This window comes from Pseudorasbora parva, chromosome 18, assembly GCF_024679245.1.
Source record: "Pseudorasbora parva isolate DD20220531a chromosome 18, ASM2467924v1, whole genome shotgun sequence".
Classification (NCBI taxonomy): domain Eukaryota; kingdom Metazoa; phylum Chordata; class Actinopteri; order Cypriniformes; family Gobionidae; genus Pseudorasbora; species Pseudorasbora parva.
In genome coordinates this window covers 41,004,835-41,059,082 of record NC_090189.1, presented here as the reverse complement: position 1 = coordinate 41,059,082, position 54,248 = coordinate 41,004,835, and the positions used below count along the sequence as shown (strand labels likewise).

The window sequence follows — 54,248 nt, the reverse complement described above, 5'->3', positions numbered from 1 at the left end:
GAATTCTAGACTATTAACAATAAAAGTTTTTCTGGATCTGTCATCATCATCTAAGACCGATATGGAGGTAAAACCAGCAGTGCTATCTAAATGAAAGCATGCACAGTTGTTTAACAGTAATCTAGCCACCATTGTTACCCATTAAGCTCTTTAGAGATCAGATGCTGGACTACAGTATTGCTGTCCAGAAACATACTGGATTCATCATCCTATATAATCATTCAAATCATATATAAAATTACTATATGCATATCTTTATATAGTAAAAAGGCTCTAGGATGTGCCGAATTAATTCTGTGAAATTACTGTGTAATGTCAAATCAGTGTGCAACTTAAATGATTTCTGCACATTGTTTTTCAATTCATGTTGCATTGTATTTTGCATTGAAATAAGTTAATACTTTGCTGTTGATATTCAGATCCAAGATGATATGATCTTCTTTGAGCATGACATTAAAAAAACACTAATAACCACATACCCACAAACTTCTCTTTATTATAAAAAACTTCCCAAACACAATCATAAATGTTTTAAATGATAACTGTTCAAAACTAGTGAGGTATTAGTCTCTGTCATAACTGAACTGTTTTTGAACTAGTGTCATAGGTGTGTGCAGGCAGGCAGGAAGACGAAGACAGGATGATACAATTTTCAAAGGAAGTTTACCATTAAGGTTACCATGAAAACTGATGAGTGGCGGGAAACAGAAAGAAGAATCATGTGACAAATGAAAACAGGAAGTCCATGGATCAAAACAGAACATAACTGTGACAACTAGATGACATGAGCTTGATTTTTCTCACCAAACAGGAATGGCAACTTTGCTAACAGAAGTGAAAGTATTTTTACTCTGCACCATTTTACACCATAGCATAAAACAATTCTTTTGCCCAGAAAAAACAAATATCAAAGTGCTTAATAAGTCTATACCTCTGCAGGAATATACAGAACATTATGGGCTAATGACTAACATGGTTGGGAAGCTGTGGTAAACTGATCAAGGTGAGTGAGCTTTAGTCAGGTGAGCTGATTTTAACTTCCTCATTACAGTAACCCTTAAATGTTTTCTTGTATTACAAATATATTGTAAAAATCATAAACATCAAGTACTTAAAAAAACAAGAACTTAAATACAAAAGAATAGTCCAAATGAATTTGTCACGTGTGGCATTTATTGAAACAAGACCATTTTTTACAGTGTATAGTGTCAGTCACCAGCTCACTCACCGCATCTGCACTACAATTCCCATTATCCAGCATCCTGCACCAGTCTTTCACCTGCACCGAGAACACTTTTTCCAGCCAGCTAAGTCACCAACTATAATATGCATCCTCTCACCTGTTTGTCTCTCCACTCTACTTCCGGTTTTTCTCTGCAATAAACCATTTACATTGACTTAATTCGCCAGTTCTTGTCTGTGTCTGAAAGAAGACCAGATAAAAAAAAGAATATGAGTTGGGAAGTCTCCTGTCCAGGTCCAGAGCGATGGGCTCCGGCCCCCTGACCAGAGCCAGAGCGGCCAGAGACCAGAGCGATGGGCACCGGCCCCCTGGCCAGAGCCAGAGCGGCCAGAGACCAAAGAGATGGGCACCGGCCCCCTGGCCAGAGCCAGAGCGGCCAGAGACCAGAGCGATGGGCACCGGCCCCCTGGCCAGAGCCAGAGCGGCCAGAGACCAAAGCGATGGGCACCGGCCCCCTGACCAGAGCCAGAGCGGCCAGAGACCAGAGCGATGGGCACCGGCCCCCTGGCCAGAGCCAGAGCGGCCAGAGACCAAAGCGATGGGCACCGGCCCCCTGACTAGAGCCAGAGCGGCCAGAGAACAGAGCGATGGACTCCGGCCCCCTGACCAGAGCCAGAGCGGCCAGAGACCAGAGCGATGGGCACCGGCCCCCTGGCCAGAGCCAGAGCGGCCAGAGTCCAGAACGATGGATTCCGGGCCCCTGACCAGAGCCAGAGCAGCCAGAGTTCAGAATGATGGGCTCCAGCCTCCTGACCAAAGCAAGATCAGCCAGAGTCCAGAGCACCCAGGGCCAGAGCGGTCAGAGACCAGAGCGATGGGCTCCGGCCCCCTGACCAGAGCGAGAGTGGCCAGAGCAATGGGCTTCGGCCCCCTGACCAGAGCCAGAGTGGCCAGAGACCAGAGTGATGGGCTCCAGCCCCTGACTAGAGCTGGAGCGACCAGAGCCCAGAGCGATGGGCTTTGGCCTCCTGACCTGAGCCAGAATGGCCAGAGACCAGATCGATGGGATCGCCCCCTGACCAGAGCCAGAGCGGCCAGAGACCAGAGCAATGGGCTCCAGCCCCCTGATCAGAGCCAGAGCGGCCAGAGTCCAGAACGATGGGCATCCGGCTTCCTGACCAGAGCCAGAGCAGCCAGAGTTCAGAATGATGGGCTTCAGCCCCCTGACCAGAGCCATAGCGGCCAGAGTCCAGACCAGAACAAAAGCGGCCAGAGTCAAGAGCCCAGAGCAAAATAAGATCGGCCAGAGTCCAGAGCACCCAGAGCCAGAGCCCAGAATGATGGGCTCCGGCCCCCTGACAAGAGCCAGAGGGGCCAGGGGCCAGAGCCAAGAGCGTTGGGCTCCGCCCCCTGACCAGAGCCAGAGTGGCCAGAGACCAGAGCAATGGGCTCCGGACCCCTGACCAGAGCCAGAGCGGCCAGAGTTCAGAATGATGGGCTCCAGCCCCCTGACCAGAGCAAAAGCGGCCAGAGTCCAGACCAAAGCAAGAGCGGCCAGAGTCCCGAGCACCCAGAGCCAGAGTGGCCAGTCGCAGAGCAATGGGCTCCGGCCCCCTGACCAGAGCCAGAGCGGCCAGAGACCAGAGTGATGGGCTCCGGCCCCCTGACCAGAGCCAGAGCGGCCAGAGACAAGAACGATGGACCAGAGCCAGAGTGGCCAGAGACCAGAGCAATGGGCTCCGGACCCCTGACCAGAGCCAGAGTGGCCAAAGTTCAGAATGAAGGGCTCCAACCCCCTGACCAGAGCAAAAGCGGCCAGAGTCCAGACCAAAGCAAGAGTGGCCAGAGTCCCGAGCACCCAGAGCCAGAGCGGCCAGACCCAGAGCAATGGGCTCCGGCCCCCTGACCAGAGCCAGGGCGGCCAGAGACCAGAGTGATGGGCTCCGGCCCCCTGACCAGAGCCAGAGTGGCCAGAGCCCAGAGCGATTAGATCTGGCCCCCTGACCAGAGCCAGAGCGGCCAGACACAAGAGCAATGGGCTCCGGCCCCCTGACAAAGAGCCAGAGCAGCCAGAGACCAGAGTGATGGGCTCCGGCCCCCTGGCCAGAGCCAGAGCTGCCAGAGTCCAGAGCGATGGGCTCTGGCCCCCTGACCAGAGCCAGGGCAGCCAGAGACCAGAGCGTTGGGCTCCAGCCCCCTGACCAGAGCCAGATCGGCCAGAGGCCAGACTGAGGGCCAGTCCCCTGACCAGAGCCAGAGTGGCCAGAGACCAGAGTGATGGGCTCCAGCCCCCTGACCAGAGCCAGAGCGGCCAGAGCCCAGAATGATGGGCTCCGGCCCCCTGACAAGAGCCAGAGGGGCCAGGGGCCAGAGCCAAGAGCGTTGGGCTCCGCCCCCTGACCAGAGCCAGAGTGGCCAGAGACCAGAGCAATGGGCTCCGGACCCCTGACCAGAGCCAGAGCGGCCAGAGTTTAGAATGATGGGCTCCAGCCCCCTGACCAGAGCAAAAGCGGGCAGAGTCCAGACCAAAGCAAGAGTGGCCAGAGTCCCGAGCACCCAGAGCCAGAGCGGCCAGTCGCAGAGCAATGGGCTCCGGCCCCCTGACCAGAGCCAGAGCGGCCAGAGACCAGAGTGATGGGCTCCGGCCCCCTGACCAGAGCCAGAGTGGCCAGAGACCAGAGCAATGGGCTCCGGACCCCTGACCAGAGCCAGAGTGGCCAAAGTTCAGAATGAAGGGCTCCAACCCCCTGACCAGAGCAAAAGCGGCCAGAGTCCAGACCAAAGCAAGAGTGGCCAGAGTCCCGAGCACCCAGAGCCAGAGCGGCCAGACCCAGAGCAATGGGCTCTGGCCCCCTGACCAGAGCCAGAGCGGCCAGAGACCAGAGTGATGGACTCCGGCCCCCTGACCAGAGCCAGAGTGGCCAGAGCCCAGAGCGATTAGATCTGGCCCCCTGACCAGAGCCAGAGCGGCCAGACACAAGAGCAATGGGCTCCGGCCCCCTGACCAGAGCCAGAGCAGCCAGAGACCAGAGTGATGGGCTCCAGCCCCCTGGCCAGAGCCAGAGCTGCCAGAGTCCAGAGCGATGGGCTCTGGCCCCCTGACCAGAGCCAGGGCAGCCAGAGACCAGAGCGATGGGGTCCAGCCCCCTGACCAGAGACAGATCGGCCAGAGGCCAGACTGATGGCCAGTCCCCTGACCAGAGCCAGAGTGGCCAGAGACCAGAGTGATGGGCTCCAGCCCCCTGACCAGAGCCAGAGCAGCCAGAGTTCAAAATGATGGGCTCCAGCCCCCTGACCAGAGCCAGAGCGGCCAGAGACCAGAGCGATGGGCACCGGCCCCCTGGCCAGAGCCAGAGCGGCCAGAGTCCAGAACGATGGATTCCGGGCCCCTGACCAGAGCCAGAGCAGCCAGAGTTCAGAATGATGGGCTCCAGCCTCCTGACCAAAGCAAGATCAGCCAGAGTCCAGAGCACCCAGGGCCAGAGCGGTCAGAGACCAGAGCGATGGGCTCCGGCCCCCTGACCAGAGCGAGAGTGGCCAGAGCAATGGGCTTCGGCCCCCTGACCAGAGCCAGAGTGGCCAGAGACCAGAGTGATGGGCTCCAGCCCCTGACTAGAGCTGGAGCGGCCAGAGACCAGAGCGATGGGCACCGGCCCCCTGGCCAGAGCCAGAGCGGCCAGAGTCCAGAACGATGGATTCCGGGCCCCTGACCAGAGCCAGAGCAGCCAGAGTTCAGAATGATGGGCTCCAGCCTCCTGACCAAAGCAAGATCAGCCAGAGTCCAGAGCACCCAGGGCCAGAGCGGTCAGAGACCAGAGCGATGGGCACCGGCCCCCTGACCAGAGCCAGAGCGGCCAGAGACCAGAGCGATGGGCACCGGCCCCCTGGCCAGAGCCAGAGCGGCCAGAGACCAAAGCGATGGGCACCGGCCCCCTGGCCAGAGCCAGAGCGGCCAGAGACCAGAGCGATGGGCACCGGCCCCCTGGCCAGAGCCAGAGCGGCCAGAGACCAAAGCGATGGGCACCGGCCCCCTGACCAGAGCCAGAGCGGCCAGAGACCAGAGCGATGGGCACCAGCCCCCTGGCCAGAGCCAGAGCGGCCAGAGACCAAAGCGATGGGCACCGGCCCCCTGACTAGAGCCAGAGCGGCCAGAGAACAGAGCGATGGACTCCGGCCCCCTGACCAGAGCCAGAGCGGCCAGAGACCAGAGCGATGGGCACCGGCCCCCTGGCCAGAGCCAGAGCGGCCAGAGTCCAGAACGATGGATTCCGGGCCCCTGACCAGAGCCAGAGCAGCCAGAGTTCAGAATGATGGGCTCCAGCCTCCTGACCAAAGCAAGATCAGCCAGAGTCCAGAGCACCCAGGGCCAGAGCGGTCAGAGACCAGAGCGATGGGCTCCGGCCCCCTGACCAGAGCGAGAGTGGCCAGAGCAATGGGCTTCGGCCCCCTGACCAGAGCCAGAGTGGCCAGAGACCAGAGTGATGGGCTCCAGCCCCTGACTAGAGCTGGAGCGACCAGAGCCCAGAGCGATGGGCTTTGGCCTCCTGACCTCAGCCAGAATGGCCAGAGACCAGATCGATGGGATCGCCCCCTGACCAGAGCCAGAGCGGCCAGAGACCAGAGCAATGGGCTCCAGCCCCCTGATCAGAGCCAGAGCGGCCAGAGTCCAGAACGATGGGCATCCGGCTTCCTGACCAGAGCCAGAGCAGCCAGAGTTCAGAATGATGGGCTTCAGCCCCCTGACCAGAGCCATAGCGGCCAGAGTCCAGACCAGAACAAAAGCGGCCAGAGTCAAGAGCCCAGAGCAAAATAAGATCGGCCAGAGTCCAGAGCACCCAGAGCCAGAGCCCAGAATGATGGGCTCCGGCCCCCTGACAAGAGCCAGAGGGGCCAGGGGCCAGAGCCAAGAGCGTTGGGCTCCGCCCCCTGACCAGAGCCAGAGTGGCCAGAGACCAGAGCAATGGGCTCCGGACCCCTGACCAGAGCCAGAGCGGCCAGAGTTCAGAATGATGGGCTCCAGCCCCCTGACCAGAGCAAAAGCGGCCAGAGTCCAGACCAAAGCAAGAGCGGCCAGAGTCCCGAGCACCCAGAGCCAGAGTGGCCAGTCGCAGAGCAATGGGCTCCGGCCCCCTGACCAGAGCCAGAGCGGCCAGAGACCAGAGTGATGGGCTCCGGCCCCCTGACCAGAGCCAGAGCGGCCAGAGACAAGAACGATGGACCAGAGCCAGAGTGGCCAGAGACCAGAGCAATGGGCTCCGGACCCCTGACCAGAGCCAGAGTGGCCAAAGTTCAGAATGAAGGGCTCCAACCCCCTGACCAGAGCAAAAGCGGCCAGAGTCCAGACCAAAGCAAGAGTGGCCAGAGTCCCGAGCACCCAAAGCCAGAGCGGCCAGACCCAGAGCAATGGGCTCCGGCCCCCTGACCAGAGCCAGGGCGGCCAGAGACCAGAGTGATGGGCTCCGGCCCCCTGACCAGAGCCAGAGTGGCCAGAGCCCAGAGCGATTAGATCTGGCCCCCTGACCAGAGCCAGAGCGGCCAGACACAAGAGCAATGGGCTCCGGCCCCCTGACAAAGAGCCAGAGCAGCCAGAGACCAGAGTGATGGGCTCCGGCCCCCTGGCCAGAGCCAGAGCTGCCAGAGTCCAGAGCGATGGGCTCTGGCCCCCTGACCAGAGCCAGGGCAGCCAGAGACCAGAGCGTTGGGCTCCAGCCCCCTGACCAGAGCCAGATCGGCCAGAGGCCAGACTGAGGGCCAGTCCCCTGACCAGAGCCAGAGTGGCCAGAGACCAGAGTGATGGGCTCCAGCCCCCTGACCAGAGCCAGAGCGGCCAGAGCCCAGAATGATGGGCTCCGGCCCCCTGACAAGAGCCAGAGGGGCCAGGGGCCAGAGCCAAGAGCGTTGGGCTCCGCCCCCTGACCAGAGCCAGAGTGGCCAGAGACCAGAGCAATGGGCTCCGGACCCCTGACCAGAGCCAGAGCGGCCAGAGTTTAGAATGATGGGCTCCAGCCCCCTGACCAGAGCAAAAGCGGGCAGAGTCCAGACCAAAGCAAGAGTGGCCAGAGTCCCGAGCACCCAGAGCCAGAGCGGCCAGTCGCAGAGCAATGGGCTCCGGCCCCCTGACCAGAGCCAGAGCGGCCAGAGACCAGAGTGATGGGCTCCGGCCCCCTGACCAGAGCCAGAGTGGCCAGAGACCAGAGCAATGGGCTCCGGACCCCTGACCAGAGCCAGAGTGGCCAAAGTTCAGAATGAAGGGCTCCAACCCCCTGACCAGAGCAAAAGCGGCCAGAGTCCAGACCAAAGCAAGAGTGGCCAGAGTCCCGAGCACCCAGAGCCAGAGCGGCCAGACCCAGAGCAATGGGCTCTGGCCCCCTGACCAGAGCCAGAGCGGCCAGAGACCAGAGTGATGGACTCCGGCCCCCTGACCAGAGCCAGAGTGGCCAGAGCCCAGAGCGATTAGATCTGGCCCCCTGACCAGAGCCAGAGCGGCCAGACACAAGAGCAATGGGCTCCGGCCCCCTGACCAGAGCCAGAGCAGCCAGAGACCAGAGTGATGGGCTCCAGCCCCCTGGCCAGAGCCAGAGCTGCCAGAGTCCAGAGCGATGGGCTCTGGCCCCCTGACCAGAGCCAGGGCAGCCAGAGACCAGAGCGATGGGGTCCAGCCCCCTGACCAGAGACAGATCGGCCAGAGGCCAGACTGATGGCCAGTCCCCTGACCAGAGCCAGAGTGGCCAGAGACCAGAGTGATGGGCTCCAGCCCCCTGACCAGAGCCAGAGCAGCCAGAGTTCAAAATGATGGGCTCCAGCCCCCTGACCAGAGCCAGAGCGGCCAGAGACCAGAGCGATGGGCACCGGCCCCCTGGCCAGAGCCAGAGCGGCCAGAGTCCAGAACGATGGATTCCGGGCCCCTGACCAGAGCCAGAGCAGCCAGAGTTCAGAATGATGGGCTCCAGCCTCCTGACCAAAGCAAGATCAGCCAGAGTCCAGAGCACCCAGGGCCAGAGCGGTCAGAGACCAGAGCGATGGGCTCCGGCCCCCTGACCAGAGCGAGAGTGGCCAGAGCAATGGGCTTCGGCCCCCTGACCAGAGCCAGAGTGGCCAGAGACCAGAGTGATGGGCTCCAGCCCCTGACTAGAGCTGGAGCGGCCAGAGACCAGAGCGATGGGCACCGGCCCCCTGGCCAGAGCCAGAGCGGCCAGAGTCCAGAACGATGGATTCCGGGCCCCTGACCAGAGCCAGAGCAGCCAGAGTTCAGAATGATGGGCTCCAGCCTCCTGACCAAAGCAAGATCAGCCAGAGTCCAGAGCACCCAGGGCCAGAGCGGTCAGAGACCAGAGCGATGGGCACCGGCCCCCTGACCAGAGCCAGAGCGGCCAGAGACCAGAGCGATGGGCACCGGCCCCCTGGCCAGAGCCAGAGCGGCCAGAGACCAAAGCGATGGGCACCGGCCCCCTGGCCAGAGCCAGAGCGGCCAGAGACCAGAGCGATGGGCACCGGCCCCCTGGCCAGAGCCAGAGCGGCCAGAGACCAAAGCGATGGGCACCGGCCCCCTGACCAGAGCCAGAGCGGCCAGAGACCAGAGCGATGGGCACCGGCCCCCTGGCCAGAGCCAGAGCGGCCAGAGACCAAAGCGATGGGCACCGGCCCCCTGACTAGAGCCAGAGCGGCCAGAGAACAGAGCGATGGACTCCGGCCCCCTGACCAGAGCCAGAGCGGCCAGAGACCAGAGCGATGGGCACCGGCCCCCTGGCCAGAGCCAGAGCGGCCAGAGTCCAGAACGATGGATTCCGGGCCCCTGACCAGAGCCAGAGCAGCCAGAGTTCAGAATGATGGGCGCCAGCCTCCTGACCAAAGCAAGATCAGCCAGAGTCCAGAGCACCCAGGGCCAGAGCGGTCAGAGACCAGAGCGATGGGCTCCGGCCCCCTGACCAGAGCGAGAGTGGCCAGAGCAATGGGCTTCGGCCCCCTGACCAGAGCCAGAGTGGCCAGAGACCAGAGTGATGGGCTCCAGCCCCTGACTAGAGCTGGAGCGACCAGAGCCCAGAGCGATGGGCTTTGGCCTCCTGACCTCAGCCAGAATGGCCAGAGACCAGATCGATGGGATCGCCCCCTGACCAGAGCCAGAAAGGCCAGAGACCAGAGCAATGGGCTCCAGCCCCCTGATCAGAGCCAGAGCGGCCAGAGTCCAGAACGATGGGCATCCGGCTTCCTGACCAGAGCCAGAGCAGCCAGAGTTCAGAATGATGGGCTTCAGCCCCCTGACCAGAGCCATAGCGGCCAGAGTCCAGACCAGAACAAAAGCGGCCAGAGTCAAGAGCCCAGAGCAAAATAAGATCGGCCAGAGTCCAGAGCACCCAGAGCCAGAGCCCAGAATGATGGGCTCCGGCCCCCTGACAAGAGCCAGAGGGGCCAGGGGCCAGAGCCAAGAGCGTTGGGCTCCGCCCCCTGACCAGAGCCAGAGTGGCCAGAGACCAGAGCAATGGGCTCCGGACCCCTGACCAGAGCCAGAGCGGCCAGAGTTCAGAATGATGGGCTCCAGCCCCCTGACCAGAGCAAAAGCGGCCAGAGTCCAGACCAAAGCAAGAGCGGCCAGAGTCCCGAGCACCCAGAGCCAGAGTGGCCAGTCGCAGAGCAATGGGCTCCGGCCCCCTGACCAGAGCCAGAGCGGCCAGAGACCAGAGTGATGGGCTCCGGCCCCCTGACCAGAGCCAGAGCGGCCAGAGACAAGAACGATGGACCAGAGCCAGAGTGGCCAGAGACCAGAGCAATGGGCTCCGGACCCCTGACCAGAGCCAGAGTGGCCAAAGTTCAGAATGAAGGGCTCCAACCCCCTGACCAGAGCAAAAGCGGCCAGAGTCCAGACCAAAGCAAGAGTGGCCAGAGTCCCGAGCACCCAGAGCCAGAGCGGCCAGACCCAGAGCAATGGGCTCCGGCCCCCTGACCAGAGCCAGGGCGGCCAGAGACCAGAGTGATGGGCTCCGGCCCCCTGACCAGAGCCAGAGTGGCCAGAGCCCAGAGCGATTAGATCTGGCCCCCTGACCAGAGCCAGAGCGGCCAGACACAAGAGCAATGGGCTCCGGCCCCCTGACAAAGAGCCAGAGCAGCCAGAGACCAGAGTGATGGGCTCCGGCCCCCTGGCCAGAGCCAGAGCTGCCAGAGTCCAGAGCGATGGGCTCTGGCCCCCTGACCAGAGCCAGGGCAGCCAGAGACCAGAGCGTTGGGCTCCAGCCCCCTGACCAGAGCCAGATCGGCCAGAGGCCAGACTGAGGGCCAGTCCCCTGACCAGAGCCAGAGTGGCCAGAGACCAGAGTGATGGGCTCCAGCCCCCTGACCAGAGCCAGAGCGGCCAGAGCCCAGAATGATGGGCTCCGGCCCCCTGACAAGAGCCAGAGGGGCCAGGGGCCAGAGCCAAGAGCGTTGGGCTCCGCCCCCTGACCAGAGCCAGAGTGGCCAGAGACCAGAGCAATGGGCTCCGGACCCCTGACCAGAGCCAGAGCGGCCAGAGTTTAGAATGATGGGCTCCAGCCCCCTGACCAGAGCAAAAGCGGGCAGAGTCCAGACCAAAGCAAGAGTGGCCAGAGTCCCGAGCACCCAGAGCCAGAGCGGCCAGTCGCAGAGCAATGGGCTCCGGCCCCCTGACCAGAGCCAGAGCGGCCAGAGACCAGAGTGATGGGCTCCGGCCCCCTGACCAGAGCCAGAGTGGCCAGAGACCAGAGCAATGGGCTCCGGACCCCTGACCAGAGCCAGAGTGGCCAAAGTTCAGAATGAAGGGCTCCAACCCCCTGACCAGAGCAAAAGCGGCCAGAGTCCAGACCAAAGCAAGAGTGGCCAGAGTCCCGAGCACCCAGAGCCAGAGCGGCCAGACCCAGAGCAATGGGCTCTGGCCCCCTGACCAGAGCCAGAGCGGCCAGAGACCAGAGTGATGGACTCCGGCCCCCTGACCAGAGCCAGAGTGGCCAGAGCCCAGAGCGATTAGATCTGGCCCCCTGACCAGAGCCAGAGCGGCCAGACACAAGAGCAATGGGCTCCGGCCCCCTGACCAGAGCCAGAGCAGCCAGAGACCAGAGTGATGGGCTCCAGCCCCCTGGCCAGAGCCAGAGCTGCCAGAGTCCAGAGCGATGGGCTCTGGCCCCCTGACCAGAGCCAGGGCAGCCAGAGACCAGAGCGATGGGGTCCAGCCCCCTGACCAGAGACAGATCGGCCAGAGGCCAGACTGATGGCCAGTCCCCTGACCAGAGCCAGAGTGGCCAGAGACCAGAGTGATGGGCTCCAGCCCCCTGACCAGAGCCAGAGCAGCCAGAGTTCAAAATGATGGGCTCCAGCCCCCTGACCAGAGCAAAAGCGGCCAGAGTCCAGAGTCCAGACCAAAGCAAGAGTGGCAGAGTCCCAAGCACCCAGAGCCAGAGCGGCCAGAGCCCAGAATGATGGGCTCCGGCCCACTGACAAGAGCCAGAGGGGCCAGGGGGCAGAGCCAAGAGCGATGGGCTCCACCCCCTGACCAGAGCCAGAGTGGCCAGAGCCCAGAGCGATGGGATCTGGCCCCCTGACCAGAACCAGAGCGGCCAGAGACCAGATAAATGGGCTTCGGCCCCCTGACCAGAGCCAGAGCAGCCAGAGTTCAAAATTATGGGCTCCAGCCCCCTGTCCAGACCAAAGCAAGAGTGGCCAGAGTCCCGAGCGCCCACAGCCAGAGCGGCCAGATACCAGAGCGATGGACTCCGGCCCCCTGACCAGAGCCAGAGCGGCCAGAGAACAGAGAGATGGGCTCCGGCCCCCTGGGTAGAGACAGAGCGGCCAGAGAACAGAGTGATGGGCTCCGGCCACCTGGCCAGAGCCAGAGCAGCCAGAGTCCAGATAAATGGGCTTCGGCCCCCTGACCAGAGCCAAAGCAGCCAGAGTTCAAAATGATGGGCTCCAGCCCCCTGTCCAGACCAAAGCAAGAGTGGCCAGAGTCCCGAGCGCCCACAGCCAGAACGGCCAGAGCCCAGAATGATGGGCTCCAGCCCCCTGACCAAAGCCAGAGTGGCTAGAGCCCAGAGCGATGGTATCCGGCCCCCTGACCAGAGCCAGAGCGGTCAGAGACAAGAGCGATGGGCTCCGGTCCCCTGACCAGAGCCAGAGCGGCCAGAGAACAGAGCGATGGGCTCCGGCCCCCTAGCCAGAGCCAGAGCAGCCAGAGTTCAGAATGACGGGCTCCAACCCCCTGACCAGAGCCAGAGCTGCCAGAGTCCAGACCAAAGCAAAGCCGCCAGAGTCCAGACCAAAGCTAGATTGGCCAGAGTCCAGAGCACCCAGAGCCAGATCGGCCAGAAACCAGAGCCATGGTCTCCGGCCCCCTGACCAGAGGGAGAGTGGCAAGAGACCAGAGTGATGGGCTCCAGCCCCTTGGCCAGAGCGACCAGAGCCCAGAGGGATGGGCTTTGCCCCCCCTGACCAAAGCCAGAGTGGCTAGAGACCAGAGTGATGGGCTCCAGCACCCTGACCAGAGCCAGAGCGGCCAGAGAACAGAGCGATGGGCTCCGGCCCCCCAGCCAGAGCCAGAGCAGCCAGAGTTCAGAATGACAGGCTCCAGTCCCCTGACCAGAGCCAGAGCTGCCAGAGTCCAGACCAAAGCAAAGCCGCCAGAGTCCAGACCAAAGCTAGATATGCCAGAGTCCAGAGCACCCAGAGCCAGATCGGCCAGAAACCAGAGCCATGGTCTCCGGCCCCCTGACCAGAGGGAGAGTGGCCAGAGACCAGAGTGATGGGCTCCAGCCCCTTGGCCAGAGCGACCAGAGCCCAGAGGGATGGGCTTTGCCCCCCTGACCAGAGCGGCCAAGGACCAGAGTGATGCCCCCCCCCCCCCCCCCTGACCAGAGCCAGAGTGGCCAGAGACCAGAGTGATGGGCTCCAGCACCCTGACCAGAGCCAGAGTGGCCAGAGGCCAGAGCGATGGGCTCCAGCCCCCTGACCAGAGTCAGAGCGGCCAGAGACCAGAGCGATGGGCTCCGTCCCCCTGACCAGAGCGGCCAAGGACCAGAGTGATGGGCTTCAGCCCCTTGACCAAAGCCAGAGCAGCCAGAGACCAGTGCGATGGGCTCCACTCCCCTGACCAGAGCCATGGTGGCCAGAGACCAAAATGTTGGGCTCGGTCCCACTGACCAGAGCGCAGAACGATGGGCTCCGGCCCCCTGATTAGAGTGGCCAGAGACCAGAGTGGAGCAAGAATGGCCAGAGCCCAGAACTTAGCAGCCTAGAGCCCAGAGCAGCGCAAGAAATGCCAGACCCCAGACCAGAACCAGAGCAGCCAGAGTTCAGAACGATGGGCTCCAGCCCCCTGGCCAGAGTGGCCAGAGTCCAGTGCGATGGACTCCAGCCCCCTGACCAGAGCCAGACCGGCCAGAATCCAGAGAAATGGGCTTCGGCCCCTCTGACCAGAGCCAGAGTGGCCAGAGACCAGAGCGATGGGCTCCGGCTCCCTGACCAGAGCCAGAGCGGCCAGAGTTCAAAACAATGGGCTCCGGCACCCTGACCAGAACGGCCAGAGTCCAAACCAGAGCAAAAGCGGCCCAAGTCCAGAGCACAAACCAGAATAATAGAGGCTGGAGTCCAGAGCACCCAGAGCCAGAGCAGCCAGAGTCCAGAACGATGGACTTTGGCCTCCTGACCAGAGCCAGAGCAGCCAGAGCCCTGAGAAGAGCAAGAACTGCCAGAGCTCAGACCAGCGCAAGAAAGGCCAAAGGCCAGAGTGGAGCAAGAGTGCCAAGAGTCCAGAGCGCCCAGATTAGAGCCAGAGCAGCCAGAGTTTTGAACAATGGCTCCGGCCCCCTGGCCAGAGCCAGAGTGGCCAGTTGATTATACCTAGAATATCAAAATCAACCTCAAGCAGTCAATCATTTTCCTATTTAGCACCTAAACTCTGGAACAGTCTTCCTAGCATTGTTTGGGAAGCAGACACACTCTGTCAGTTAAAATTTAGACTAATTACACATCTCTTTACTATGACACACAAATATAAGATTACCAATTAATATTATTCAAGTCAGTTATATGATTGTTTTAGGCTGCATTTACTAGGTCTGCCAGAACTAGGAACACTTCCCATAACACCTGATGTATTTGTTACATCATAAAAAGAATGGCATCTATGTTAATGTTAGTCTCTCTGTTTATCCCAAGGTTTACTGTAGTCAGCCGGATATTGGCCAAATCCAGATCAGATAGTGAACCTGCACTAAACACAACCAATGCATCCCTGAAGTGTCTGCAGAGACCTAACTCTCCTCTGTGATGGCCTCGTCAACACAACATCCTCAACAACCCCGTCTCCAGAGTGATGACTCCGATCTTTAATCAGATGGAACTGGACAAATATTCTGAATATTCTAATTTAAAAGTATTTCTGACTTGTAATGTTGCCTGAATCATAATCAAACTGTTTGTTCATTGGCCAGAGGAGAACTGGCACCCTGACTGAGCCTGGTTTCTCCCAAGGTTTTTTTCTCCAGTCTGTCATGGAGTTTTGGTTCCTTGCCACTGTCGCCTCTGTTGCCTTTGGCTTTTGGCTTGCTTAGTTGGGGACATATTATCACTTATCTGCCCGCATTGGCACTATATAAACTGAGATCAGAGCGATCGTTCAATATATGAACTATATTGAACTGAGCTGATGACATCACCTTTTTCAGTGGCTGCCAGCCGAAGCAAATTCTGTTGCATTATTTTCCAGTTTAACATTGTGAAGCTGCTTTGATACAACCGGCATTGTAAAATGCACTCTACAAATAAAGGTGACTTAACTTAATGTACATCACAGCTATGAATTATGTATTATTAGCCTAAAAATGACCTGTCCATGCACTGCTTACAAAGGCCTTGTCAGATAAGTTACAGATGTGTTAAGTTACGTAGTATTACTGTTGCAGGTCAGCGTTGGATTCCGAAGAAAAAGGTAGACGAGAGATGGGATCATCTTTAGCCGTTCACGGCATATTTATTATTTTAGCTGACGACACATCAGTCTCACGGTCAGACAGCTTTCAGTCAGAGACTACCATAAATCAACTGGGACAAACATCCTCAATACGCAAACGCGTCTTTTCTCTTTTCTTTCTGTATACACTTTCAGTGCCCCCTTGTGGCATACACATATGCATAACAGTGAACAGTATAACATTATATACAATTGAGGACATAATGAACATATTTTAACAAGATGGGATCCAGTTGGTGAAATCTCACCTGTAACTTATTTGACACGGTCCCTATAATCTGTCTGTGGACAATACATTATTGGGTCATATTTCATTATTCCAGTGGTTTTGTGAGGTAAAACCCACTGTACACCACACAGGGGCCACAATACAACATACTGATGTACATTATAGCTATGGATTATGCATAATAATTCCTAGAAATTACATGTCCATGGACTCCTTACACTGTCAGAAAAAAGGTACATTGCTGTCAGTGGGGCGGAACCCTAAGGTACAAAACTGAAAAGGTACTAATATGTACCTTTTAAGGTACTTATATGTACCATTCAGGGGTAAGTAAGGTACAAAGATATACTTTCCACTTTTGTCCCGTAGGGTACTGCCACAGCTACAGAACTGTACCTTTTTTCTGAGAGTGTACAAGGGACTTGTCAGATAAGTTACAGATGGCATGCTGGAGCGTTTCTCAGAAACTTTACTTCTCCCCCCTGTAACTTATTCGACAGGGTCCCTGTATGCTGTCTGTGGTCAGTACATTAATGGGTCATATTTCATACTTTATAATTAAAGTGGGTTTATTTTAGGTAAAACATACAGTACACCATACAGGGGTGTCAGTGAAGCTACAAGGGGTCATAAATTACGTGGGATCTTGGTGTATTTAGCCAACAATAATAAAAAGGAAAAAGGACAGGCAAAACGTCCACACAGCAAACATGTTTATTAGAAAAGCAAATCACACAAATGACATCGTTGAACACTTTAATACAAAATTAAATATAACTTAAATGAAATAAATAAAATAAAAGAGTTAAATGTTAAAACTAAACCTTTAAAAATATAAAAATAAGGGTATGTGACTTATTTAAGGGTTAAAATTGTCCAGATACAGTTTTACAGGTCCATTTACAAACCCCAGAAATTGTCCCTGTGATGTAATGCTCTGTTTTTGCCTTATTTGGAAGAGTCATGAATATTAATGTTCACCTCGGCTCTGATTGGCTGTTTCATGCCAGCTCAGTTCAGTGACAGAAACACATCTACCGTATACTGTCAGTCATTGAGAGATTATGCATCCAACCTTATGTTTGATCTTGTTTTTAACGAAGATAAAGATTTTGAGGAACAACCAATTATTTTGAGATTGGAAATGGACGCTTTTGAGTGGTAAGTTAAGTCTTTATTTTCAGTAAGACCTGCAGTACTATAACTTCAGCCTACATGTGACCTAGCATATAACATTAACACGTTAACTCATATCGTCAGCAGTCACAACTTTGTTTTTAACATTTTAATCACTGTAATGCGTCACCGTTTGATTTTACAATGATAGCTTCTTCACTTTGAATCACAAACTCTAAACAGCGATCTGGGTAACGTTAACGCATGAATTTGTTGTTTGTACAGTACAGCAGCCTACAGGTTTTAACAAATTGATGATGCCTTGTCAAATTACTACCGTTTCAACTTAAGTGGTGGAGATGAAGTTAGCTAGAAGGATCAAATTAGCGGTCAGAGTTGATAACGCTCACGGGATGTAGTTTAAATTGCCGCTTCTCCAGTATCAGACACTGAGTGAAGCCTACTATTGTCCAGGTTAGAAAAAACTGTCCGTGGTGAAATGGGCCGAGCAAACAAACACATTTTAATTAAATTGTTGCGGTATCCGGTTATAGATAAACATGCCTGTTGACAGTTTTGTTCAGTGGGAAGGGTATGAAAAGTCCCCACGTCCCCTGCACATAGGCTGGAACATAAAATCTATTTCCACGATCTGCCATTTTCGCTATCCTCGCATGATGCATGTCCTTCCTATTTCACGGTGCCCGGATTCCTCGCTTTTGGACATCCTTACTTCACCTTTCTAAAGAAAAGACATGATGACGGATTGATCCACCATTGTGCAAATAAATACAGCATTATACAGTTAGTATGTTTACAGGATATCTATTTACCTGGTTGGTCTCTGGACTCATGGCACCTGACTTCCGTCTCCTTAGGTGTACTGCTGCCTGAAGAAAGGTCTAGAGCTTGTTCAGATGGCTTTTCCAAGATAGTCTTCTAGGTAGGGTTTTTTCACTTTTCCCACGCTGCAGTCTTCTAAAACTCAGTGGCATTGGGGTTAGTCAGCACATTTTAGAACTGGTGTATAAATCCATTGTAAAAAGTGTTTTAACTTTTCATTTTCCGGCCTGGTATGATCACTTACATTTTAGATCTATGACCAAACCAGATCTAAACCAGATCTTCTTGGGATGCCCTTGGATAGCAGTGAATCTCTGATATGCCATCAGGAAACTCTCAGTTGACATGGGGTTGGCCAGCTCTGTGTGGATACCTCTACTGACCATGGCAGAGAATACCATTCCCCACAATCTCATTGTGACCAGCTTCTTTATATAATCTTTAACTTGATAGGGTCCAAACAGGTCAACAGCTGTGAACTCAAACGGGGCAGCAGGCCTAGTTCTCTTTTGAGGTAGGTTGCCCATTACTTGTTGGCATCTTCTTGCTCTGCTTTTCTTACAAGTTATACAACTTTTTAAGCAATGTTCCTTCCTCTAATAAACCACGCTTTCTTTCTCATCTTCAGTAGAGTCACAGCCACACCCTCATGACCCTCATCATGAGCCTCACAAGCTAACAATGTTGAGACCCACACACTGTAAGGTAAGGAAGAGAGAACACCAGCTTTGTCTTCTTTAAAGCTCTGAATTCTCCCGCCACAAACCAGCAACCCATAATCCTCCTCTTTATAGACTACTAGGTCTGTAGTGGTGGTCGGAAAATTCACACCTTCTTGTGCAGCATAGCGATCACTTGAATATACAGCTACGACGAGATATCGCGCTATAAACCTGGCTGTCATGAATGAGCTGCCTGCTGATCACTGATTGGCTGAAAGTGTGTGCTCGTCTGCTGGAACCCGCCCAATCTGGCAACACTGTGTGTGATTTGTGCTTTGAATAATGTGCAAGCTCGATGGATTGCATAGTAACCAATAGGGTGTTAGAATGGTATATGTTTACATTTCTCATCCAACCACAATTCAATTCACACTATCCGGATGACGCGATTTATCTGCATAGTTTTTTTTTTAACAAACTGAAGTGAAAGATGAGTAACAAGGCTATTTTTAAAAAGTAAGGAGTAGAAAGTACAGATAATTGCGTAAAAATGTAAGGAGTAGAAGTAAAAAGTAGGCTGAAAAATAATTACTCCAGTAAAGTATAGATACCCAAAATTTCTACTTAAGTATGGTAACGAAATATTTGTACCTTGTTAATTGACACCTCTGAATATTTTACAGCAGCAGTCCTCATAGACCTTGCAAAATGTGTTCTGAACATATGGGCTGACACTGCAATTTTTTTTTTCAAACAGCTCAGGATGGGCACCAACGACCAGCTGCCATTGGTCTTTCCCAATGGTCCATCCCACAGAAGAAGATCTCCAACCATACAGACTTTCTGGGGAGCCAGCTGACCTTCCTTGTGACTTATAAGGAGGTGGATCTCTCTTGGCCTCACCAGTTCACCAAGTGGGACTTCTGGGAAGAATTTTTGCAATTGTTTGGCTGTCACATGCCTGTGGACGTTTGCAATGCTATCCAGACCATAACCAACCAACTGATGGACCTTGAAAGTTCCTTTTGAAGTGCTCGGATCTTCAGCAGGTAATGCTTTGTTTTGACAAGGACTCTCATGCCTCCAACACCATGGACCACGAGCCTGATGTCTTTGCTTCTAAGGTTAAGTCAATCAGCTGCCACATGGGTGATGTAATTGGTGTCTGAAGCTAGATCAATCAGGGTACCTATCTTCTGACCAGCATTTGCTGTAACCTCCAGGAGCATCATAATAACAGGCCTCTCCACTAAGCCATTTTCCACCAGAAAGCCTGATTTTATTCTTGTGGCATGGGAACTCCTGGACACGGTGTTGCAGAAAAAATCTTGACATTGTTGGACTAGTTCAGGTCAGAGTTTTCCAAAGAATTCTTCCTGAGCTTCTGTGTAGTTCTTTCTGTCTTCACCTCCCACAAAACTGACTTTGCTCCTTCTCCGGGCCATTTTGCCTCTAGACGCTTCGGCATTAGGGCACAGATAATGGTCTGATAATCGCTGGTCCTTACACTCTGGATTCTTACATAGGAAAGTCTTGCAGTGGGCATCATCACCATGGGCTTCCAGGCATTTCATGCAGGCTCCCAGCCTTCTTACTGCATCCTTCTTCTCTGTGAGCATACAGATCTTTTTACAAAAGTACAGTTTTCTCTAATGCTTGTAAGAGAACTTTGCACCAATGGGTTCTTTATAGCACTGGCATCACCAAGATCACTCAGGTCTTGAAGGGCTTTCTCCACAACTTGAATCAGCTCAACAATCTTTTTTGGCTGGTGGCCTTTGACAGCTGGAAGCCTTTGAAGTTCCTCAACTATCTCAATGACGTTGGAAGTTTGGCTTCCAAAGCGGTCTCAAGGACAGATAAGGACAGCCTGCTCTATTATAGGACATTAAACGAAGATCTCTCATAATTTTATATTCCAGGCTGTCAAGTAGCTAAAACTTTTTTGACTTCTCTTGACCCTGTTGGCTCCCCTTGTTTTTGAAGGGCTTCCGAATCTCTTTTCCAGGCATGAAACTCCCACCTAATGTCGGTAAACTTAGGAAGGGAAGTTGGTTTCAGTTTAATGGCTGGTGTTGGGTAGCTGATGGAAGCTGCCATCGTTACTCTTTCTGCATCTTCTTCAGCTTTTGCTTGGATGAAGTCTGATTTTCTTGAAATTAACTTGGGAAGGGATTGCTCAAGTCTTCAAATGTGATCCTGGAAGTCTTTCTGCTCAGCGGGAGAAGCCCAACATTTCCTCTGCATATGCAGCTCTTTTGCAGTTTTAGTCTTTCCAGATGGTCGAGCTTGAAGTCAAAGGTCTCTTTACTGCCACTAAGCTTGATAGAAGACACACCCTCATCTTCATCCTCTGCAGCCTTTACCGCCATAACTAGCTCATCTTCCCCAAAGTTGGACCAAAGTGTCTTTTGGATGAAATCTTTCAGCTCCTTTAGTTTCATCTCACACTCAATTGCAGTTTTTCCCAAATCAGCCTTTTGCTGCTCGTTCAACACAGAAACATCTGCGTCCAGATTCCCTTCTGCAATGTACTGGGCTTCCACATCATCATTGGTTTCGATGACTTTGTTGGCCTCAATTATGAGCTTTTTGAAACTTTCCCTGAGCTCCTCTTCAGACAACATTGTGTGCATCCTAATGTCGTTGTTGGCCAGCCGGGAGAATTGACGCTTTCTGCTGCTGTTCTGCCCCGAGTCTGTCTCTACCCTGCTAATTAAGAGATCAGCTTCACCTGGTGGATACTGGCTGGAGGAGGGGCACAGCCAGTAGTTTGCCAAAACACTTAATATTGCCTGTTTAATCATTTTATGAGTTGGTGAGCCAACTATAAAGAAATACAATACATTTAAACCTCCTCACATTTAAGATTAAAATTACTCCATAATATAGATTTAAATCTGATATTAAATCCATAGGATTGGTGGTTGGACCATCAAGGATTAAATTAAATTTAGTTTAGAGTTAATCTATGCGCAATGGTTTTGGGTTTTGTTCATGCCTCTTGGCTTTTATTATCTAGTTGATTTCACAGCCATGTTTTCCATCCTGTTCATGTTTCACTCATTGCGTTCCAATTCGCATTCTATCCAAACTAAATAGTACTCGAAAATAAAATTAGTCCCAAATCGTAGTATGTTGAAAAGATTATTCCAAACATACCCGGATGGTATTCGAAGTACAGATGGACGCACACTCTTAACGCCTGATATTGCCCACAACCCATTGCGAGTTGGACGAGGATTCGATTAGAACTACAAATGTGGATAAAATGTGTTAAAAACTACAAACATGGCGGATGTGCGAGTCTGATGGTTAAGTAGAGAGGTTTAGATAAAGGGGTTTGAGTGACCAACTATCAGTATTTAACCTGACAAAAATATATTTATTCAGTGCTGTCCACATTATATTTCACCTGCAGTAGCATTGTGAACTTTTGTAATGACATGTTTGGTCATTAACTTTCAAATGCATCATTATATTTAAACTGCAAACACATGAGGAGAGTCTCTGCACTAAAGACCAACAAATGGCAGATCAACGAGCGGCTCTTATTAATCTGAATGTGGAGGATTTGAACTGTGACAAATCTGACGATGATTGACAGGGCAGTTAAATGGTGATGGGATGCACGAAACTAAGCGACAGAGTCCATTACAGATGGCAAAGTAGTCCCGAAGCTTGCATACTTGTCTGCTACACACTCATAAGTATATACTTTTTCTTCCCAAAAAGAGTACATATTTTAGGACGTAATATAAGTAGGCGAATTGGGACGCAGCATCTGTTATGCTTTGCCATGCAATTCCTGGTTCTGTAATGTGTTCTTGTTTGTCATGTGATCCTGTCATGTTCTCCTTTGTCTTGTGTTTTATTGTCATGGTCTCATTGGTTTATTGGTTAATCATTGTTCACAGGTGTGTCTTGTCTAGTCATTATGCTGCCTAGCCTAGAAATCTAGACGCACCCTAGCGGCAGCAAGGCATCTGCCCGCGAGTGTCGTCTAGCAACTCTCAATACCCTTCTGAGCTGTAATCGGCAAACTCTTGCCGAGCCAATCACATCGTGTATAGAGTTGGTGGGCGGGGCCATAATGACGGCAGAGTCGCATTTGCGTGCTTCTAGTAAACACAGAAACTGGCGAACGGCGGCGGTCTTTCGAATCAGCTTTGACCGCGACTCTGGAAGACTTGGAGTTAAGCTTTTCTCTGAGAAAAGAACAAAGAACGGCACTGAAGTCATTCTTAAAAAGGGAAGATGTGTTCAGAGTTTTGCCGACCGGATACGGCGAATGTTTAATCTATCAACAAGCTCTGTTTTACCTTCGTTGCTCTGGTTGGTTGTAGCGCTATCCTATCACGTGCAGAGGAAGTTTGAAAGACAACCGTTTATCCACCCCGTTTATCCACCCGGATTGAGCTGTCAATGGTGAGTTTCCAGACCAAACATCACACGCTATCGGAATTATCGTAAATACGAGTTTTCAAGGTAAAAATTGCACATGAATGCCCCCTGATGTCGTGTTTACCACTGGGAAGTTCAGAAATAATTTTGATACCCAAGTTCCCGAGATGGGGTGGCATAACCATTAAAATTGGCAGCTGGGAGACGATTTCTGCTGTGGCAGGTCTTTTATTTGTTTGTCTTTTTCCACAAAAATGTAATTGTCTTGTAGTTAAAATAGTACATATTTACATTAATTAATAATAATTTGAAGCATATTGTGTATTTTAAACACATCGAAAATCGAATCTAGTTGACCATCCTTAATAGGTAAAAGTCCTTAATAGGTAAAATTAGGCTTAATGTGGTAAAAGTAGCTATACAATAGGATCATGTATGCCTGAAAACTATTGCCATTTAAGTCTTTAAGCAGCCTTATCTTGTCTACATTATGCCTTTATTGTGAATGTGATTATATGCTTTTGTGTTGTGCTGCTATGTTTGCCAGTGATTCTATGATTATCTGGGACCGGGAAATGACTGAAATAGTAATAGTGTTAAAATAACATTTTCCAAAGATGCACAAAGCATGAACCTGGCTTCCTCCATTCTTTCCGATAACAAAGCACCTGAACACAACAAATCTCGTAATTACGACTTCTGAAGTGGGAAGTATAGGAAACTTCCGATAGCATTTGAAGGCAGCACTAGTCCTTTAGTATGTGTACCTTCATGTTTGCCATGGTCCTTGTCGAGTATATTTCCCTGAAACCGCTGTTGGTGAGCGTCTCAAATCTTCAAGTCAAGCCTGTTCGTAGTCAAGCCAAGTCCTTTGTTTATTTGGTATCTGTTCATGTTTGGATGACATTAAACTGCACATGGGTTCTTAAAACTTGCCTTCAGTGGACTCATCATTACACTAGGATTTGTTGAGCTAGGCTTTAATTTAAATTATAACGTTTTAAGGCACCACTCAATTTGAAACCCAGATTATAATTTAACCTGTGATTAAAACCTCCATTTGCATTTAATTTTCGCTGCCATGATGGATTCCCCATTGACAGCAACCATTCTAATATAAATGTAATTCTTTATTGACCACCAGACACTCTCTCTCTTTGACACAAGTAGCTCTTGCCAATAAAGGAACTAAACTTGTAAAATGTCAGCTGTCTTTATAAGGCGCTACGTAGAGAGACCGTTAATGATCAAGAAATATTGGGGCAGCGTGTGCGGTTTTCATAAGCCTTGAAATATATTTATTGTATCAATTAATGGAGTATATTCTGCAACGTAACTTATGACAAAACCACTGTCACGATTGGCGGAGTGACTATCTCAGCAGTGCCTCCCATCCATTTTGATCACTGTGCAGCAGCATGAGAAAAGTAAAGCCCCGGGTATACTTCGGCCGGCCGCACACCCCATCCGCGTGCAGCCCAAATTTTGAGACCGCGCAGACAGTCCGCGTGCAACAGCACATGAGCCAGCAATACAGAAGCGTCTACTAGGTGGCAATATGCACAGTATTGAGCACAGTGTTCAGCTGTCAAAGAAGAGTGTGGAAAGACCGGTTTAAAAACAACACGTCTGGAAAAAAAAGAGAAAAACACGACAATGGACGGCGAGCTTGACCAGCATTTGTGTGAAGAGATTATAAACTACAGTTCTTCTTCCATCATGCCCAGCGAATGTCCCATTGATGACAGGATTCAGTGCTGCCCTCCAATGTCTGGTAGAGCTTAGCATTTTTTTACTGCGCATGTGTCGAACGCGATCATTCGCACACATCCGTGGTGTGGTATACTTTGAAAGACATGCAGACAGGGCTGTGAGCATGATGCTAAAGTGAAGTATATCAGGGGTTTGAGGGCTTGGCCGCGATCACTGGCGCTCACCTCATCATCACAGCTGCCATTAAATGCTAAATATAATCCTCTCTTCTTTTCTTTGTCCAACACTGAGATGAGTGATGGATCTGCATCCCGGAATCAATAGCAACCGTAACCTCAAGGACCACCACAACCCTCACATTCTGATGGCTCAAATCGCTTATTCTTCATTTTCATTAGTTATAAACACCTCTCTGAGACATGATGACACACCCACTGTTTCTATCTATGTTCAATCATCTGCATAGTTTAATTAAAAACCTCCTTACATGTAAGTTTAAAATTAATCCATAAATGAGATTTAAATCTGAGTTTAAAGTTATGGAGTAACAGGATTAAAATTAATCCATTTGAAATATTAATTCCAGGATCAAAATTATGGTTTAAATGTAGTCCTGCTTATTTTTAAACAAGGTTTAAATTTTGGTGCAACATTGTATTAGATAAAACTTGATTTAATCTAGATTTAAGATTAATCATAGTGTTGTGTTATACTTGTATTTAATGATTCAAATAAGTAATTTTTCAGGCAGTAAATGCAGATTAGATGAATTTGAGGAGTGCTGGTCTTGGTCTTGACTCTGTCTTGCCCTGCTTTAGTTTTGCTCTTGTCTTGGTCTCAACTCCTGAAACTCTTGGTCTTGTCTTTGACTCAACACACACTGGTCTTTGTCTCGGATTAGGTGGTCTTGACTACAACAGCTCATTATGCAATAGTGTCTGAATGACTATTTGATCACCTGGATAATTGCCCAGGTGCGAATGTAAGAGTGATGATCATCTGCTGAACGAGCAACAGTGACCACAATTCACACCTTCAGTCAGTGAAGCCGCTCCCACAGCCATTCGTGAGAGCTTAAATGCTGGGAATATTCCCGTCTTCCCACCGGAGAAGAAGCAGGAAGCAGGAGGAACTACTCCAGGAGGAGCTTCTGACATACTATTGAAAAGATGGAGTTTGAGGACGAACCCCGCAGGATGAGAGATGAAGAGGAACAAACAGGTTGGTGTTTTCCTTCCTTCTCTTTAATGACTGATGAATTCATGAAATTTAGTCCTACTTTCAAACTTAAGTGTTAAAGAAAGTTATCATATTTCTTAAAGCTAAGAGAATCACTCTTGCTCTCCCAGTTATTTAAGACAGCTCGAGAGGTCTCTCAGTGGTTAGGAGTTGCCAGTAGGGGCTTGTGATGGCACTGAGGAGACAGAGATGTGTGTGGATCTTTCAATAGATGGAGAATGTGTTTGAAATGTTTGACGACAAGCAGTTAATCAAACAGTATCGTTTGGACAGAGCAGGCATCATCTTTTTCAGCGCTGATTAATGTTGGGTTTTATAATAAATAAATAAAAACCGCTGTTTGTCTAATTCAGCAAGCAGTAGCGATCGCTTCTTCCTCCTGCCAGCTTGATTTTCTTTTGGAATCCATGATGGCTGATTATATATATAAAAAAATCTAGGCTATAAGTCAGTTAACACACATTTTAATTTAGACATGGATGAAAACATGTTTATCTTTCACTTTAATTGTGTATATTATAATGTATTCTCTTGAAAACTCTTTATTGTCAATGTGTGTTGGATGTAAACTACTCTTAGTAATTTCACCATTCAATGTGAAGAATTAAAACAATTAGAGTTGATTTACGACACTTTGCTGTGCCACAAACGGGATTTTGGATGATGTCATAGGCATGAACCAATCACTGAATAGATGTCCTTATTTAAGAATATCCTCAGATAAATTCACATTGAATGGTGAAATTCCTAAGAGTAATTTATATCCAACACACATTTTACAATAAAGAGTTTTCAAGCGAATACATTATAAAGGACATTTTTTTAATGTAAAAACCACACTATCAATATAAGTACACCCCAGGAAACATTATAAAACAATAAAACAACCCATGCCATGGGACCTTTAAGGGTAAAGTTAGGGACAGGTGAAGTGGTGTGGGTAATACAGGTAAGGTTAGGGACCGGCGCAATGGTGTGGGTCAGTTTAAGGGTAGAGTTAGGGACAGGTGTGGTGGTGTGGGTCAGTTTAAGGGTAGAGTTAGGGACAGGTGTGGTGGTGTGGGTCAGTTTAAGGGTAGAGTTAGGGACAGGTGTGGTGGTGTGGGTCAGTTTAAGGGTAAGGTTAGGGACCGGTGCAATGGTGTGGGTCAGTTTAAGGGTAGAGTTAGGGACAGGTGTGGTGGTGTGGGTCAGTTTAAGGGTAGAGTTAGGGACAGGTGTGGTGGTGTGGGTCAGTTTAAGGGGAGAGTTAGGGACAGGTGTGGTGGTGTGGTGGTGTGGGTCAGTTTAAGGGTAAAGTTAGGGACAGGTGTGGTGGTGTTGGTCAGTTTAAGGGTAGAGTTAGGGACAGGTGTGGTGGTGTTGGTCAGTTTAAGGGTAGAGTTAGGGACAGGTGTGGTGGTGTGGTGGTGTGGGTCAGTTTAAGGGTAAAGTTAGGGACAGGTGTGGTGGTGTTGGTCAGTTTAAGGGTAGAGTTAGGGACAGGTGTGGTGGTGTTGGTCAGTTTAAGGGTAGAGTTAGGGACAGGTGTGGTGGTGTGGGTCAGTTTAAGGGTAGAGTTAGGGACAGGTGTGGTGGTGTGGGTCAGTTTAAGGGTAGAGTTAGGGACCGGTGCAATGGTGTGGGTCAGTTTAAGGGTAGAGTTAGGGTCAGGTGTGGTGGTGTGGGTAAGTATAAGGGTAAGGTTAGGGACAGGTGTGGTGGTGTGGGTCAGTTTAAGGGTAGAGTTAGGGTCAGGTGTGGTGGTGTGGGTCAGTTTAAGGGTAGAGTTAGGGACAGGTGTGGTGGTGTGGGTCAGTTTAAGGGTAGAGTTAGGGTCAGGTGTGGTGGTGTGGGTCAGTTTAAGGGTAGAGTTAGGGACAGGTGTGGTGGTGTGGGTCAGTTTAAGGGTAGAGTTAGGGTCAGGTGTGGTGGTGTGGGTCAGTTTAAGGGTAGAGTTAGGGACAGGTGTGGTGGTGTGGGTCAGTTTAAGGGTAGAGTTAGGGTCAGGTGTGGTGGTGTGGGTCAGTTTAAGGGTAGAGTTAGGGTCAGATGTGGTGGTGTGGGTCAGTTTAAGGGTAGAGTTAGGGTCAGGTGTGGTGGTGTGGGTCAGTTTAAGGGTAAAGTTAGGGACAGGTGTGGTGGTGTGGGTCAGTTTAAGGGTAAAGTTAGGGACAGGTGTGGTGGTGTGTGGTCAGTTTAAGGGTAGAGTTAGGGACAGGTGTGGTGGTGTGTGGTCAGTTTAAGGGTAGAGTTAGGGACAGGTGTGGTGGTGTGGGTAAAGTAAAGTTAGTTAAAAGTAAAAAGTAAAAAGTTAAACCCACACCACCACACCTGTCCCTAACTAGTTAAAAGTTAGGGACAGGTGTGGTGGTGTGGGTAAGTATAAGGATAAGGTTAGGGTGTGGTGGTGTGGGTCAGTTTAAGGGTAAAGTTAGGGTCAGGTGTGGTGGTGTGGGTCAGTTTAAGGGTAAAGTTAGGGACAGGTGTGGTGGTTTGGGTCAGTTTAAGGGTAAAGTTAGGGACAGGTGTGGTGGTGTGGGTCAGTTTAAGGGTAGAGTTAGGGTCAGGTGTGGTGGTGTGGGTGAGTTTAAGGGTAAAGTTAGGGACAGGTGTGGTGGTGTGGGTCAGTTTAAGGGTAAAGTTAGGGACAGGTGTGGTGGTGTGGGTCAGTTTAAGGGTAGAGTTAGGGTCAGGTGTGGTGGTGTGGGTGAGTTTAAGGGTAAAGTTAGGGACAGGTGTGGTGGCGTTGGTCAGTTTAAGGGTAGAGTTAGGGTCAGGTGTGGTGGTGTGGGTCAGTTTAAGGGTAGAGTTAGGGACAGGTGTGGTGGTGTGGGTCAGTTTAAGGGTAAAGTTAGGGACAGGTGTGGTGGTGTGGGTCAGTTTAAGGGTAGAGTTAGGGACAGGTGTGGTGGTGTGGGTGAGTTTAAGGGTAAAGTTAGGGACAGGTGTGGTGGTGTGGGTCAGCTTAAGGGTAAAGTTAGGGACAGGTGTGGGTCAGTTTAAGGGTAGAGTTAGGGACAGGTGTGGTGGTGTGGGTCAGTTTAAGGGTAAAGTTAGGGACAGGTGTGGTGGTGGGGGTAAGTTTAAGGGTAAAGTTAGGGACAGGTGTGGTGGTGTGGGTCAGTTTAAGGGTAAGGTTAGGGACAGGTGTGGTGGTGTGGGTCAGATTAAGGGTAAAGTTAGGGACAGGTGTGGTGGTGTGGGTCAGTTTAAGGGTAAAGTTAGAGACAGGTGTTGTGGTGTGGGTCAGTCTAAGGGTAGAGTTAAGGACAGGTGTGTTGGTGTGGGTCAGTTTAAGGGTAGAGTTATGGACAGGTGTGTTGGTGTGGGTCAGTTTAAGGGTAGAGTTATGGACAGGTGTGAGTAAGTTTAAGGGTAGGGTGATTCTTACCTTTAACACATTTGATAACTTGCTTTTATTCTTAAGTTTGAAAGTAGGAGTAAAGTTCATGAATTCTCAGCATTTTAGACTAAAATTACACTTCATGTGCTAAATTAAGAATTAACTTTATTTTTTTATGTTGCTCTTCTGTCCTATAATTTAATTTATTGTTGATTTTAGACCCGATGGAAGTGAACGAAGACAAACAGCATCAGCTTCAAAAACTTCATAATTTCACACAGAAAAAAGCTGGAAAAACAGGAGTCAAAGGATCCTTCACCTGCTCTGTGTGTGGAAACAGTTTCAAATATAAAGGAAACCTTGATGTGCATATGAAATATCACAATGGAGAAAAGCGCTTCACATGTACTCAGTGTGGAGAGAGTTACGTATATAAATCAAAGCTCAAAAGACACATGAGGATCCACACCGGAGAGAGGCCGTTCACTTGCACTCAGTGTGGAAACAGCTTCACGTACAAAGGACACCTAGATTTGCACATGAGAGTTCACACCGGAGAAAGGCCGTTCACATGCACTCAGTGTGGAAAGAGTTTCATGTGCAGAAACGTCCTCAAAGATCATCTGCGCACTCACTCTGGAGTGAGATCCTTCAGCTGTGATCAGTGTGAGAAAACATTTGCTGTGGGATCAGGCTTAAGAAAACACCTTACAACTCACGCTGTTGTGAAGCCTCACTTTTGTTCTTCATGTGGAAAGACTTTTGCACAGCTGCAGGATTTAAAAATCCATGAGACTATTCATACTGGTGTGAGACCTCATTGGTGCCACTGTGGAAAGAGCTTCAGAATGTTGGGCAACTTAAAATTACACCAGAGAGTTCACACCGGAGAGAAACCGTACGAGTGCTCACACTGTGGGAAGAGTTTCTCTCAGTCGGGAGCCCTGAAAGATCATGTGAGGATTCATACTGGAGAGAAGCCGCACCAGTGCTCTTCATGTGGGAAGAGTTTCACTAAATTATGTAATCTACAAAGACACAAGAACAAGCATTGTCCGAAGTTGTCTAAGTGAGCAAAGCTACATTCAGATCCATGAGTTGGAATTTGTGAATCAATAGCCTATTAAAGGGATAATACATCCAAAAATTAAAATTAGCCCATGATTTACTCACCATCAAGTCATCCTAGGTGTATACGACTTTCAGATAAATACAATCAGAGCCATTAAATATTTGTCCTGGCTCTTCCACTCTTCCACGCCCAAAAAAGTGCATCCATCTGTCATAGAAGTACATCTGTCTATCATAAATTTGTATCTATCCATCATAAAAGTGCATCTATCCATAATAAAAGTGCAACCATTCATTATAAAAGTGCATCTGTCTATCATAAATGTGTATCTATCAATCATAAAAGTGCATCTATCCATCATAAAAGTACATCTGTCTATCATAAATGTGTATCTATCCATCATAAAAGTGCATCTATCCATAATAAAAGTGCAACCATTCATTATAAAAGTGCATCTGTCTATCATAAATGTGTATCTATCAATCATAAAAGTGCATCTATCCATTATAAAAGTGCATCTATCCATCATAAAAGTGCATACATCTATCATAAAAGCCAGCAGCCATATCACCTTGTAGCCCAAGACTGGTTTCCCACTGAAGCTAAGCAGGACTGAGTCTGGTCAATACCAGGATGGGAGTCCAACTGGGAAAACTAGGTAGCTGCTGGTAGAGGTGTTAGTGAGGCCAGCAGGGGCCGCTCACCCTGTGGTCTGTGTGGGTCCTAACGCCCCAGTATAGTGATGGGGACACTATACTGACAAAGACCACCGTCCTTCGGATGAGAGGGTAAACCGAGGTTCTGACTCTCTGTGGTCATTAAAAATCCCTTGGCACTTCTTGTAATAGAGTAGGGGTGTAACCCCAGTGTCCTGGCCAAATTCTTTCGATTGGCCCTTACCAATCATGGGCTCCTAATAATCCCCATCCACTGAATTGGCTCTATCACCGCAGGTGTGTGGTGAGAGCACTGGCGCCGTTGTACGGTGTCTGCCAAGTGGATGCTGCACACTGGGGCTTGACGAGAGACCCCTGACATGAGTGTAAAGTGCTTTGGGTGTACAGTAGTACATATGAAAGCGCTATATAAATATCTCATTAATTTATTCATTAATTCATAAAAGTGAATCCATCCATCATAAATAATGCCTGTGCAAGTCAAGCGGAGACAAGCCAAGACTTACAGTCAATGGACAGTGCTTAGAGAAGAGTGTGAAGGTCATTATTATCCTCTGGAGTTATTTTGAACAAAGAAATGGTCTAGATTCAGTTTTGCTCTCAGATTCTGTTTACCTGTAAATTATTATGCAACAATATGACAGAACTGGAGTTCCCTTTCAGTTGGTCACATTTAATGTCCGTCTCCATCCCCTCCTTCAAGCAATGAGGTTACATATGTAACTGAGACATTTTTAAGTTAAATGCCTGTATCTCTGAATGGCAAAGTATTCCTTTGTCTTTACTTTTTTACACATTCACACATTTAATCAAGTCTGATTACACTTTTGAGAAGATTTAGACCATTAGATCTCAGCCTTTTTGACTACAGGCCCCCCATTATACACAACAATAGCTGAAGCCCCCTTCACTCACAATTTCTACTACATAAAACCGTTTAGCATATCTAGAATAAAATGATTTTATGCTTGATTTGTGCTATCCTCAGTCATCCTGGGGGGTTGAGAACCACTGATTTAGACTAAAATACCATGAAGAAATAAGTAATGTATAATATAGCAGGCAAACACAACACTCATTTGATGTTTGTCATTATTTACAGTCTGGATGATGTTCTGTTGCTAAAAAAATTGTTTAAACATAAATCTCACAACATCTGTCATTTAATGAAGCTATGATAAACAATTTTTCTAGTGTTGTACTTCAGATCAGACTTTGTAATCGTTCTAGTCTCTAACTCTGACTAAAAAGACTGGATGTAGTTTCAAGACCACAACTGTTTCACTAAATTTTCGGTGCATTGTCTGATTTAGTATTAACATTATTAATGTGATTGGGTGTAAAACTGTAACAGGCCTTCTCTAGGTGGGGATCGAAGACTTACTGACTGAGCTAAGTCCCCAGTTAATGAATCCAAGGGCAGAGGTGGAAAAAGCAAGGAGTTGTTGATCTTCCACAAAAGATAATCTTTACTTAAGAAAATTTCAACAAAGCAAAGGAAGCCTGGCTTCCGAAAAACAAAACAGACACAAGGGTCCAAACACATTAATCAATACAAACTTAGCTTGCAGCTGACAACAGGTAGCTTAGGCTCAAGACTGAACAATAAAGCATGGCACAAACCCCTTTAAATAGGGCAAAACACAGCTGTCACATATCAGGCATAATGAGTGGTAGTGTTTAGCAGGAGCCTGGTAAGAGGCACACCAGGAGGAAAATAGCAGTCCAGTGATGAGTTCTCACAACTCACAACTCAAACGTCATGCTTCAACATCAATTAATAACTTGTTTCTGTCGTGTGCACTAGGAAAAAGAACAGGAAACTGATGTGATATAAAATGCAGCTTTGTCTGCACCAGACCACCTGAACGTCACTTTGGGTGAGGTCAACACTGTCAGAGGCGTGGCTAGTTGGCTGAAATTACAAATGAAACGTCGATAAAAATTGGCGAACCTCTGCAGGGCCTTGCGGGAATCTGGGGTTGGCCTATATATCACAGCCTTAACCTTGTCGGGATCCATGCGCATTCCCTTGGATGAGACGATGTGCCCTAGGAAAGGAACAGACTGTGCATGTGTAGTGAGATCATGTGACTGGTTAATGCGTCACTATCAGTTAAGATGTGGCCAATCAGTTATTGCCCCATTGGCATAAATAAACTTGTGGTACATGCCTCCTGGAGTGCATCATGGTCAACCCCGCCCCTTTTGTGTTGTCACGGACTATGGAGGTATGTGGTTTTGGCTTTGCATTTTACCTGTTTGAGTCTAGTTCTTTCCAGTGACATTTGCAATTTTCATTTGTTTAGGGTGATGAGTAATTGTAAATTTGAGTGTGCCATGTCCTGCTTACTTCCAGGTAAGTTTAAAGCTGTGTTTGGGACGTTGTGGGAAGTCTGGCTTCATTGACTTCAGTTATAGCCATTTGTTTCAGTGCGGTGTGCCTTCAGGGCTCCCATTGGTATGGCATTGCTGCTTAACGTAACCCTGATTGGAGTGCCAGCTGTTGCTGTTTAATAAGGATATTGAGTGACTTGTAGATGCCGTCAAAGTATTACTTCACTGGATCATTGAGTAGGTGAACTGCTGGATAAAATCATTGCTTCATGGGATTGGTAAACCAATGCATGATCTTTTAATTGTTTTTAACTTTTCTGTTTTATGTGTCCAAGGTCTGTTTGTGGATGTTGAGCTGGTTTCTTGATGTTTCCCCTCAACAATCTTTTTCTTCACCTTTTGCTCTGAGCCACGCTGCTGCTTTTGGCGTCCGGGTACATCTGTGTCAAGCGTACTTAACATTAAGTGGGCTGGATGTTTTATGTCTTTATGTTTAGTGTTAATTTTCTTTGTTTTCTTTGTAGACTTGTTTGTATGAGTTATTCTGAGTTTAACTGCAACGGTTTGGTATATGCAGTTTGGTGATTTTTAATTCTTGTACATTTACATGCATTCATAGTTTTCTTTCTTTAATGTGAGTTGTCAGCATTTATACTTGGTTTATTCTGAGTGTATTGTAAATCGTTGCTTCCTTTCTCTTGTTTATTTGATTTGTAAATTGATTGTTTTCACAATTGTATAATTTATTAATTTTACTTTTGTATCTTCTTCTTTAGGAGCTGTGGGCTTCCTGGAGCGGGCAGGTTCTTTACAGCATTACAGGCTTTACATCACCAAAGGGTGTCATTCTTGCTCTGTCCTTTATTGCAGTGTCACTAGTGTTGTGTCTTTACAGTGAACTTGGTGGGTGTGATTCTGATTGGCGTGGTTTCCATTGTATGCCTGTTGCGGTTACACGAGCCTGCTCTCCAGAGGAAGCCTCAGCCCGTCAAGATTTATTGTGACTTAATTTCCTCTGTTTCCTTACTTCCAGCCCATGACACGTGTCCTTCTAGTTTTAAATAATTGTTGGCCAACTTTCTTAGAAAGAAAGAAATTATATTTTGTACGGAACCCATGCCTCTTGCCTCTCTTGGTGGAACGCACTTGCGTGCTTTATTTCGAAGGTTTTCCCCATTAATACGGGGTGGCGTAGTCATTACAATCAAGCCACATGCTACACATGGAAAGCACATTTCTCCACCTGGACAAAAAGCCCATACGCTAGCAACCTCTGGAGCACTAGTCTGACGTGCTGGACATGTTCCTGGAGAGACGAAGAAAATATCAAAATGTCCTCCAGGTAGAAATAAATGAACTGATCGACCATGTTTCCAGCACGTCATTGACTAGTGCTTGGAAGACTGCCGGGGAGTTGGACAGCCTGAAGGGCATGACCAAGTATTCAAAGTGCCCCCTGGTATTAAATGCAGTCTTCCATTCATCCCCCTCTCTTACGCGGACCAAATGATATGCATTATGTAAATCCAGTTTTGTGAATATTGATGCTCCCTGCAACCTCTCAAAGGCTGAAGACATCAACGGCAAAGGATAGGTATTCTTTACCGCTATGTTGTTCAGGATAATTAATGCAGGGTCGCAGGGACCCATCCTTCTTACCCACAAAAAAGAATCCCGCCCCCGCCGGAGAAGAGGGGCGGATGAACTTGGAACCTAGCGAATCAGAAATGTATTTCTCCATAGCCTCCCTTTCTGGAATAGAAAGTGAGTTGCCCTAAGGCAGAGACGTACCTGGCATAAAATCTATCGCACAGTCATAGGGGCGATGGGGAGGAAGAGAAGCAGCCCTGGACTTACTGAACACTTCCTTCAGGTCGAGGTACTCCTTGGGCACGTTAGACAAATTCACCGCCTCCTCCTGTAACAGCAAACTAGACACAGACGTACGAGCAGACACAAGACAAGAGGCTGATTACTCCAAGCAGAAACCAAACTGCGTCCCCAGTCAACCCTGGGGTTATGCTTAACCAACCAGGGATGACCGAGGACGATGGGCATGAGGAGTGTGTCAGTGATGAAAAAGAACACGCTTTCTGTGTGATTGCCCGTGACCGTGAGGGTGACAGTGTCCGTGGTGTGTGTGATGGTGGGAAGAGTTTGTCCATTGAGGGCGTGCACAGCGATGGGAGTACTGAGGGGGTGCACAGGAATCTTGAGTTGTGTGGCCAAAGAACGATCCAAAAAGTTACCCTCCGCTCCGGAGTCCACAAAAACACGGTCTCCAATGGGCAATGTGCGACCATTGCACTCTTCCCGGCAAGAGAGTTGTGGACGAGGATTTCCCCAATGACGCTCCACCCGACAGTAGCCTCCTCTCTACTGCCGGGCTTGATCTTTTAAATGACAATCATTAAGGAAATGCCCCCCCGCACCACAGTACATACACGGTCCCTCAGTTCTTCGGCATTCCATCTCTCGCCGGGAAAGCCGAGCTCGACTCACCTGCATGGTGATTGTTGGATGGGCTGACCGTGTCACTGTCATATGATCAGAAATGTCTCAGTGGCTGATAACAGCAGTCATACAAGGAGAGTACGCTGGGTACTGAATGTCCGTGAAGCAGGGAGGCAATCGGGCATACACGGTCGGCTGAAACCGGAACCGGAGCGAAGCAATCCCGCGAAGCAATCCCACGAAGAACACGGAGAGCACAAGACAACACACAGGAACCCACAGGACACACTGCAATGATCTGACAACAAGACTGGGTGAGACACAGGAATATATGGGCCCGGTAATGAGGTGCAGCAGGTGAGAGTGATCGGTGATGAGTAATCAGTGACCACGCCTCCAACAACACCACACAACACAGGCAGAAGGAGACATTATTTATACTGTTATTTTATTTCTTTATTCTTATTGTTACATTTTATTTTTATACACATTATTTATACTGTGCAGGGTCAGAAATTAATTGTCAAAAATGCCAACAAGATATTGTTCAAAAAATAGTTTTTCTGTTTAAAAGAAGAGGGCCAGCTCTTTCGTTTGATACAGGGAGTGCAGAATTATTAGGCAAGTTGTATTTTTGAGGATTCATTTTTTTTATTGAACAACAACCATGTTCTCAGTGAACACAAACTCATTAATATCAAAGCTGAATATTTTTGGAAGTTTTAGTTTTTAGTTTTTAGTTTTAGCTAATTTAGGGGGATATCTGTGTGTGCAGGTGACTATTACTGTGCATAATTATTAGGCAACTTAACAAAAAACAAATGTATACCCATTTCAATTATTTATTTTTTTACCAGTGAAACCAATATAACATCTCAACATTCACAAATATACATTTCTGACATTCAAAAACCAAACAAAAACAAATCAGTGACCAATATAGCCACCTTTCTTTGCAAGGCCACTCAAAAGCCTGCCATCCATGGATTCTGTCAGTGTTTTGATCTGTTCACCATCAACATTGCGTGCAGCAGCAACCACAGCCTCCCAGACACTGTTCAGAGAGGTGTACTGTTTTCCCTCCTTGTAAATCGCACATTTGATGATGGACCACAGGTTCTCAATGGGGTTCAGATCAGGTGAACAAGGAGGCCATATCATTAGATTTTCTTATTTTATACCCTTTCTGGCCAGCCACGCTGTGGAGTACTTGGACGCGTGTGATGGAGCATTGTCCTGCATGAAAATCATGTTTTTCTTGAAGGATGCAGACTTCTTCCTGTACCACTGCTTGAAGAATGTGTCTTCCAGAAACTTGCAGTAGGACTGGGAGTTGAGCTTGACTCCATCCTCAACCCGAAAAGGCCCCACAAGCTCATCTTTGATGATACCAGCCCAAACCAGTACTCCACCTCCACCTTGCTGGCGTCTGAGTCGGACTGGAGCTCTCTGCCCTTTACCAATCCAGCCACGGGCCCATCCATCTGGCCCATCAAGACTCAATCTCATTTCATCAGTCCATAAAACCTTAGAAAAATCAGTCTTGAGATATTTCTTGGCCCAGTCTTGACGTTTCAGCTTGTGTGTCTTGTTCAGTGGTGGTCGACTTTCTGCCTTTCTTACCTTGGCCATGTCTCTGAGTATTGCACACCTTGTGCTTTTGGGCACTCCAGTGATGTTGCAGCTCTGAAATATGGCCAAACTGGTGGCAAGTGGCATCTTGGCAGCTGCACGCTTGACTTTTCTCAGTTCACGGGCAGTTATTTTGCGCCTTGGTTTTTCCACACGCTTCTTGCGACCCTGTTGACTATTTTGAATGAAACGCTTGATTGTTCGATGATCACGCTTCAGAAGCTTGGCTATTTTAAGACTGTTGCATCCCTCTGCAATATAGCTCACTATTTTTGACTTTTCTGAGCCTGTCAAGTCCTTCTATTGACCCATTTTGCAAAAGGAAAGGAAGTTGCCTAATAATTATGCACACCTGATATAGGGTGTTGATGTCATTAGACCACACCCCTTCTCATTACAGAGATGCACAACACCTAAAATGCCTTATTGGTAGTTGGCTTTCCAGCCTATACAGCTTGGAGTAAGACAACATGCATAACGAGGATGATGTGGTCAAAATACTAATTTGCCTAATAATTCTGCACTCCCTGTATATTGCATGCTCAGATATTCATGAAACAAAATATTCTATGGGCTATTTTATTTTGGTGAAAATGGTCAAAAACCCTGGCGGTGGATGGCAACTTTTTTTTAAAATGTTGGCGGGGAAAGTTTTAATTGTCAAAAATGCCAACAAACTTCAAGATATTGTTGCAAAAAAAAAGTAGCTTTTTATATTAGTATAACATATGATATAATTAAGCAATATCACATTTGAGCACTGTTGCAAACAAATTACTTTTATACAAACATTCAATAAACAAAATTTGTATTTTTAAAACGTTAATTTAAACATTATTTATGCATTTGTAATTGTACCAGTTCATATGCATCTTCCACTGCCTCTGCGGAGCAAAAATAAAAAGTTTAAATATAATGATGCTTTAAAAAGTTAATGGTCAAACGTGTCATTACAAAAGTTCACAATGCTACTGCAGGTGAAATATAATGTGGACAACACTGAATAAATATCTTTTTGGCAGGCTTATACATTGATCACACAAACCCCTTCATCTAAACTTAACCGTCGGACTCACACAGCCGTCATTTTTGTAGTTTTTTAACACTTTTTTAATCTTTTTTTTTATTTATTTTGTATTAATTCCATAACCAGAACAATGCAATGAGACATATTCATTCAAATAAAAATACAGTGTAAATAAAGTTAAATAAAAATAAAAACAGTGCCAGAGGACAAGAACAAAATTATAACAAACAAAAGGACAAGGGTGCTATTTTATACAATGTCACAATTACTTTTATTTTTACAATTACTTGTGCAATTACACAAAATCGAACAATAAAGCTTGAATTAATTTTTAAAACAAGAAAATTTAGGTTTGGAGTCCGACCATTTCACTTTATGAATGTGCAATTTTCCCATTAATATTCATAATTGTATGAAATATGCCTTATGTTTCTCAATCCCATAATCATTTAAAGCTACACTGTGTAACTTTTTTAGTTTATTCTTAGCTAAAAACACTTAGTTCTTTCAAAAATATATGTGCTCATTAATGTATAATTACTTCTTTCAAGTAATAAAATATTCTCGTAAGTTTATAATATACCATTGAAAATACATACGGGTGAGGGGTTCGAATGCCGTCGCTATGTTGCCCCTCCATCTTGAAAGTACATTAGGCAAAGAGGGACATACCCGTAAATTCAAGCTTCGCCTTTCCCGTTTTAACACTCGATGGCACCGTGTCGAATGTGAAGAGGGGGATTGCCGTGTTAATCTTGGACTAAATCAGCCACCGTAGGAGTTAAAACGAAATCATTGAGAGGAACAGAAACTATTATTCACCGCTAGATGGTCAGATACCTTTACACCGCTAGATGGGGGAAAATATCACACAGTGGAGCTTTAGGGCCGGAACACACCAAGCCGACGATCGGCCGTCGGGCAGTTTTTGTGCGTCGGCCAACTAAGTTTCCTCGGTGTGTTCCACACAGTTCCACATCGTCGGCTGGCGTTGGTCCTCGTCGGCTGTTTTTCAGCCGATTCGACATGTTAAATCGGCGTCGCCGCATGTCGGTCAGTCGGGACATATGATCGTTCTGATTTGCTGTTCAGCTAGCGAACCAGTGCACGAGAAAATAAAACGGAAGAGACGAAGCAAGTAAACGACAGAGTCAAGAGGGAACACAGAACGCCTGTCTCCTCCATAGACAGTAAAAGAAAGGTCTCTCATTTGATTATATTCCTCATTCCGATACACGTGAATATTTAAATATATATATTGGCTGTGTGGACCGAGGCAAGTGAAGACAAATTGATCAGCATGATCCAGCAAAGGCCAGCTTAGTATCACACTACGGGAAAATGTTAACGTTATGTCAACTGTGTGGCGAAAGCAGAACTGTGGCGTGAGATCGCAAATAAACTTCTCATGTCAGGTAAGATTTCCTTTTTTGCAAGTTTTTTCTTCTTCAGTAGTCCATATAAAAAAACTGCATGTTAGATTGTTGTTTGCAACTTTCATCTTTGCACAGCAGTTAATTTTATATTCAAAATGCACTAAAGATATCAAAACACTTAATGCATGTCTTCATGTCCAAAAGCTATGATAAATCCACAGTTTAGCCCTCATATATTTCGGTTGTACTAACTGTGTGGAGAGTTTTGCAAAAGTGACCTAAATGTATTGAGAAATGTGTTCTAGCGACTGTAAAAAAAAAAAAAAAAAAATGCTGTCATCCAGAATACATCCAGTTAAAAGTAGAACAAAAATGAACGTTACAATAGCCATGAAATTGACATAACTCAGCGTAATGTTTTTGTTTTGTTTTTTTCCCAGAGAAAGAGCTCAAGAAGCGGTGGGATTCATTGCGAACCCAGTACATGTGTTACAAGAAACATGGACCCTCAGGAAGTTCTGGAGCTCAGAAGACCCACCTGCAGTTTCTAGAACCTCACACAAAAAGGAAGGAGTGCACCTCAAATCTAACTATCAGGGTACACACACACACACACACACATATATATATATATATATATATATATATATATATATATATATATATATATATATATATATATATATATATATATATATATGTATGTATGTATGTATGTATGTATGTATGTATGTATGTATGTATGTATGTATGTGTGTATGTGTGTGTGTGTGTGTGTGTGTGTGTGTGTGTGTGTATGTATGTGTGTGTGTGTAATTTATTTTATTTATTTTTTCTTTCCATTTGAACAAATGAACATTTTGCTTTTGGTGAAGTGGCCAATGAATGTTCAGATGGGTCTATTTACAAGTAATTCAACAAATCAACTTCCACAATGTGCATCTGAATAGATCCATTTAGCCAATTTGCAGGGTATTATTTTAGCTATGCCCTGTTATTGTTATGGGTTATTGGTGAACAAGTGTAAGAATCTATTGTATCACATTGTTCACATTTTGATTGTGTCTTTAAGGAACCTTTGTCTGAAAGTGAATCCTGTTCACCCTTGGAAAATAAAAAAACTTTGAATTTAGGTACTTGCATTCACAGTTCTTTATGTAAAAAAGGATCACAAGACACACAAGATGATGCAGAATTCTAACCCTTATTTTGCAATTTGACATCTAACTCCACAATACAATGTTATCAAAGTGTAATATCTGTAAATTAATAGTTAGCATGGTTACTGTCAGTTAAGTTCAGTGTATGGTTTAGTGTTACATTATTTTCATTAACATTTCTGTGCCACTGGAGATTTCATTTCCAAACTGCTGTTATGTGATGTGCAAGAAGCAGCATGATATCATTTTGAAGAAATGTCACCATAGGCATGTTTCCAATGAAAAAAATATATACAAATTCTGTCATAATTCATTGAACTAGCACCAAGCATTGTCACAAACATAATTTACTGTAAATCAGAATGCGTCATACACATATATTTATTTTAACAATCCTTTAGGTAAGTGGCCATTGTTCAGATTGTGTCACATTAACTTCCACAATGCATCTGAATGAGCCAATTTGCAGGGTATTGTTTGAGCTATGCCCTGTTATTGTTATGGTTCATTGATAGGTGAAGAAGTGTAATAATCTATGGTTTCACATTTTGACTTCGGGTATCCATGGTTTCACCCATTTAGTGAGCGTTCCTCGTATTTTTCGCGTCCGCTTCTACCTTTCCTCTTCCACAAGTAAAAGACCAAGGGCTGACAACGGCAATGCCATTTGGAACGTTCTGAAATGCACGAATCCGTCTGTGTGGGGAAACGAAAACGACAGCTGATCTCTTTATAGCTCTTCCGGTTTCCCGCTTCGAATAACGAAAACAGACTACTGCCACCAGCTGGGACGGAAAGGTATTTCCTCTGTCAGGGCAACTTTGGATCGCTTTGGACCCAAGACGCTGCCGACATGAGCCAACGTGAGCCGACTCAGCAGTTTGCTTTCGTCGCCACTAGTTGATCGGCGTCGGCTTGGTGTGTTCCTAGCTTTAAGTATATTAATATGTCAAATCCACTCAGCTGCAAATTAACATTCAGTTTTTTTTAATTAAACGCTCCACATCAATCCAAAATATTTTTGTATATATGCAATGGAAAAATAAATGAAAAATTGGTTCCTTTTCACCATCACAGAAATTACAAGAGTAATCAATATCTAATATTAAAGCATTCCAGCACATGTTTGACTGGATATATTCTATGCATTATTGTAAAAGAGACTTCTTTTACTTTGTTATTAATATAAAATTCATCTACTGTTCCCCAGACTTGACGCCAATTCACATCACCAGTCCGAAAAATCTAGCTGGAGGATAAACAATATTATTATAAGTATGTTTCTAATATAGTTCTTTGAGACTCTACCTTGTAAAATATTTATATTACCAATAAATATTTTACCCTTGATATCATTAAAATCTAGATCTTCTTCCTGTGGTGTATTCCTCAGAAGGATCAACTTTTCGGGGGATTGCATCCATTATAACAGCAAATTCCTTGGGTCTGACTGGTATTTTACATTTATTTAAAAATTCCCAATATGTTAATAAAATTCCATCATTATTTAAAAGCTGACTAACTAAAATAAAATTGCTCTTGATCCAATAGTCACAAAAGAGAGATTTATTTTTGTATAGGATGTCTTTGTTGTTCCAAATATAGTATCTCCTAGGTGAAAAGTTATGTTTGTAGGCCAGTGTCCACGCCATGAGAGCTTGTTTATGAAATTTTGCAAGCTTAAGCTGGTATTTTGACAATTGAATAATTGCACTTCAATAAAAATGAGAGGTCGCCTAATTGCTTGAATAGGTAGTTGGGAAAGGAATTACAAATACTCTCTTTATTCTTTAAATATTAAATAAGCCAATTTATTTTAAATGTATTGTTTAAGACATCATAACTCAACACCTTTAAACCACCATGATCTTTGGAATTGCATAAAACGTCTTTTCTCAGATAATGTGGCTTGTTTCTCCAAATAAAGTCAAAAGGCAGTTTATCCAATGGTTTGGTCACTTTTGGGGGGATATCCAATGATAACGAAACATAAACTGATCTGGAGATTCCTTCAGCTTTTGACAAAAGTACCCGTCCCTGAATTGACAAGTCCCTTTGTAACCACGTATTAAACCTCTTACTGGTTTTGTTAATAATTGGATTGAAGTTTAAATTATTACGCAGATATTCATCTTTACACATAACAACTCCCAGATATGTTACTTGATTTGCAATTGGAATATTACAGAAGTTAGTTAAACCACATTCTTTGAGAGGAAACAGAACTGATTTATTTATATTCATTCTTAGCCCTGATACATTGGAGAATTATTTTATACATTTCACTGCTTTAATAATTTCATTCCTATCTTTCAAAAATAAGGCAGTTTCATCTGCTAACTGATATAACTAAAATGTCCAGTTTTAATGTGAAGGGCCATTATTTGTGTTGCTAATAAAAAGAAAAAGGGGGAGATCGGACATCCCTGTCTAATCCCTCTACCTATTTCAAATCTGCCAGAAGTCCCCCTTGCTAATTTTCCTCAACGGGTGCATCCTTTGTATAGGGTTTTAATAGCTTTTTGAAAATAAATACCAAACCCAAAAAAAATCAATTGCTTTAAATAAAAAGGTGTGTGTTATGGTAAAAAATGCCTTGTGAAAATCAATAAATAAAATAAAACTATCATCTAAAACATATTTATTGTAGTCTACCATATCTAGTATCAATCTAATATTATTACTAATGTGCCTTCCTTGAATAAATCCAGTCTGTTCCTCATCTATAATATTTTATAATCCTTTTTTCAGTCTTCTGGCAAAGATTAAAGCAAATAATTTGGCATCATTATTTAATAGACTAATGGGTCTCCAATTCTCTAAATGAAGAATATTTTTGTGTGACTTTGGGATTAATGCAATAACACTTTGTCTTAGAGAAGAGGGCAATTCTCCCTTTTTAATAGATTCTATAAATACTACTAGCAAAAATGGAGCCAACTTATCCCGAAACATTTAATAAAACTCACTAACAAGTCCATCATTACCTGGAGAACGGTTATCTTTAAGGTTGCCAATACATTCTTTAACTTCCTCCAATTTCAAATCATCATGACAAAGCAATTTAAAATCTGCATTAATAATTTTGGCTTTATCTAAAACATTATCTAGGAAGTTATTCAGATCAGACGATATATAATTGGAAGTGTATAGGCCTTTTTGAAAATAAGTAACAAACTGTGATATCTTTTTATCATCCTCAATGACTGTATTATTAATGAACAATTTACTAATAGAGGTCAGTTCACCATTTCTTTTATCCAAATAAAAAAAGTACTTAGTATCCCCCCCCCCCCTGTTTCAACTATTTATATCTTGATCTAATAAATGCACCCTCTGCTTTTTCTTGATAAAATGTATCCAGTTGTACTTGTAACAATGATAAATCCATTCATTCCTGCGTGTTCAAATGACCTTTATTGGACAGGGGCAAGTATAATTTTTATACTTTCTTTTTCAGAGTACTTACATTTTAATTATAAAGAAAGTTTAAACAAGCTTGGGAAAAAAAGTTTTTTAACCAATTCCTGCCTATCCTACCTTTAACTGAAGCAATCGATTTCCCCATTGAAATAGCTAGATTCCTCATTTTTTACTTCATTTTTACTATTAATACTATTAAGTATGGTTAGTATGCGAATTAGGACGCAGGGTTGGTCTTGTCTTTGACTCAACACACACTGGTCTTTGTCTCGGATTAGGTGGTCTTGACTACAACAGCTCATTATGCAATAGTGTCTGAATGACTATTTGATCACCTGGATAATTGCCCAGGTGCGAATGTAAGAGTGATGATCATCTGCTGGACGAGCAACAGTGACCACAATTCACACCTTCAGTCAGTGAAGCCGCTCCCACAGCCGTTCATGAGAGCTTAAATGCTGGGTATATTCCCATCTTTCCACAGGAGAAGAAGCAGCAAGCAGGAGGAACTACTCCAGGAGGAGCTTCTGACATACTATTGAAAAGATGGAGTTTGAGGACGAACCCCGCAGGATGAGAGATGAAGAGGAACAAACAGGTTGGTGTTTTCCTTCCTTCTCTTTAATGACTGATGAGGAACATTAAACTGACATATAACAATACATCTAAAACTATTTGATTTGATTTATTTAAGAATTAAATTTTAAAACAAGTACAATCAAGCCTAATAAGACCATTTCATACAAAACTGTCAAGGATAAAATACACAAAAAAGCCATAGGCTTATTTCCATTGTGGTCCTCAGAGTTCAAAATAGACGAGCAGTTCTTAATGGGAATAACATCTACACAACACACAGCCGCATACACAAATAATACCTCAAACATCGTTAAAAAGACATTTTTTTAACTTAAAGGACCTTCTTCTTGAATTTGTTCAAGCAGTCAGGCAATTTATTCCAAGCAACAGCACTAGAATATAAAAACAAATTCTTCCCACACTGTAAAACATTTGTGTTGGTTTTTGTTGGTTTAACTTAAAAAAGTAAGTAACCTGGTTGCTTTAAAATTTTGAGTTTATTGAAATAAAAATTTTTAGTTGATACTATGAAGGAAATTGGTTTAATAAATAGAAATTAAAAATATTATTGTATCTGAACCACATAAAAAATTTGATAAATCATGAAAATAGCACAATTTGGCATGTTTCACTGCGTCATCACAAATAAAACACACACAATTACCCAATATGCTTACACTGTAAAAAATTATTTCGGAAAAAAAGTTACCTGGTTGCCTTAAAATTTTTAGTTCACTGAAAATAAAATTGAGTTAATACAATGAATGTTTTTTGAGATTCGACAACCTTTATTAAAAGATTATTAAAAGATTTTGTAAGCATATTGGGTAATGATTTATGAAATAAATCAAAATAGTTTGAGTTTCTATTTATTAAACAAATTTCCTTCATTGTATCAACTCAAATTTTTAATTTCAATAAACTCAAAATTTTAAGGCAAACAGGTTACTAAGTTAAACCAACAAAAACCAACACAATTTTTTTTACAGTGTACAAAATCTTTTAATAATACTTTAATAAAGGTTGTCGAATCTCAAAAAACATTCATTGTATTAACTCAAAATTTTAATTTTAATGAACTCAAAATTTTAAGGCAACCAGGTTACTTTTTTTCAAAATAATTTTTTACAGTGTAAAAAAAAGAAAGGGTCCCAATACACTACCTTGTGGTACTCCACAAGAGATAGGCAAATTATCTGAAAACACTCCATTTAAATCTACCATTTGACACCTATTTGAAAGATATGAGTTAATCCATTTACATGCTTTAGTGTCAAAACCCATAGCATTTGATTTTAATAACAAAATATTATGGTCAACTGTGTCAAAGGCTTTCTGTAAATCTAACAAAACCATCCCACTTAATTTTCCTTTATCCAATTCATCTTTATAAAATCTGTCAAATTGTTGTCTCAGTGGAGTGCATCCTCCTAAAGCCAGACTGAAGTTCATACAAAATATTAAATTTAGAAATATATTCTTCAATTTGAACTGCTCTTAAACTATCATTGCGTTCCTTAATATCCTTCAGAATACTATCTGTCATCCACGGTTCTGTTCTTTGTTAAGTCTTATCTCCTTGTAAGGCACAACTTTGTTCAAAACTTGCAAGAAATTGTTATTAAACATATCCCAAGCTATATACACATCATCACACTGCATCACCTCGATCCAATTTATCTTCCTAAGTTCTTCAACAAATATTTAACCTTTTAAGCAATCTGATTTTTAGTGTATTATGTTGCCCTTTGCACTCAAAAAAATTATACCTTGGATTTGCTTATTTTTTTATGTCAACAGGCTCCATGTAATTGGGTTATGTTGAATTTAATTAACAATGACGTTTAGTTAAATCAGGTAAACATTCTTAATTTTGTCCAAAACTATTACATTTGATTACTCTGAAATGAATATAATATAAAAACAAAACAAGTAATCCAGTTTAATTGATTATTTTTATTGAGTGAAATGCTATTTTTTTTTTACAACATTTAGAAAACCTTTTACATTACAAGATTGTATTGGCCAGATGGTTTTGTTACATCCATGGCCTGCCCAAAGTAGCTGTTTTTTTTATCATTACAACAACTTTAATTGTTATTATCAGATCCTCAGCCCAAGCACACGCTCTACACTTCACCACAATGGTAACGTCCAAAAACACTAACATAACACACACTTTTAAATACCAACATAACAAAACATTAAACATTAAAATGTCTCTCCATTTTCTCATCTCGTTAGAAATATATAAAATAGCACTTTATTTAAACATTTACTCTCCAAATTCAGCCCATTTGCAAAGCATGATGGGAAGTGAAAGTCCTGTTTGTTCCGCTTACTTGATTGAATCATGTTATGTCAAAGAGTGACGGTTTTAAGTCAGTTTAACATGAATCAATTACATTTGAACCAGAAACCTGATATAATGGTGTTAAATCAATAAAGTGAACAGCGTCATAACTTAATTTTTTTGAGTGTGGCATCTTCCTTTAAATAAACCATATATTATGATCACTTAACCCAACCTCCAAAAAACACTTCTAAAAATCTTGCAATTAACTGAAACTAATATGCAATCAATAATTGTTCTACTTTTAGGAGTAATTCTAGTAGGATCAACAATAATTTGTTTAAATGCATAAGACTCACAAAATGAAATAAAATATTTAAACACTGATGAATCTTTCTTCAGCATATCTGTATTTAAGTCAAGATGATTAGCTCTTGACCTAAAATATAATTTGACACATTTAAAATCTCTTCAAGACTCTCATAAAAGCCACTTTGATCAGGAGGACGATAGCAATTACCAACCAAAATTACTGCAGTATTCTTGACTGCAAAGTCTTTTTACTTTCTTTACTCTCTTTAAACATTAAATCTGACCTTATGTATGCACATACACCACCTCCTTTTGGATTTCGATCTTTTCTTAGTAAGCAATAATTGTCTATATGAATCTCTGAATCCAGTATTGAATCATCAAGCCATGTTTCGCTGCAGCTGAACAACGCCACATTAGATTCAGGACATAAATAAAGAAGTTCACTTATCGTTGGAAGCAAACTCCTGACATTGAGAAGAACCCTGTGCAGACCTCTCATTGACCCAATGGACAGAAGATCACTGATTTTGAACTTTTATGATTTTGGAAGAAGCTGTTCATCATTCACAGTAGATTTACTGTAGATCAGCAGATCATTGGTGGTGGTTGAGGAGATTCAACCCTTCTATGTTAAGCGCTTTGAGTGTCTAGAAAACCGCTATATAAATGTAATGAATGATTAATAATTATTACTCGACCGAGTCCTCAGCATCCTGTCTCCATTCTCTGTCATAGCAAACATATACGACACACCATAGTCCTTTCCACATAAGTCTCTTGTTTCATTACAAGGACGTAAATCGCTCCACTGAACCGCCATCAGGCTCCATTCGACACCAATTTCCGATCGGCGACATTGCTCCACACTCAAAGCCCGACGGCCATCCGCGGCAAAAGTTGGGCAAACTCCTTCACCACCTTTGCATGAACCAGGCCCAGGACATTGATGTACGTCTCACGACACAAGTAGACACATTAATATGATTAATAAGTCACAACTGTCTTTTCTGGCCGAGTCTTTGGCCGCGTCTTTGTTTCTTTGAACTTGTAACCGATGGACAAAAAAAATCAGCGAATAGATAACATTCTTTCCAAAACTGAGATGCTTACATCCACATCTAAGTTGCTTAATTTCAATATTAAAATTAATATTGTCCACCTCATTAAAATTCCATAAAAACGTGTAAAATAGTGTTAAGAGGAGTAGTGTGATTAACACTCCACACCTGCCTGCCGCCATCTTTTTTTCATGATTCAACTAGATACTAGTAGACTCAATAGAAGACCAGGGCCCATATTTATCAAGCCTTTGAGAATTACTCACAAGAACACTGCTAAGAATTGACTTAAGAGTAAAACTATTCTTGGCTCAAAGTTGATAGTTATCAAGCATTTCTGTCGTATTTTAAGTGAAGCGTTGGACTAAATCTAAAAGGTGCCCTAGAATGAAAAATGTAATTAATCATGGCATAGTTGTATAACAAGAGTTCAGTACCTGGACATCACATACAGTGAGTCTACATAAAAACGAAAAACACTACATAAAAACAGACGATTCTCGACATAACGCCACCTGTGACGCAGTCGCTGGGGATCATTAATATGTATGCCCCCAACATTTGTATACTGCAGCACATGCATCATGCGAGGATAGCGAAAATGGCAGATCGTGGAAATAGATGTTATGTTCCAGCCTATGTGCAGGGGACGTGGGGACTTTTCATACCCTTCCCACTGAACAAAACTGTCAACAGGCATGTTTATCTATAACCGGATACCGCAACAATTTAATTAAAAGTTGTTCGTTTGCTCGGCCCATTTCACCACGGACAGTTTTTCTAACCTGGACAATAGTAGGCTTCACTCAGTGTCTGATACTGGAGAAGCAGGAATTCAAACTATATCCCTGCAAGCAGTAAGTAGTAATTTTATCCACCTATTGACTGTCTAAACAATTTCTGATTAAACTGGAAGTTTCTTAGTGAGACAACATTAGCGATAATATCCCCTGTGTTGTCTAGATCCAATGCAAGATGCTAACGTTACAGTAACAATAGGAAATTCCAAGTAGCATCAGCATGACAAATGTCAAAGTTAATATTATTTCCTGCCAGTGTTGTCATACAAATCTACAAAATACAACCATAAATACCTGTGGCAATCCCTTTTGTCGGATAGAATAAAAATGTAGCCTATAGGCTATTTTCATCAACAACACGTTAACTATGCTAGCTTAGTTGCTTACAGATCGCACACTTGATCCTTCTAGCTAACTTCATCTCCACGACTTAAGTTGAAATGGTAGTACTTTGACAAGGCATTGTGTGCTAACGTTACCCAGTTCGCTGTTTAGAGTTTGATTCAAAGTGAAGAAGCTATCATTTCAAAAAACAGTGACACATTACAGTAAGTAAAATGTTGTTAAAATGCTAAAAACAAAGTTGTGACTGTTGATGAGTTAACGTGTAAAGTTAATGTTATATGCTAGGTCACATGTAGGCTGAAGTTATAGTACTGCAGGTCTTACTGAAAATAAAGACTAAATTTACCACTCAAAAGCATCCATTTCCAATCTCAAAATAATTGGTTGTTCCTCAAAATCTTTATCTTTGTCGGAAACAGGATCAAACATAAGGTTGGAAGCATAATCTCTCAATGATTGACAGTACACTGTAAAAAAAAAAACAATTGCTCCAATTGAAAATTTTCTAGTGACTGATCACATCTAAATTTTTCAGTTGGCCGAACTGAAATTCTGTGAATCGATGCAATTTAAATCACAGGAATTCAATTTGGCCTACTGAAAAATTTTGATGTGATCAGTCACTTGATAATTTTCAATTGGAGCATTTTTTTTTTTTTACAGTGTATACAGTAGATGTGTTTCTGTCATTGAACTGAGCCGCCATGAAACAGCCAATCAGAGCCGCGGTCAACATTAATATTCATGACCCTTCCAAATAAGGCAAAAACAGACCATTACATCACAGGGACAATTGCTCAGGGTTTGTAAATGGACCTGTAAAACCGTATCTGGAAAATTTTAACCCTTAAATAAGTAATTTACCCTATATCTAGATATCCGAGAACAATTTAAAATATTGTTTCAACTCCTTCTAGGGCACCTTTAAGATTTAAAGGAATTGTATGTAAGATTGTGGCCAAAAGGGTCCCTAAGGGTAGAGTTAGGGACAGGTGTGGTGGTGTGGGTCAGTTTAAGGGTAGAGTTAGGGTCAGGTGTGGTGGTGTGGGTCAGTTTAAGGGTAGAGTTAGGGACAGGTGTGGTGGTGTGGGTCAGTTTAAGGGTAGAGTTAGGGTCAGGTGTGGTGGTGTGGGTCAGTTTAAGGGTAGAGTTAGGGTCAGGTGTGGTGGTGTGGGTCAATTTAAGGGTAGAGTTAGGGTCAGGTGTGGTGGTGTGGGTCAGTTTAAGGGTAGAGTTAGGGACAGGTGTGGTGGTGTGGGTCAGTTTAAGGGTAGAGTTAGGGATGGGTGTGGTGGTGTGGGTCAGTTTAAGGGTAGAGTTAGGGTCAGGTGTGGTGGTGTGGGTCAGTTTACGGGTAGAGTTAGGGACAGGTGTGGTGGTGTGGGTCAGTTTAAGGGTAAAGTTAGGGACAGGTGTGGTGGTGTGGGTTAGTTTAAGGGTAGAGTTAGGGTCAGGTGTGGTGGTGTGTGTCAGTTTAAGGGTAGAGTTAGGGACAGGTGTGGTGGTGTGGGTCAATTTAAGGGTAGAGTTAGGGACAGGTGTGGTGGTGTGGGTCAGTTTAAGGGTAAAGTTAGAGACAGGTGTGGTGGTGTGGGTCAGTTTAAGGGTAGAGTTAGGGACAGGTGTCCCTGTGTGGGTCAGTTTAAGGGTAGAGTTAGGGTCAGGTGTGGTGGTGTGGGTCAGTTTAAGGGTAGAGTTAGGGTCAGGTGTGGTGGTGTGGGTCAGTTTAAGGGTAAAGTTAGGGACAGGTGTGGTGGTGTGGGTCAGTTTAAGGGTAAAGTTAGGGTCAGGTGTGGTGGTGTGGGTCAGTTTAAGGGTAAAGTTAGGGACAGGTGTGGTGGTTTGGGTCAGTTAAAAGGTAAAGTTAGGGACAAGTGTGGTGGTATGGGTCAGTTTAAGGGTAAAGTTAGGGACAGATGTGGCACTGCTCTGTCCAAACAATACCGTTTGGTTAATTGCTCATCTTCATACATTTCAAACACATTCTCCCTCTCCTGAAATATTCGTCTTTGTCTCATCAGCGCCATCTCAAGCCCCTACTGGCAACTCCTAACCACCTCTCGAGCCGTTTTAAATAACTGGGAGAGTAACACTGATTCTTAGCGTTAACATATTTGATAACTTAATTTTATGCTTAAGTTTGAAAGTAGGAGTAAAGTTCAAGAATTCTAAGCACTTAAAGGGTTAGTTCACCCAAAAATGAAATGTATGTTATTAACGACTCTCCCTAATGTCGTTCCACACACGTAAGACCTCCTAGTGTGCATACACTTGCATACGCTCTCGGACTAAATATAAAATATCTTAAACTGTGTGTGAAGATGAACAGAGGTCTAACGGGTGTGGAACGACATTAGGGAGAGGAGTTAATGACAGACATTCATTTTTGGGTGAACTAACCCTTTAAGACTACAATGACACTTTGAGAAGTTTGATTAATACTGGACCAGGTTTATGCTAAATTAAGAATGAACTTTATTTTTTATGTTTCTCATTTGTGCTTTAATTGAATTATGGTCATTTATTGTTGATTTTAGACCCGATGGAAGTGAACGAAGACAAACAGCATCAGCTTCAAAAACCTCATCATTTCACACAGAAAAAAGCTGGAAAAACAGGAGTCAAAGGATCCTTCACCTGCTCTGTGTGTGGAAACAGTTTCAAATATAAAGGAAACCTTGATGTGCACATGAAATATCACAATGGAGAAAAGCGCTTCACATGTACTCAGTGTGGAGAGAGTTACGTACATAAATCAAAGCTCAAAAGACACATGAGGATCCACACCGGAGAGAGGCCGTTCACTTGCACTCAGTGTGGAAACAGCTTCATTTACAAAGGACACCTAGATTTGCACATGAGAGTTCACACCGGAGAAAGGCCGTTCACATGCACTCAGTGTGGAAAGAGTTTCATGTGCAGAAACGTCCTCAAAGATCATCTGCGCACTCACTCTGGAGTGAGATCCTTCAGCTGTGATCAGTGTGAGAAAACATTTGCTGTGGCATCATGCTTAAGAAAACACCTTACAACTCACGCTGTTGTGAAGCCTCACTTTTGTTCTTCATGTGGAAAGACTTTTGCACGGCTGGAGGCTTTAAAAATTCACGAGACTATTCATACTGGTGTGAGACCTCATTGGTGTCACTGTGGAAAGAGCTTCAGTAGGTTGGGCAACTTAAAATTACACCAGAGAGTTCACACCGGAGAGAAACCGTACGAGTGCTCACACTGTGGGAAGAGTTTTCCCACAGCAAGTAATCTACAAAGACACAAGAACAAGCATTGCCCGAAGTTGTCTAAGTCAGCAAAGCTACATTCAGATCCATGACTTGGAAGTAAATAATTAGACATTCAGATTAAGCAAAAGTTGGAATTTGTGAATCAATAGCAACAATAGCCTATTAAAGGGTTAGTTCACCCAAAAATGAAAATTATTTCATGAATTACTCACCCTCATGTCGTTGGACACCCGTAAGATCTTCGTTCATCTTCAGAACACAAATGAAGATATTTTTGTTGAAAGCTGAGAAAGGCTTCAGAAAGGCCTCCATTGGCATTCAGTACATTCCCACTCACAAGACCCATAAAGGCACTAAAGACATCGATACAAAGTCCATCTCACTACAGCGGCTGGACAATCATTTTACAATGCAACGAAATTAGTTTTTGTGCGCAAAAAAAATCTAAATAACGACTTTATCCACCAAGTTATTGACGTGAACTTGACGCATGCGCGAGAATATGACGCAGCTCTGCCGTTCAGGACCCGGAAGAGGAGGAGCCGCTATCACCTGAGCTCTCGTCAGAGACCTACACGGAAGACAATAACTTGGCGGATAAGTCATTATTTTGCACACAAAAACTATTCTCGTCGCATTGTAAAATGATTGTACAGCCCCTGTAGTGAGATGGGCTTTGTATCGATGTGTTTAGTGCCTTTATGGGTCTTGTGATGACTGAATGTACTGAATGCCAATGGAGGCCTTTCTGAAGCCTTTCTCAGCTTTCAACAAAAATATCTTCATTTGTGTTCTGAAGATGAACGAAGGTCTTACGGGTGTCCAACGACATGAGGGTGAGTAATTCATGAAATAATTTTCATTTTTGGGTGAACTAACCCTTTAATCAGCACACCATTTAACATAACAAAAGATCGGGCCAGGAGTGACAACCAGAGGAACTTAAATACACACACTGGGTGCGTTTACATGCACGTTCTTACGTCGATTATGTCCAATAAGCCGACAATGATCATGGTCATGTAAACACAGTAACCCGTTTTCTTTTATCGGAGTATGGTCATGAACGGCGTAAGCGTAAACCGGTCGGCTCTGTCATGATACGTCATAAATGAGTCACATACTGTCACCCTGAAGCATATATGTAATGTTGGGGTCACGGGGCGGGGCTCAAGGCAGATAAAGGAAACATGGTTAAAACCTACATGAGGTCTCGTGTCTTCGTTATACATCACAACAAAACATGGTGTCAGAAGTAAAGTACTGAAGAAAATAAAGCAAGGATGGAAGGATTAAGGCCACCTGCAGGACTTGATTTACTGAACGGTAATTTGTCAGAAAACTGGCGGAGATTTCGGCAAAGATTTGAGCTGTATCTAGACGCAACGGGAAGTGCTAGCAAGACAGACAAGGTAAAGTCCTCTCTATTTCTTCATGTAGCCGGAGAAGAGGCGGTTGAAGTGTATAATACCTTCACGTTTGAAGAAGACAATGATAAACAAGATCTGTCGAAAATAATGGGGAAATTTGAAGAGTACTGCAACCCCAAGAAGAACATTACCTATGAGAGATACAAGTTTTTCACGTGTGTGCAAGGTGACATGCCGATTAGCCAATACATCACAGAACTAAAGCTAAAGGCGAAATCGTGCGAGTTTGGACTGTTGCAGGAATCTCTGATAAGAGATCGAGTTGTCTGTGGAATCACGTCAGATGCCATGAGAGAGAGACTTTTAAGAGAAGTTGACATTAGTCTCGAAAAAACTACTCAACTG

At 45.4% G+C, this 54,248-nt stretch overlaps 1 protein-coding gene across 1 annotated transcript; it reads left to right on the top strand.

Moving 5' to 3' along the window:
* Positions 1-25,288: 25,288 nt before the first annotated feature.
* Positions 25,289-52,562, top strand: LOC137046053 (oocyte zinc finger protein XlCOF6-like). The gene is made up of 6 exons (XM_067423106.1): positions 25,289-25,340; positions 28,915-29,413; positions 29,498-29,752; positions 39,699-39,856; positions 51,769-52,147; positions 52,397-52,562. Exons 1-6 carry the CDS (start codon positions 25,289-25,291, stop codon positions 52,560-52,562), a joined length of 1,509 nt encoding a protein of 502 aa, XP_067279207.1.
* The last annotated feature ends 1,686 nt before the right edge of the window (positions 52,563-54,248 follow it).

Bases quoted from the DNA above. Each gene is read 5' to 3' on its own strand.
- LOC137046053 (XM_067423106.1), top strand. From the start codon at position 25,289: ATGGAGTTTGAGGACGAACCCCGCAGGATGAGAGATGAAGAGGAACAA. The intron at 29,753-39,698 runs GTGAGCAAAGCT...TTTTTTTCCCAG, and splicing joins CATTGTCCGAAGTTGTCTAA to AGAAAGAGCTCAAGAAGCGG. The intron at 39,857-51,768 runs GTACACACACAC...TGTTGATTTTAG, and splicing joins CCTCAAATCTAACTATCAGG to ACCCGATGGAAGTGAACGAA.